Raw genomic sequence first — 72,089 nt, 5'->3', positions numbered from 1 at the left:
CCAAGACGAAGGGATGTCTGAATCCCCTGTGGAGACCACAGAGAAAGACCTAGTCCTCCGCCTCAACGCGACCGGAGGCCTCACATCCTTTGAAAACTCGAGAGGTCCACGGAGATCAATGCTTCCAAAGGAGACGATGCCTGACTCCTCTTGAAAATGGATAGGAGTCCCAGGATCCCTGTGGCACGTGGAAAGGGACCCTGGGTCTCCCGCCTCACGTGGAGACGCGTCCCAATTGCCATGCCAAGACTCGAGGAGAATCCCGAGGTGTCCCTCGCACCTAGGCAGGAGTCCTGACGTCGCTGAACAAACACGTGTCTGGAAGGGCCCTCCCCGTCGTAACTCGAGAATATACCCCAGGTTCCGGCCGGAACTCAAGAAAAACCAAGAGACTTCCCCCTCGCCGCGAGATGCGGCCCGATTCCCCTGCACTGAGTGCAGATGAATTCCGTGTTCCACATCAAACGTGAAAGGAGCCTTGATTTCCTTGATGGCACTCCAGAGAAAACCCAAGATCACTGTCTCAAGTCTAGAGGGATCCTGAGGTCACTGGAGCAATACGAAAGGACTCCGTGGACCCCAAATCAACTCGAGATGAGAGCTTAGTCCCTGGCTTCGACTCAAGAGGAATACCAACTTTCCACAAGCACCTCAAGAGGAGGCTTCTCTCAGCTACAGGTATGTGAGAGGGACCCTGAGTTTGTGGCCTCAAGTGGAATGGACACCGAGATGCTCTGACTCGAAGTAAGGCCAGATATCCCTGCAGTGAATTGAATGCAGGCTCGTCTTGCATCTCCCAAGACGAAGGGATGTCTGAATCCCCTGTGGAGACCACAGAGAAAGACCTAGTTCTCCGCCTCATCGCCAACGGAGGCCTCACATCCTTTGAAAACTCGAGAGGTACGCGCAGAACAATGCTTCCAAAGGAGACGATGCCTGACTCCTCTTGAAAATGGATAGGAGTCCCAGGATCCCTGTGGCACGTGGAAAGGGACCCTGGGTCTCCCGCCTCATGTGGAGACGCGTCCCAATTGCCATGCCAAGACTCGAGGAGAATCCCGAGGTGTCCCTCGCACCTGGGCAGGAGTCCTGACGTCGCTGAACAAACACGTGTCTGGAAGGGCCCTCCCCGTCGTAACTCGAGAATATACCCCAGGTTCCGGCCGCAACTCGAGAAAAACCATGAGACTTCCCCCTCGCCGCGAGATGAGGACCGATTCCCCTGCACTGTGTGCAGAGCAATTCTGTGTTCCACATCAAACGTGAAAGGAGCCTTGATTTCCTGATGGCACTCCAGAGAAAACCCAAGATCACTGTCTCAAGTCTAGAGGGATCCTGAGGTCACTGGAGCAACACGAAAGGGCTCCGTGGACCCCAAATCAACTCGAGATGAGAGCTTAGTCCCTGGCTTCGACTCAAGAGGAATACCAACTTTCCACAAGCACCTCAAGAGGAGGCTTTTGTCAGCTACAGGTATGTGAGAGGGACCCTGAGTTTGTGGCCTCAAGTGGAATGGACACCGAGCTGCTCTGACTTAAGGTAAGGCCGGATATGCCTGCAGTGAATTGAATGCAGGCTCCTCTTGCATCTCCCAAGACGAAGGGATGTCTGAATCCCCTGTGGAGACCACAGAGAAAGACCTAGTCCTCCACATCAACGCGACCGGAGGCCTCACATCCTTTGAAAACTCGAGAGGTCCGCGGAGATCAATGATTCCAAAGGAGACGATGCCTGACTCCTCTTGAAAATGGATAGGAAGCCCAAGATCCCTGTGGCACGTGGAAAGGAACCCTGGGTCTCCCGCCTCACGTGGAGACGCGTCCCAAATGCCATGCCAAGACTCGAGGAGAATCCCGAGGTGTCCCTCGCACCTGGGCAGGAGTCCTGACGTCGCTGAACAAACACGTGTCTGGAAGGGCCCTCCCCGTCGTAACTCGAGAATATACCCCAGGTTCCGGCCGCAACTCGAGAAAAACCAAGAGACTTCCCCCTCGCCGCGAGATGAGGCCCGATTCCCCTGCACTGCGTGCAGAGCAATTCCGTGTTCCACATCAAACGTTAAAGGAGCCTTGATTTCCTTGATTGCACTCCAGAGAAAACCCAAGATCACTGTCTCAAGTCTAGAGGGATCCTGAGGTCACTGGAGCAACACGAAAGGGCTCCGTGGACCCCAAATCAACTCGAGATGATAGCTTAGTCCCTGGCTTCGACTCAAGAGGAATACCAACTTTCCACAAGCACCTCAAGAGGAGGCTTCTCTCAGCTACAGGTATGTGAGAGGGACCCTGAGTTTGTGGCCTCAAGTGGAATGGACACCGAGATGCTCTGACTCGAAGTAAGGCCGGATATCCCTGCAGTGAATTGAATGCAGGCTCGTCTTGCATCTCCCAAGACGAAGGGATGTCTGAATCCCCTGTGGAGACCACAGAGAAAGACCTAGTTCTCCGCCTCATCGCAACCGGAGGCCTCACATCCTTTGAAAACTCGAGAGGTCCCCGCAGAACAAAGCTTCCAATGGAGACGATGCCTGACTCCTCTTGAAAATGGATAGGAGTCCCAGGATCCCTGTGGCACGTGGAAAGGGACCCTGGGTCTCCCGCCTCACGTGGAGACGCGTCCCAATTGCCATGCCAAGACTCGAGGAGAATCCCAAGGTGTACCTCGCACCTAGGCAGGAGTCCTGACGTCGCTGAACAAACACGTGTCTGCAAGGGCCCTCCCCGTCGTAACTCGAGAATATACCCCCGGTTCCGGCCACAACTCGAGAAAAACCATGAGACTTCCAGCTCGCCGCGAGATGAGTCCCGATTCCCCTGCACTGCGTGCAGAGCAATTCAGTGTTCCACATCAAACGTGAAAGGAGCCTTGATTTCTTTGATGGCACTCCAGAGAAATCCCAAGATCACTGTCTCAAATCTAGAGGGATCCTGAGGTCACTGGAGCAACACGAAAGGGCTCCGTGGACCCCAAATCAACTCGAGATGAGAGCTTTTCCCTGGCTTCGACTCAAGAGGAATACCAACTTTCCACAAGCACCTCAAGAGGAGGCTTCTCTCAGCTACAGGTATGTGAGAGGGACCCTGAGTTTGTGGCCTCAAGTGGAATGGACACCGAGATGCTCTGACTCGAAGTAAGGCCGGATATCCCTGCAGTGAATTGAATGCAGGCTCGTCTTGCATCTCCCAAGACGAAGGGATGTCTGAATCCCCTGTGGAGACCACAGAGAAAGACCTAGTTCTCCGCCTCATCGCCAACGGAGGCCTCACATCCTTTGAAAACTCGAAAGGTCAGTGCAGAACAAAGCTTCCAAAGGAGTCGAATCCTGACTCATCTTGAAAATGGATAGGAGTCCCAGGATCCCTGTGGCACGTGGAAAGGGACCCTGGGTCTCCCGCCTCACGTGGAGACGCGTCCCAATTGCCATGCCAAGTCTCGAGGAGAATCCCGAGGTGTCCCTCACACCTAGGCAGGAGTCCTGCTGTCGCTGAACAAACACGTGTCTGGAAGGGCCCTCCCCGTCGTAACTCGAGAATATACCCCAGGTTCTGGCGGCAACTCGAGAAAAACTATGAGACTTCCACACGCCGCGAGATGAGGCCCGATTCCCCTGCACTGCATGCAGAGCAATTCCGTGTTCCACATCAAACGTGAAAGGAGCCTTGATTTCCTTGATGGCACTCGAGAGAAAACCCAAGATCACTGTCTCAAGTCTAGAGGGATCCTGAGGTCACTGGAGCAACACGAAAGGGCTCCGTGGACCCCAAATCAACTCGAGATGAGAGCTTAGTCCCTGGCTTCGACTCAAGAGGAATACCAAATTTCCACAAGCACATCAAGAGGAGGCTTTTCTCAGCTACAGGTATGTGAGAGGGACCCTGAGTTTGTGGCCTCAAGTGGAATGGACACCGAGATGCTCTGACTTGAAGTAAGGCCGGATATCCCTGCAGTGAATTGAATGCAGGCTAGTCTTGCATCCCCCAAGACGAAGGGATGTCTGAATCCCCTGCGGAGACCACAGAGAAAGACCTAGTCCTCCGCCTCAACGCGAACGGAGGCCTCACATCCTTTGAAAACTCGAGAGGTCCGCGGAGATCAATGCTTCCAAAGGAGACGATGCCTGACTCCTCTTGAAAATGGATAGGAGTCCCAGGATCCCTGTGGCACGTGGAAAGGGACACTGGGTCTCGCGCCTCACGTGGAGCCGCGTCCCAATTGCCATGCCAAGACTCGAGGAGAATCCCGAGGTGTCCCTCGCACCTAGGCAGGAGTCCTGACGTCGCTGAACAAACACGTGTCTGGAAGGGCCCTCCCCGTCGTAACTCGAGAATATACCCCAGGTTCCGGCCTCAACTCGAGAAAAACCATGAGACTTCCCCCTCGCCGCGAGTTGAGCCCCGTTTCGCCTGCACTGCGTGCAGAGCAATTCCGTGTTCCACATCAAACATGAAAGGATCCTTGATTTCCTTGATGGCACTCCAGAGAAAACCCAAGATCATTGTCTCAAATCTAGAGAGATCCTGAGGTCACTGGAGCAACACGAAAGGGCTCCGTGGACCCCAAATCAACTCTAGATGAGAGCTTTTCCCTGGCTTCGACTCAAGAGGAATACCAACTTTCCACAAGCACCTCAAGAGGAGGCTTCTCTTAGCTACAGGTATGTGAGAGGGACCCTGAGTTTGTGGCCTCAAGTGGAATGGACACCGAGATGCTTTGACTCGAACTAAGGCCGGATATGCCTGCAGTGAATTGAATGCAGGCTCGTCTTGCATCTCCGAAGACGAAGGGATGTCTGAATCCCCTGTGTAGACCACAGAGAAAGACCTAGTTCTCGGCCTCATCGCGACCGGAGACCTCACATCCTTTGAAAACTCGAGAGGTCAGCGCAGAACAAAGCTTCCAAAGGAGACGAAGCCTGACTCATCTTGAAAATGGATAGGAGTCCCAGGATCCCTGTGGCACGTGGAAAGGGACCCTGGGTCTCCCGCCTCACGTGGAGACGCGTCCCAATTGCCATGCCAAGACTCGAGGAGAATCCCGAGGTGTCCCTCGCACCTAGGCAGGAGTCCTGACGTTGCTGAACAAACACGTGTCTGGAAGGGCCCTCCCCGTCGTAACTCGAGAATATACCCCAGGTTCCGGCCGCAACTCGAGAAAAACCATGAGACTTCCAGCTCGCCGCGAGATGAGGCCCAATTCCCCTGCACTGCATGCAGAGCAATTCAGTGTTCCACATCAAACGTGAAAGGAGCCTTGATTTCCTTGATGGCACTCCAGAGAAAACCCAAGATCACTGTCTGAAGTCTAGAGGGATCCTGAGGTCACTGGAGCAACACGAAAGAATTCCGTGGACCCCAAATCAACTCGAGATGAGAGCTTAGTCCCTGGCTTCGACTCAAGAGGAATACCAACTTTCCACAAGCACCTCAAGAGGAGGATTCTCTCAGCTACAGGTATGTGAGAGGGACCCTGAGTTTGTGGCCTCAAGTGGAATGGACACCGAGATGCTCTGACTCGAAGTAAGGCTGGATATGCCTGCAGTGAATTGAATCCAGGCTCGTCTTGCATCTCCCAAGACGAAGGGATGTCTGAATCCCCTGTGGAGACCCCAGAGAAAGTCCTAGTCCTCCGCCTCATAGCGACCGGAGGCATCACATCCTTTGAAAACTCGAGAGGTCTGCGGAGATCAATGCTTCCAAAGGAGACGATGCCTGACTCCTTTTGAAATTGGATAGAAGTCCCAGGATCACTGTGGCACGTGGAAAGGGACACTGGGTCTCCCGCCTCACGTAGAGACGCGTCCCAATTGCCATGCCAAGACTCGAGGAGAATCCCGAGGTGTCCCTCGCACCTAGGCAGGAGTCCTGACGTCGCTGAACAAACACGTGTCTGGAAGGGCCCTCCCCGTCGTAACTCGAGATTATACCCCAGGTTCCGGCCGCAACTCGAGAAAAACCATGAGACTTCCCCCTCGCCGCGAGATGAGGCCCGATTCCCCTGCACTGCGTGCAGAGCAATTCCGTATTCCACATCAAAATTGAAAGGAGCCTTGATTTCCTTGATGGCACTCCAGAGAAAACCCAAGATCACTGTTTCAAGTCTAGAGGGATCCTGAGGTCACTGGAGCAACACGAAAGGGCTTCGTGGACCCCAAATCAACTCGAGATGAGAGCTTAGTCCCTGGCATCGACTCAAGAGGAATACCAACTTTCCACCAGCACCTCAAGAGGAGGCTTCTCTCAGCTACAGGTATGGGAGAGGGACCCTGAGTTTGTGGCCTCAAGTGGAATGGACACCGAGATGCTCTGACTCGAAGTAAGGCCGGATATCCCTGCAGTGAATTGAATGCAGGCTCGTCTTGCATCTCCCAAGACGAAGGGATGTCTGAATCCCCTGTGGAGACCACAGAGAAAGACCTAGTCCTCCGCCTCAACGCGACCGGAGGCCTCACATCCTTTGAAAACTCGAGAGGTCCGCGGAGATCAATGCTTCCAAAGGAGACGATGCCTGACTCCTCTTGAAAATGGATAGGAGTCCCAGGATCCCTGTGGCACGTGGAAAGGGACCCTGGGTCTCCCGCCTCACGTGGAGACGCGTCCCAATTGCCATGCCAAGACTCGAGGAGAATCCCGAGGTGTCCCTCGCACCTAGGCAGGAGTCCTGACGTCGCTGAACAAACACGTGTCTGGAAGGGCCTTCCCCGTCGTAACTCGAGAATATACACCAGGTTCTGGTCGCAACTCGAGAAAAACCATGAGACTTCCCCCTCGCCGCGAGATGAGGCCCGATTCCCCTGCACTGCGTGCAGAGCAATTCCGTGTTCCACATCAAACGTGAAAGGAGCCTTGATTTCCTTGATGGCACTCCAGAGAAAACCCAAGATCACTGTCTCAAGTCTAGAGGGATCCTGAGGTCACTGGAGCAACACGAAAGGGATCCGTGGATCCCAAATCAACTCGAGATGATAGCTTAGTCCCTGGTTTCGACTCAAGAGGAATACCGACTTTCCACAAGCACCTCAAGAGGAGGCTTCTCTCAGCCACAGGTATGTGAGAAGGACCCTCAGTTTCTGGCTTCAAGTGGAATGGACACCGAGATGCTCTGACTCGAAGTAAGGCCGGATATCCCTGCAGTGAATTGAATGCAGGCTCGTCTTGCATCTCCCAAGACGAAGGGATGCCTGAATCCCCTGTGGAGACCACAGAGAAAGACCTAGTCCTCCGCCTCAACGCGACCGGAGGCCTCACATCCTTTGAAAACTCGAGAGGTCCGCTGAGATCAATGCTTCCAAAGGAGACGATGCCTGACTCCTCTTGAAAATGGGTAGGCGTCCCAGGATCCCTGTGGCACGTGGAAAGGGACCCTTGGTCTCCCGCCTCACGTGGAGACGCGTCCCAATTGCCATGCCAAGAATCGCGGAGAATCCCGAGGTGTCCCTCGCACCTAGGCAGGAGTCCTGACGTCGCTGAACAAACACGTGTCTGGAAGGGCCCTCCCCGTCGTAACTCGAGAATATACCCCAGGTTCCGGCCGCAACTCGAGAAAAACCATGAGACTTCCCCCTCGCCGCGAGATGAGGCCCGATTCCCCTGCACTGCGTGCAGAGCAATTCCGAGTTCCACATCTAGCCTGAAAGGAGCCTAGATTTCCTTGATGGCACTCCAGAGAAAACCCAAGATCACTCTCTCAAGTCTAGAGGGATCCTGAGGTCACTATACTAACACGAAAGGGTTCCGTGGACCCCAAATCAACTCGAGATGAGAGCTTAGTCCCTGGCTTCGACTCAAGAGGAATACCAACTTTCCACAAGCACCTCAAGAGGAGGCTTCTCTCAGCTACAGGTATGTGAGAGGGACCCTGAATTTGTGGCCTCAAGTGTACTGGACACCGAGATGCTCTGACTCGAAGTAAGGCCGGATATTCCTCCAGTGAATTGAATGCAGGCTCGTCTTGCATCTCCCAAGACGAAGGGATGTCTGAATCCCCTGTGGAGACGACAGAGAAAGACCTATTCCTCCGCCTCATCGCGACCGGAGGCCTCACATCCTTTGAAAACTCGAGAGGTCTGCGGAGATCATTGCTTCCAAAGAGACGTTGCCTGACTCCTCTTGAAAATGGATAGGAGTCCCAGGATCCCTGTGGCACGTCGAAAGGGACCCTGGGTCTCCCGCCTCACGTGGAGATGCGTCCCAATTGCCATGCCAAGACTCGTGGAGAATCCCGAGGTGTACCTCGCACCTAGGCAGGAGTCCTGACGTCGCTGAACAAACACGTGTCTGGAAGGGCCCTCCCCGTCTTAACTCGAGAATATACTCCAGGTTCCGGCCGCAACTCGAGAAAAACCATGAGACTTCCCCCTCGAAGTGAGATGAGGCCCGATTCCCCAGCACTGCATGCAGAGCAATCCGTGTTCCACATCAAACGTGAAAGGAGCCTTGATTTCCTTGATGGCACTCCAGAGAAAACCCAAGATCACTGTCTCAAGTCTAGAGGGATCCTGAGGTCACTGGAGCAACACGAAAGGGCTCCGTGGACCCCAAATCAACTCGAGATGAGAGCTTAGTCCCTGGCTTCGACTCAAGAGGAATACCAACTTTCCACAAGCACCTCAAGAGGAGGCTTCTCTCAGCTACAGGTATGTGAGAGGGACCCTGAGTTTGTGGCCTCAAGTGGAATGGACACCGAGATGCTCTGACTCGAAGTAAGGCCGGATAACCCTGCAGTGAATTGAATGCAGGCTCGTCTTGCATCTCCCAAGACGAAGGGATGTCTGAATCCCCTGTGGAGACCACAGAGAAAGACTTAGTTCTCCGCATCATCGTGACCGGAGGCCTCACATCCTTTGAAAACTCGAGAGGTCCGCGGAGATCAATGCTTCCAAAGGAGACGATGCCTGACTCCTCTTGAAAATGGATAGGAGTCCCAGGATCCCTGTGGCACGTGGAAAGGGACCCTGGGTCTCCCGCCTCACGTGGAGACGCGTCCCAATTGCCATGCCAAAACTCGAGGAGAATACCGAGGTGTCCCTCTCACCTAGGTAGGAGTCCTGACGTCGCTGAACACACACGTGTCTGGAAGGGCCCTCCCCGTCGTAACTCGAGAATATACCCCAGGTTCCGGCCGCAACTCGAGAAAAACCATGAGACTTCCCCCTCGCCGCGAGATGAGGCGCGATTCCCCTGCACTGCGTGCAGAGCAATTCCGTGTTCCACATCAAACGTGAAAGGAGCCTTGATTTCCTTGATGGCACTCCAGAGAAAACCCAAGATCACTGTCTCAAGTCGAGAGGGATCCTGAGGTCACTGGAGCAACACGAAAGGGCTCCATGGACCCCAAATCAACTCGAGATGAGAGCTTAGTCCCTGGCTTCGCCTCAAGAGGAATACCAACTTTCCACAAGCACCTCAAGAGGAGGCTTCTCTCAGCTACAGATATGTGAGAGGGACCCTGAGTTTGTGGCCTCAAGTGGAATGAACACCGAGATGCTCTGACTCGAAGTAAGGCCGGATATGCCTGCAGTGAATTGAATGCAGGCTCGTCTTGCATCTCCGAAGACGAAGGGATGTCTGAATCCCCTGGGGAGACCACAGAGAAAGACCTAGTTCTCCGCATCATCGTGACCGGAGGCCTCACATCCTTTGAAAACTCGAGAGGTCCGCGGAGATCAATGCTTCCAAAGGAGACGATGCCTGACTCCTCTTGAAAATGGATAGGAGTCCCAGGATCCCTGTGGCACGTGGAAATGGACCCTGGGTCTCCCGCCTCACGTGGAGACGCGTCCCAAATGCCATGCCAAGACTCGAGGAGAATCCCGAGGTGTCCCTCGCACCTAGGCAGGAGTCCTGACGTCGCTGAACAAACACGTGTCTGGAAGGGCCCTCCCCGTCGTAACTCGAGAATATACCCCAGGTTCGGTTCGCAACTCGAGAAAAACCATGAGACTTCCCCCTCGCCGCGAGATGAGGCCCGATTACCCTGCACTGCGTGCAGAGTAATTCCGTATTCCACATCAAACGTGAAAGGAGCCTTGATTTCCTTGATGGCACTCCAGAGAAAACCCAAGATCACTGTCTCAATTCTAGAGGGATCCTGAGGTCACTGGAGCAACTCGAAAGGGCTCCGTGGACCCCAAATCAACTCGAGATGAGAGCTTAGTCCCTGGCTTCGACTCAAGAGGATTACCAATTTTCGACAAGCACCTCAAGAGGAGGCTTCTCTCAGCTACAGGTAGGTGAGAGGGACCCTGAGTTTGTGGCCTCAAGTGGAATGGACACCGAGATGCTCTGACTCGAAGTAAGGCCGGATATCCCTGCAGTGAAGTGAATGCAGGCTCGTCTTGCATCTCCCAAGAAGAAGGGATGTCTGAATCCCCTGTGGAGACCACAGAGAATGACCTAGTTCTCCGCCTCATCGCGACCGGAGGCCTCACATCCTTTGAAAACTCGAGAGGTCCGCGGAGATCAATGCTTCCAAAGGAGATGATGCCTGACTCCTCTTGCAAAAGGATAGGAGTCCCAGGATCCTTGTGGCACGTGGAAAGGGACCCTAGGTCTCCCGCCTCACGTGGAGACGCGTCCCAATTGCCATGCCAAGACTCGAGGAGAATCCCGAGGTGTCCCTCGCACCTGGGCAGGAATCCTGACGTCGCTGAACAAACACGTGTCTGGAAGGGCCCTCCCCGTCGTAACTCGAGAATATACCCCAGGTTCCGGCCGCAACTCGAGAAAAACCATGAGACTTCCCCCTCCCCGCGAGATGAGGCCCGATTCCCCTGCACTACGTGCAGAGCAATTCCGTGTTCCACATCAAACGTAAAGGAGCCTGATTTCCTTAATGGCACTCCAGAGTAAACCCAAGATCACTGTCTCAAGTCTAGAGGGATCCTGAGGTCACTGGAGCAACAGGAAAGGGCTCCGTGGACCCCAAATCAACCTGAGATGAGAGCTTAGTCCCTGGCTTCGACTCAAGAGGATTACCAACTTTCCACAAGCACCTCAAGAGGAGGTTCTCTCAGCTACAGGTATGTGAGAGGGACCCTGAGTTTGTGGCCTCAAGTAGAACGGACACCGAGATGCTCTGACTCGAAATAAGCCCGGATATCCCTGCAGTGAAGTGAATGCAGGCTCGTCTTGCAACTCCAAAGACGAAGGGATGTCTGAATCCCCTGTGGAGACCACAGAGAAAGACCTAGTCCTCCGCCGCAACTTGACCAGAGACCTCACATTCTTTGAAAACTCGAGAGGTCCGAGGAGATGAATGCTTCCCAAGGAAACGATGCCTGACTCCTCTTGAAAGTGGATAGGAGTCCCAGGATCCCTGTGGCACGTGGAAAGGGACCCTGGGTCTCCCGCCTCACGTGGAGACGCGTCCCAATTGCCATGCCAAGACTCGAGGAGAATCCCGAGGTGTCCCTCGCACCTGGGCAGGAGTCCTGACGTCGCTGAACAAACACGTGTCTGGAAGGGCCCTCCCCGTCGTAACTCGAGAATATACCCCAGGTTCCGGCCGCAACTCGAGAAAAACCATGAGACTTCCCCCTCCCCGCGAGATGAGGCCCGATTCCCCTGCACTACGTGCAGAGCAATTCCGTGTTCCACATCAAACGTAAAGGAGCCTGATTTCCTTAATGGCACTCCAGAGTAAACCCAAGATCACTGTCTCAAGTCTAGAGGGATCCTGAGGTCATGGAGCAACACGAAAGGGCTCCGTGGACCCCAAATCAACTCGAGATGAGAGCTTAGTCCCTGGCTTCGACTCAAGAGGAATACCAACTTTCCACAAGCACCTCAAGAGGAGGCTTCTCTCAGCGACACGTATGTGAGAGGGACCCTGAGTTTGTGGCCTCAAGTGGAATGGACACCGAGATGCTCTGACTCGAAGTAAGGCCGGATATCCCTGCAGTGAATTGAATGCAGGCTCGTCTTGCATCTCCCAAGACGAAGGGATGTCTGAATCCCCTGTGGAGACCACAGAGAAAGACCTAGTTCTCCGCCTCATCGCAACCGGAGGCCTCACATCCTTTGAAAACTCGAGAGGTCCCCGCAGAACAAAGCTTCCAATGGAGACGATGCCTGACTCCTCTTGAAAATGGATAGGAGTCCCAGGATCCCTGTGGCACGTGGAAAGGGACCCTGGGTCTCCCGCCTCACGTGGAGACGCGTCCCAATTGCCATGCCAAGACTCGAGGAGAATCCCAAGGTGTACCTCGCACCTAGGCAGGAGTCCTGACGTCGCTGAACAAACACGTGTCTGCAAGGGCCCTCCCCGTCGTAACTCGAGAATATACCCCCGGTTCCGGCCACAACTCGAGAAAAACCATGAGACTTCCAGCTCGCCGCGAGATGAGTCCCGATTCCCCTGCACTGCGTGCAGAGCAATTCAGTGTTCCACATCAAACGTGAAAGGAGCCTTGATTTCTTTGATGGCACTCCAGAGAAATCCCAAGATCACTGTCTCAAATCTAGAGGGATCCTGAGGTCACTGGAGCAACACGAAAGGGCTCCGTGGACCCCAAATCAACTCGAGATGAGAGCTTTTCCCTGGCTTCGACTCAAGAGGAATACCAACTTTCCACAAGCACCTCAAGAGGAGGCTTCTCTCAGCTACAGGTATGTGAGAGGGACCCTGAGTTTGTGGCCTCAAGTGGAATGGACACCGAGATGCTCTGACTCGAAGTAAGGCCGGATATCCCTGCAGTGAATTGAATGCAGGCTCGTCTTGCATCTCCCAAGACGAAGGGATGTCTGAATCCCCTGTGGAGACCACAGAGAAAGACCTAGTTCTCCGCCTCATCGCCAACGGAGGCCTCACATCCTTTGAAAACTCGAAAGGTCAGTGCAGAACAAAGCTTCCAAAGGAGTCGAATCCTGACTCATCTTGAAAATGGATAGGAGTCCCAGGATCCCTGTGGCACGTGGAAAGGGACCCTGGGTCTCCCGCCTCACGTGGAGACGCCTCCCAATTGCCATGCCAAGTCTCGAGGAGAATCCCGAGGTGTCCCTCACACCTAGGCAGGAGTCCTGCTGTCGCTGAACAAACACGTGTCTGGAAGGGCCCTCCCCGTCGTAACTCGAGAATATACCCCAGGTTCTGGCGGCAACTCGAGAAAAACTATGAGACTTCCACACGCCGCGAGATGAGGCCCGATTCCCCTGCACTGCATGCAGAGCAATTCCGTGTTCCACATCAAACGTGAAAGGAGCCTTGATTTCCTTGATGGCACTCGAGAGAAAACCCAAGATCACTGTCTCAAGTCTAGAGGGATCCTGAGGTCACTGGAGCAACACGAAAGGGCTCCGTGGACCCCAAATCAACTCGAGATGAGAGCTTAGTCCCTGGCTTCGACTCAAGAGGAATACCAAATTTGCACAAGCACATCAAGAGGAGGCTTTTCTCAGCTACAGGTATGTGAGAGGGACCCTGAGTTTGTGGCCTCAAGTGGAATGGACACCGAGATGCTCTGACTTGAAGTAAGGCCGGATATCCCTGCAGTGAATTGAATGCAGGCTAGTCTTGCATCCCCCAAGACGAAGGGATGTCTGAATCCCCTGCGGAGACCACAGAGAAAGACCTAGTCCTCCGCCTCAACGCGAACGGAGGCCTCACATCCTTTGAAAACTCGAGAGGTCCGCGGAGATCAATGCTTCCAAAGGAGACGATGCCTGACTCCTCTTGAAAATGGATAGGAGTCCCAGGATCCCTGTGGCACGTGGAAAGGGACACTGGGTCTCGCGCCTCACGTGGAGCCGCGTCCCAATTGCCATGCCAAGACTCGAGGAGAATCCCGAGGTGTCCCTCGCACCTAGGCAGGAGTCCTGACGTCGCTGAACAAACACGTGTCTGGAAGGGCCCTCCCCGTCGTAACTCGAGAATATACCCCAGGTTCCGGCCTCAACTCGAGAAAAACCATGAGACTTCCCCCTCGCCGCGAGTTGAGCCCCGTTTCGCCTGCACTGCGTGCAGAGCAATTCCGTGTTCCACATCAAACATGAAAGGATCCTTGATTTCCTTGATGGCACTCCAGAGAAAACCCAAGATCATTGTCTCAAATCTAGAGAGATCCTGAGGTCACTGGAGCAACACGAAAGGGCTCCGTGGACCCCAAATCTACTCGAGATGAGAGCTTTTCCCTGGCTTCGACTCAAGAGGAATACCAACTTTCCACAAGCACCTCAAGAGGAGGCTTCTCTCAGCTACAGGTATGTGAGAGGGACCCTGAGTTTGTGGCCTCAAGTGGAATGGACACCGAGATGCTTTGACTCGAACTAAGGCCGGATATGCCTGCAGTGAATTGAATGCAGGCTCGTCTTGCATCTCCGAAGACGAAGGGATGTCTGAATCCCCTGTGTAGACCACAGAGAAAGACCTAGTTCTCGGCCTCATCGCGACCGGAGACCTCACATCCTTTGAAAACTCGAGAGGTCAGCGCAGAACAAAGCTTCCAAAGGAGACGAAGCCTGACTCATCTTGAAAATGGATAGGAGTCCCAGGATCCCTGTGGCACGTGGAAAGGGACCCTGGGTCTCCCGCCTCACGTGGAGACGCGTCCCAATTGCCATGCCAAGACTCGAGGAGAATCCCGAGGTGTCCCTCGCACCTAGGCAGGAGTCCTGACGTTGCTGAACAAACACGTGTCTGGAAGGGCCCTCCCCGTCGTAACTCGAGAATATACCCCAGGTTCCGGCCGCAACTCGAGAAAAACCATGAGACTTCCAGCTCGCCGCGAGATGAGGCCCAATTCCCCTGCACTGCATGCAGAGCAATTCCGTGTTCCACATCAAACGTGAAAGGAGCCTTGATTTCCTTGATGGCACTCCAGAGAAAACCCAAGATCACTGTCTGAAGTCTAGAGGGATCCTGAGGTCACTGGAGCAACACGAAAGAATTCCGTGGACCCCAAATCAACTCGAGATGAGAGCTTAGTCCCTGGCTTCGACTCAAGAGGAATACCAACTTTCCACCAGCACCTCAAGAGGAGGCTTCTCTCAGCTACAGGTATGGGAGAGGGACCCTGAGTTTGTGGCCTCAAGTGGAATGGACACCGAGATGCTCTGACTCGAAGTAAGGCCGGATATCCCTGCAGTGAATTGAATGCAGGCTCGTCTTGCATCTCCCAAGACGAAGGGATGTCTGAATCCCCTGTGGAGACCACAGAGAAAGACCTAGTCCTCCGCCTCAACGCGACCGGAGGCCTCACATCCTTTGAAAACTCGAGAGGTCCGCGGAGATCAATGCTTCCAAAGGAGACGATGCCTGACTCCTCTTGAAAATGGATAGGAGTCCCAGGATCCCTGTGGCACGTGGAAAGGGACCCTGGGTCTCCCGCCTCACGTGGAGACGCGTCCCAATTGCCATGCCAAGACTCGAGGAGAATCCCGAGGTGTCCCTCGCACCTAGGCAGGAGTCCTGACGTCGCTGAACAAACACGTGTCTGGAAGGGCCTTCCCCGTCGTAACTCGAGAATATACACCAGGTTCTGGTCGCAACTCGAGAAAAACCATGAGACTTCCCCCTCGCCGCGAGATGAGGCCCGATTCCCCTGCACTGCGTGCAGAGCAATTCCGTGTTCCACATCAAACGTGAAAGGAGCCTTGATTTCCTTGATGGCACTCCAGAGAAAACCCAAGATCACTGTCTCAAGTCTAGAGGGATCCTGAGGTCACTGGAGCAACACGAAAGGGATCCGTGGATCCCAAATCAACTCGAGATGATAGCTTAGTCCCTGGCTTCGACTCAAGAGGAATACCGACTTTCCACAAGCACCTCAAGAGGAGGCTTCTCTCAGCTACAGGTATGTGAGAGGGACCCTGAATTTGTGGCCTCAAGTGTACTGGACACCGAGATGCTCTGACTCGAAGTAAGGCCGGATATTCCTCCAGTGAATTGAATGCAGGCTCGTCTTGCATCTCCCAAGACGAAGGGATGTCTGAATCCCCTGTGGAGACGACAGAGAAAGACCTATTCCTCCGCCTCATCGCGACCGGAGGCCTCACATCCTTTGAAAACTCGAGAGGTCTGCGGAGATCATTGCTTCCAAAGAGACGTTGCCTGACTCCTCTTGAAAATGGATAGGAGTCCCAGGATCCCTGTGGCACGTCGAAAGGGACCCTGGGTCTCCCGCCTCACGTGGAGATGCGTCCCAATTGCCATGCCAAGACTCGTGGAGAATCCCGAGGTGTACCTCGCACCTAGGCAGGAGTCCTGACGTCGCTGAACAAACACGTGTCTGGAAGGGCCCTCCCCGTCTTAACTCGAGAATATACTCCAGGTTCCGGCCGCAACTCGAGAAAAACCATGAGACTTCCCCCTCGAAGTGAGATGAGGCCCGATTCCCCAGCACTGCATGCAGAGCAATCCGTGTTCCACATCAAACGTGAAAGGAGCCTTGATTTCCTTGATGGCACTCCAGAGAAAACCCAAGATCACTGTCTCAAGTCTAGAGGGATCCTGAGGTCACTGGAGCAACACGAAAGGGCTCCGTGGACCCCAAATCAACTCGAGATGAGAGCTTAGTCCCTGGCTTCGACTCAAGTGGAATACCAACTTTCCACAAGCACCTCAAGAGGAGGCTTCTCTCAGCTACAGGTATGTGAGAGGGACCCTGAGTTTGTGGCCTCAAGTGGAATGGACACCGAGATGCTCTGACTCGAAGTAAGGCCGGATATCCCTGCAATGAATTGAATGCAGGCTCCTCTTGCATCTCCCAAGACGAAGGGTTGTCTGAATCCCCTGTGGAGACCACAGAGAAAGACCTAGTCCTCCGCCTTAACGCGAACGGAGGCCTCACATCCTTTGAAAACTCGAGAGGTCCGCGGAGATCAATGCTTCCAAAGGACACGATGCCTGAATCCTCTTGAAAATGGATAGGAGTACCAGGATCCCTGTGGCACGTGGAAAGGGACCCTGGGTCTTCCGCCTCAGGTGGAGACTCGTCCCAATTGCCATGCCAAGACTCGAGGAGAATCCCGAGGTGTCCCTCGCACCTAGGCAGGAGTCCTGACATCGCTGAACAAACACGTGTCTGGAAGGTCCCTCCCCGTCGTAACTCGAGAATATACCCCAGGTTCCGGCCGGAACTCAAGAAAAACCAAGAGACTTCCCCCTCGCCGCGAGATGCGGCCCGATTCCCCTGCACTGAGTGCAGATCAATTCCGTGTTCCACATCAAACGTGAAAGGAGCCTTGATTTCCTTGATGGCACTCCAGAGAAAACCCAAGATCACTGTCTCAAGTCTAGAGGGATCCTGAGGTCACTGGAGCAATACGAAAGGACTCCGTGGACCCCAAATCAACTCGAGATGAGAGCTTAGTCCCTGGCTTCGACTCAAGAGGAATACCAACTTTCCACAAGCACCTCAAGAGGAGGCTTCTCTCAGCTACAGGTATGTGAGAGGGACCCTGAGTTTGTGGCCTCAAGTGGAATGGACACCGAGATGCTCTGACTCGAAGTAAGGCCGGATAACCCTACAGTGAATTGAATGCAGGCTCGTCTTGCATCTCCCAAGACGAAGGGATGTCTGAATCCCCTGTGGAGACCACAGAGAAAGACTTAGTTCTCCACATCATCGTGACCGGAGGCCTCACATCCTTTGAAAACTCGAGAGGTCCGCGGAGATCAATGCTTCCAAAGGAGACGATGCCTGACTCCTCTTGAAAATGGATAGGAGTCCCAGGATCCCTGTGGCACGTGGAAAGGGACCCTGGGTCTCCCGCCTCACGTGGAGACGCGTCCCAATTGCAATGCCAAGACTCGAGGAGAATACCGAGGTGTCCCTCTCACCTAGGTAGGAGTCCTGACGTCGCTGAACACACACGTGTCTGGAAGGGCCCTCCCCGTCGTAACTCGAGAATATACCCCAGGTTCCGGCCGCAACTCGAGAAAAACCATGAGACTTCCCCCTCGCCGCGAGATGAGGCGCGATTCCCCTGCACTGCGTGCAGAGCAATTCCGTGTTCCACATCAAACGTGAAAGGAGCCTTGATTTCCTTGATGGCACTCCAGAGAAAACCCAAGATCACTGTCTCAAGTCGAGAGGGATCCTGAGGTCACTGGAGCAACACGAAAGGGCTCCATGGACCCCAAATCAACTCGAGATGAGAGCTTAGTCCCTGGCTTCGCCTCAAGAGGAATACCAACTTTCCACAAGCACCTCAAGAGGAGGCTTCTCTCAGCTACAGATATGTGAGAGGGACCCTGAGTTTGTGGCCTCAAGTGGAATGAACACCGAGATGCTCTGACTCGAAGTAAGGCCGGATATGCCTGCAGTGAATTGAATGCAGGCTCGTCTTGCATCTCCGAAGACGAAGGGATGTCTGAATCCCCTGTGGAGACCACAGAGAAAGACCTAGTTCTCCGCATCATCGTGACCGGAGGCCTCACATCCTTTGAAAACTCGAGAGGTCCGCGGAGATCAATGCTTCCAAAGGAGACGATGCCTGACTCCTCTTGAAAATGGATAGGAGTCCCAGGATCCCTGTGGCACGTGGAAATGGACCCTGGGTCTCCCGCCTCACGTGGAGACGCGTCCCAAATGCCATGCCAAGACTCGAGGAGAATCCCGAGGTGTCCCTCGCACCTAGGCAGGAGTCCTGACGTCGCTGAACAAACACGTGTCTGGAAGGGCCCTCCCCGTCGTAACTCGAGAATATACCCCAGGTTCGGTTCGCAACTCGAGAAAAACCATGAGACTTCCCCCTCGCCGCGAGATGAGGCCCGATTACCCTGCACTGCGTGCAGAGTAATTCCGTATTCCACATCAAACGTGAAAGGAGCCTTGATTTCCTTGATGGCACTCCAGAGAAAACCCAAGATCACTGTCTCAATTCTAGAGGGATCCTGAGGTCACTGGAGCAACTCGAAAGGGCTCCGTGGACCCCAAATCAACTCGAGATGAGAGCTTAGTCCCTGGCTTCGACTCAAGAGGATTACCAATTTTCGACAAGCACCTCAAGAGGAGGCTTCTCTCAGCTACAGGTAGGTGAGAGGGACCCTGAGTTTGTGGCCTCAAGTGGAATGGACACCGAGATGCTCTGACTCGAAGTAAGGCCGGATATCCCTGCAGTGAAGTGAATGCAGGCTCGTCTTGCATCTCCCAAGAAGAAGGGATGTCTGAATCCCCTGTGGAGACCACAGAGAATGACCTAGTTCTCCGCCTCATCGCGACCGGAGGCCTCACATCCTTTGAAAACTCGAGAGGTCCGCGGAGATCAATGCTTCCAAAGGAGATGATGCCTGACTCCTCTTGCAAAAGGATAGGAGTCCCAGGATCCTTGTGGCACGTGGAAAGGGACCCTAGGTCTCCCGCCTCACGTGGAGACGCGTCCCAATTGCCATGCCAAGACTCGAGGAGAATCCCGAGGTGTCCCTCGCACCTGGGCAGGAGTCCTGACGTCGCTGAACAAACACGTGTCTGGAAGGGCCCTCCCCGTCGTAACTCGAGAATATACCCCAGGTTCCGGCCGCAACTCGAGAAAAACCATGAGACTTCCCCCTCGCAGCGAGATGAGGCCCGATTCCCCTGCAATGCGTGCAGAGCAATTCCGTGTTCCACATCAAACATGAAAGGAGCCTTGATTTCCTTGATGGCACTCCAGAGAAAATCCAAGATCACTGTCTCAAGTCTAGAGGGATCCTGAGGTCACTGGAGCAACAGGAAAGGGCTCCGTGGACCCCAAATCAACCTGAGATGAGAGCTTAGTCCCTGGCTTCGACTCAAGAGGATTACCAACTTTCCACAAGCACCTCAAGAGGAGGTTCTCTCAGCTACAGGTATGTGAGAGGGACCCTGAGTTTGTGGCCTCAAGTAGAACGGACACCGAGATGCTCTGACTCGAAATAAGCCCGGATATCCCTGCAGTGAAGTGAATGCAGGCTCGTCTTGCAACTCCAAAGACGAAGGGATGACTGAATCCCCTGTGGAGACCACAGAGAAAGACCTAGTCCTCCGCCGCAACTTGACCAGAGACCTCACATTCTTTGAAAACTCGAGAGGTCCGAGGAGATGAATGCTTCCCAAGGAAACGATGCCTGACTCCTCTTGAAAGTGGATAGGAGTCCCAGGATCCCTGTGGCACGTGGAAAGGGACCCTGGGTCTCCCGCCTCACGTGGAGACGCGTCCCAATTGCCATGCCAAGACTCGAGGAGAATCCCGAGGTGTCCCTCGCACCTAGGCAGGAGTCCTGACGTCGCTGAACAAACACGTGTCTGGAAGGGCCCTCCCCGTCGTAACTCGAGAATATACCCCAGGTTCCGGCCGCAACTCGAGAAAAACCATGAGACTTCCCCCTCCCCGCGAGATGAGGCCCGATTCCCCTGCACTACGTGCAGAGCAATTCCGTGTTCCACATCAAACGTAAAGGAGCCTGATTTCCTTAATGGCACTCCAGAGAAAACCCAAGATCACTGTCTCAAGTCTAGAGGGATCCTGAGGTCATGGAGCAACACGAAAGGGCTCCGTGGACCCCAAATCAACAGGAGATGAGAGCTTAGTCCCTGGCTTCGACTCAAGAGGAATACCAACTTTCCACAAGCACCTCAAGAGGAGGCTTCTCTCAGCTACAGGTATGTGAGAGGGACCCTGAGTTTGTGGCCTCAAGTGGAATGGACACCGAGATGCTCTGACTCGAAGTAAGGCCGGATATCCCTGCAGTGAATTGAATGCAGGCTCCTCTTGCATCTCCCAAGACGAAGGGATGTCTGAATCCCCTGGGGAGACCACAGAGAAAGACCTAGTCCTCCACATCAACGCGACCGGAGGCCTCACATTCTTTGAAAACTCGAGAGGTCCGCGGAGATCAATGCTTCCAAAGGAGACGATGCCTGACTCCTCTTGAAAATGGATAGGAAGCCCAAGATCCCTGTGGCACGTGGAAAGGAACCCTGGGTCTCCCGCCTCACTTGGAGACGCGTCCCAAATGCCATGCCAAGACTCGAGGAGAATCCCGAGGTGTCCCTCGCACCTGGGCAGGAGTCCTGACGTCGCTGAACAAACACGTGTCTGGAAGGGCCCTCCCCGTCGTAATTCGAGAATATACCCCAGGTTCCGGCCGCAACTCGAGAAAAACCAAGAGACTTCCCCCTCGCCGCGAGATGAGGCCCGATTCCCCTGCACTGCGTGCAGAGCAATTCCGTGTTCCACATCAAACGTTAAAGGAGCCTTGATTTCCTTGATTGCACTCCAGAGAAAACCCAAGATCACTGTCTCAAGTCTAGAGGGATCCTGAGGTCACTGGAGCAACACGAAAGGGCTCCGTGGACCCCAAATCAACTCGAGATGATAGCTTAGTCCCTGGCTTCGACTCAAGAGGAATACCAACTTTCCACCAGCACCTCAAGAGGAGGCTTCTCTCAGCTACAGGTATGTGAGAGGGACCCTGAGTTTGTGGCCTCAAGTGGAATGGACACCGAGATGCTCTGACTCGAAGTAAGGCCGGATATCCCTGCAGTGAATTGAATGCAGGCTCGTCTTGCATCTCCCAAGACGAAGGGATGTCTGAATCCCCTGTGGAGACCACAGAGAAAGACTTAGTTCTCCGCATCATCGTGACCGGAGGCCTCACATCCTTTGAAAACTCGAGAGGTCCGCGGAGATCAATGCTTCCAAAGGAGACGATGCCTGACTCCTCTTGAAAATGGATAGGAGTCCCAGGATCCCTGTGGCACGTGGAAAGGGACCCTGGGTCTCCCGCCTCACGTGGAGACGCGTCCCAATTGCAATGCCAAGACTCGAGGAGAATACCGAGGTGTCCCTCTCACCTAGGTAGGAGTCCTGACGTCGCTGAACAAACACGTGTCTGGAAGGGCCCTCCCCGTCGTAACTCGAGAATATACCCCAGGTTCCGGCCGCAACTCGAGAAAAACCATGAGACTTCCCCCTCGCCGCGAGATGAGGCGCGATTCCCCTGCACTGCGTGCAGAGCAATTCCGTGTTCCACATCAAACGTGAAAGGAGCCTTGATTTCCTTGATGGCACTCCAGAGAAAACCCAAGATCACTGTCTCAAGTGTAGAGGGATCCTGAGGTCACTGGAGGAACACGAAAGGGCTCCATGGACCCCAAATCAACTCGAGATGAGAGCTTAGTCCCTGGCTTCGCCTCAAGAGGAATACCAACTTTCCACAAGCACCTCAAGAGGAGGCTTCTCTCAGCTACAGATATGTGAGAGGGACCCTGAGTTTGTGGCCTCAAGTGGAATGAACGCCGAGATGCTCTGACTCGAAGTAAGGCCGGATATCCCTGCAGTGAATTGAATGCATGCTCGTCTTGCATCTCCGAAGACGAAGGGATGTCTGAATCCCCTGTGGAGACCACAGAGAAAGACCTAGTTCTCCGCATCATCGTGACCGGAGGCCTCACATCCTTTGAAAACTCGAGAGGTCCGCGGAGATCAATGCTTCCAAAGGAGACGATGCCTGACTCCTCTTGAAAATGGATAGGAGTCCCAGGATCCCTGTGGCACGTGGAAAGGGACCCTGGGTCTCCCTCCTCACGTGGAGACGCGTCCCAAATGCCATGCCAAGACTCGAGGAGAATCCCGAGGTGTCCCTCGCACCTAGGCAGGAGTCCTGACGTCGCTGAACAAACACGTGTCTGGAAGGGCCCTCCCCGTCGTAACTCGAGAATATACACCAGGTTCCGGCCGCAACTCGAGAAAAACCAAGAGACTTCCCCCTCGCCGCGAGATGAGGCCCGATTCCCCTGCACTGCGTGCAGAACAATTCCTTGTTCCACATCAAACGTGAAAGGAGCCTTGATTTCCTTGATTGCACTCCAGAGAAAACCCAAGATCACTGTCTCAAGTCTAGAGGGATCCTGAGGTCACTGGAGCAACACGAACGGGCTCTGTGGACCCCAAATCAACTCGAGATGAGAGCTTAGTCCCTGGCTTCGAATCAAGAGGAATACCAACTTTCCACAAGCACCTCAAGAGGAGGCTTCTCTCAGCTACAGGTATGAGAGAGGGACCCTGAGTTTGTGGCCTCAAGTGGAATGGACACCGAGATGCTCTGACTCGAAATAAGGCCGGATATCCCTGCAGTGAATTGAATGCAGGCTCGTCTTGCATCTCCCAAGACGAAGGGATGTCTGAATCCCCTGTGGAGACCACAGAGAAAGACCTAGTCCTCCGCCTCAACGCGACCGGAGGCCTCACATCCTTTGAAAACTCGAGAGGTCCACGAAGATCAATGCTTCCAAAGGAGACGATGCCTGACTCCTCTTGAAAATGGATAGGAGTCCCAGGATCCCTGTGGCACGTGGAAAGGGACCCTGGGTCTCCCGCCTCACGTGGAGACGCGTCCCAATTGCCATGCCAAGACTCGAGGAGAATCCCGAGGTGTCCCTCGCACCTGGGCAGGAGTCCTGACGTCGCTGAACAAACACGTGTCTGGAAGGGCCCTCCCCGTCGTAACTCGAGAATATACCCCAGGTTCCGGCCGCAACTCGAGAAAAACCATGAGACTTCCCCCTCGCCGCGAGATGAGGACCGATTCCCCTGCACTGTGTGCAGAGCAATTCTGTGTTCCACATCAAACGTGAAAGGAGCCTTGATTTCCTTGATGGCACTCCAGAGAAAACCCAAGATCACTGTCTCAAGTCTAGAGGGATCCTGAGGTCACTGGAGCAACACGAAAGGGCTCCGTGGACCACAAATCAACTCGAGATGAGAGCTTAGTCCCTGGCTTCGACTCAAGAGGAATACCAACTTTCCACAAGCACCTCAAGAGGAGGCTTTTGTCAGCTACAGGTATGTGAGAGGGACCCTGAGTTTGTGGCCTCAAGTGGAATGGACACCGAGATGCTCTGACTTGAAGTAAGGCCGGATATCCCTGCAGTGAATTGAATGCAGGCTCGTCTTGCATCTCCCAAGACGAAGGGATGTCTGAATCCCCTGTGGAAACCACAGAGAAAGACCTAGTTCTCCGCCTCATCGCGAACGGAGGCCTCACATCCTTTGAAAACTCGAGAGGTCAGCGCAGAACAAAGCTTCCAAAGGAGACGAATCCTGACTCATCTTGAAAATGGATAGGAGTCCCAGGATCCCTGTGGCACGTGGAAAGGGACCCTGGGTCTCCCGCCTCACGTGGAGACGCGTTCCAATTGCCATGCCAAGACTCGAGGAGAATCCCGAGGTGTCCCTTGCACCTGGGCAGGAGTCCTGACGTCGCTGAACAAACACGTGTCTGGAAGGGCCCTCCCCGTCGTAATTCGAGAATATACCCCAGGTTCCGGCCGCAACTCGAGAAAAACCATGAGACTTCCCCCTCGCCGCGAGATGAGGCCCGATTCCCCTGCACTGCGTGCAGAGCAATTCCGTGTTCCACATCAAACGTTAAAGGAGCCTTGATTTCCTTGATTGCACTCCAGAGAAAACCCAAGATCACTGTCTCAAGTCTAGAGGGATCCTGAGGTCACTGGAGCAACACGAAAGGGCTCCGTGGACCCCAAATCAACTCGAGATGATAGCTTAGTCCCTGGCTTCGACTCAAGAGGAATACCAACTTTCCACCAGCACCTCAAGAGGAGGCTTCTCTCAGCTACAGGTATGTGAGAGGGACCCTGAGTTTGTGGCCTCAAGTGGAATGGACACCGAGATGCTCTGACTCGAAGTAAGGCCGGATATCCCTGCAGTGAATTGAATGCAGGCTCGTCTTGCATCTCCCAAGACGAAGGGATGTCTGAATCCCCTGTGGAGACCACAGAGAAAGACTTAGTTCTCCGCATCATCGTGACCGGAGGCCTCACATCCTTTGAAAACTCGAGAGGTCCGCGGAGATCAATGCTTCCAAAGGAGACGATGCCTGACTCCTCTTGAAAATGGATAGGAGTCCCAGGATCCCTGTGGCACGTGGAAAGGGACCCTGGGTCTCCCGCCTCACGTGGAGACGCGTCCCAATTGCAATGCCAAGACTCGAGGAGAATACCGAGGTGTCCCTCTCACCTAGGTAGGAGTCCTGACGTCGCTGATCAAACACGTGTCTGGAAGGGCCCTCCCCGTCGTAACTCGAGAATATACCCCAGGTTCCGGCCGCAACTCGAGAAAAACCATGAGACTTCCCCCTCGCCGCGAGATGAGGCGCGATTCCCCTGCACTGCGTGCAGAGCAATTCCGTGTTCCACATCAAACGTGAAAGGAGCCTTGATTTCCTTGATGGCACTCCAGAGAAAACCCAAGATCACTGTCTCAAGTCTAGAGGGATCCTGAGGTCACTGGAGCAACACGAAAGGGCTCCATGGACCCCAAATCAACTCGAGATGAGAGCTTAGTCCCTGGCTTCGCCTCAAGAGGAATACCAACTTTCCACAAGCACCTCAAGAGGAGGCTTCTCTCAGCTACAGATATGTGAGAGGGACCCTGAGTTTGTGGCCTCAAGTGCAATGAACGCCGAGATGCTCTGACTCGAAGTAAGGCCGGATATCCCTGCAGTGAATTGAATGCAGGCTCGTCTTGCATCTCCGAAGACGAAGGGATGTCTGAATCCCCTGTGGAGACCACAGAGAAAGACCTAGTTCTCCGCATCATCGTGACCGGAGGCCTCACATCCTTTGAAAACTCGAGAGGTCCGCGGAGATCAATGCTTCCAAAGGAGACGATGCCTGACTCCTCTTGAAAATGGATAGGAGTCCCAGGATCCCTGTGGCACGTGGAAAGGGACCCTGGGTCTCCCACCTCACGTGGAGACGCGTCCCAAATGCCATGCCAAGACTCGAGGAGAATCCCGAGGTGTCCCTCGCACCTAGGCAGGAGTCCTGACGTCGCTGAACAAACACGTGTCTGGAAGGGCCCTCCCCGTCGTAACTCGAGAATATACACCAGGTTCCGGCCGCAACTCGAGAAAAACCAAGAGACTTCCCCCTCGCCGCGAGATGAGGCCCGATTCCCCTGCACTGCGTGCAGAACAATTCCTTGTTCCACATCAAACGTGAAAGGAGACTTGATTTCCTTGATTGCACTCCAGAGAAAACCCAAGATCACTGTCTCAAGTCTAGAGGGATCCTGAGGTCACTGGAGCAACACGAAAGGGCTCTGTGGACCCCAAATCAACTCGAGATGAGAGCTTAGTCCCTGGCTTCGACTCAAGAGGAATACCAACTTTCCACAAGCACCTCAAGAGGAGGCTTCTCTCAGCTACAGGTATGAGAGAGGGACCCTGAGTTTGTGGCCTCAAGTGGAATGGACACCGAGATGCTCTGACTCGAAATAAGGCCGGATATCCCTGCAGTGAATTGAATGCAGGCTCGTCTTGCATCTCCCAAGACGAAGGGATGTCTGAATCCCCTGTGGAGACCACAGAGAAAGACCTAGTCCTCCGCCTCAACGCGACCGGAGGCCTCACATCCTTTGAAAACTCGAGAGGTCCACGGAGATCAATGCTTCCAAAGGAGACGATGCCTGACTCCTCTTGAAAATGGATAGGAGTCCCAGGATCCCTGTGGCACGTGGAAAGGGACCCTGGGTCTCCCGCCTCACGTGGAGACGCGTCCCAATTGCCATGCCAAGACTCGAGGAGAATCCCGAGGTGTCCCTCGCACCTGGGCAGGAGTCCTGACGTCGCTGAACAAACACGTGTCTGGAAGGGCCCTCCCCGTCGTAACTCGAGAATATACCCCAGGTTCCGGCCGCAACTCGAGAAAAACCATGAGACTTCCCCCTCGCCGCGAGATGAGGACCGATTCCCCTGCACTGTGTGCAGAGCAATTCTGTGTTCCACATCAAACGTGAAAGGAGCCTTGATTTCCTTGATGGCACTCCAGAGAAAACCCAAGATCACTGTCTCAAGTCTAGAGGGATCCTGAGGTCACTGGAGCAACACGAAAGGGCTCCGTGGACCACAAATCAACTCGAGATGAGAGCTTAGTCCCTGGCTTCGACTCAAGAGGAATACCAACTTTCCACAAGCACCACAAGAGGAGGCTTTTGTCAGCTAAAGGTATGTGAGAGGGACCCTGAGTTTGTGGCCTCAAGTGGAATGGACACCGAGATGCTCTGACTTGAAGTAAGGCCGGATATCCCTGCAGTGAATTGAATGCAGGCTCGTCTTGCATCTCCCAAGACGAAGGGATGTCTGAATCCCCTGTGGAAACCACAGAGAAAGACCTAGTTCTCCGCCTCATCGCGAACGGAGGCCTCACATCCTTTGAAAACTCGAGAGGTCAGCGCAGAACAAAGCTTCCAAAGGAGACGAATCCTGACTCATCTTGAAAATGGATAGGAGTCCCAGGATCCCTGTGGCACGTGGAAAGGGACCCTGGGTCTCCCGCCTCACGTGGAGACGCGTCCCAATTGCCATGCCAAGACTCGAGGAGAATCCCGAGGTGTCCCTCACACCTAGGCAGGAGTCCTGCCGTCGCTGAACAAACACGTGTCTGGAAGGGCCCTCCCCGTCATAACTCGAGAATATACTCCAGGTTCCGGCCGCAACTCGAGAAAAACCATGAGACTTCCCCCTCGCCGCGAGATGAGGCCCGATTCCCCTTCACTTCGTGCAGAGCAATTCCGTGTTCCACATCAAACGTGTAAGGAGCCTTGATTTCCTTGATGGCACTCCAGAGAAAACCCAAGATCACTGTCTCAAGTCTAGAGCAATCCTGAGGTCACTGGAGCAACACGAAAGGGCTCCGTGGACCCCAAATCACCTCGAGATGAGAGCTTAGTCCCTGGCTTCGACTCAAGAGGAATACCAACTTTCCACAAGCACCTCAAGAGGAGGCTTCTCTCAGCTACAGGTATGTGAGAGGGACCCTGAGTTTGTGGCCTCAAGTGGAATGGACACCGAGATGCTCTGACTCGAAGTAAGGCCAGATATCCCTGCAGTGAATTGAATGCAGGCTCGTCTTGCAGCTCCGAAGACGAAGGGATGTCTGAATCCCCTGTAGAGACCACAGAGAAAAACCTAGTTCTCCGCCTCATCGCGACCGGAGGCCTCACATCCTTTGAAAACTCGAGAGGTGCGCGCAGAACAAAGCTTCCAAAGGAGACGAAGCCTGACTCATCTTGAAAATGGATAGGAGTCCCAGGATCCGTGTGGCACGTGGAAAGGGACCCTGGGTCTCCGCCTCAGGTGGAGACGCGTCCCAATTGCCATGCCAAGACTCGAGGAGAATCCCGAGGTGTCCCTCGCACCTAGGCAGGAGTCCTGACGTCGCTGAACAAACACGTGTCTGGAAGGGCCCTCCCCGTCGTAACTCGAGAATATACCCCAGGTTCTGGCGGCAACTCGAGAAAAACTATGAGACTTCCACACGCCGCGAGATGAGGCCCGATTCCCCTGCACTGCGTGCAGAGCAATTCCGTGTTCCACATCAAACGTGAAAGGAGCCTTGATTTCCTTGATGGCACTCGAGAGAAAACCCAAGATCACTGTCTCAAGTCTAGAGGGATCCTGAGGTCACTGGAGCAACACAAAAGGGCTCCGTGGACCCCAAATCAACTCGAGATGAGAGCTTAGTCCCTGGCTTCGACTCAAGAGGAATACCAAATTTCCACAAGCACATCAAGAGGAGGCTTTTCTCAGCTACAGGTATGTGAGAGGGACCCTGAGTTTGTGGCCTCAAGTGGAATGGACACCGAGATGCTCTGACTTGAAGTAAGGCCGGATATCCCTGGAGTGAATTGAATGCAGGCTAGTCTTGCATCCCCCAAGACGAAGGGATGTCTGAATCCCCTGCGGAGACCACAGAGAAAGACCTAGTCCTCCGCCTCAACGCGAACGGAGGCCTCACATCCTTTGAAAACTCGAGAGGTACGCGGAGATCAATGCTTCCAAAGGAGACGATGCCTGACTCCTCTTGAAAATGGATAGGAGTCCCAGGATCCCTGTGGCACGTGGAAAGGGACACTGGGTCTCGCGCCTCACGTGGAGCCGCGTCCCAATTGCCATGCCAAGACTCGAGGAGAATCCCGAGTTGTCCCTCGCACCTAGGCAGGAGTCCTGACGTCGCTGAACAAACACGTGTCTGGAAGGGCCCTCCCCGTCGTTACTCGAGAATATACCCCAGGTTCCGGCCTCAACTCGAGAAAAACCATGAGACTTCCCCCTCGCCGCGAGTTGAGCCCCGATTCGACTGCACTGCGTGCAGAGCAATTCCGTGTTCCACATCAAACATGAAAGCATCCTTGATTTCCTTGATGGCACTCCAGAGAAAACCCAAGATCATTGTCTCAAATCTAGAGAGATCCTGAGGTCACTGGAGCAACACGAAAGGGCTCCGTGGACCCCAAATCAACTCGAGATGAGAGCTTTTCACTGGCTTCGACTCAAGAGGAATACCAACTTTCCACAAGCACCTCAAGAGGAGGCTTCTCTCAGCTACAGGTATGTGAGAGGGACCGTGAGTTTGTGGCCTCAAGTGGAATGGACACCGAGATGCTCTGACTCGAACTAAGGCCGGATATCCCTGCAGTGAATTGAATGCAGGCTCGTCTTGCATCTCCCAAGACGAAGGGATGTCTGAATCCCCTGTGGAGACCACAGAGAAAGACCTAGTTCTCGGCCTCATCGCGACCGGAGACCTCACATCCTTTGAAAACTCGAGAGGTCAGCGCAGAACAAAGCTTCCAAAGGAGACGAAGCCTGACTCATCTTGAAAATGGATAGGAGTCCCAGGATCCCTGTGGCACGTGGAAAGGGACCCTGGGTCTCCCGCCTCACGTGGAGACGCGTCCCAATTGCCATGCCAAGACTCGAGGAGAATCCCGAGGTGTCCCTCGCACCTAGGCAGGAGACCTGACGTTGCTGAACAAACACGTGTCTGGAAGGGCCCTCCCCGTCGTAACTCGAGAATATACCCCAGGTTCCGGCCGCAACTCGAGAAAAACCATGAGACTTCCAGCTCGCCGCGAGATGAGGCCCAATTCCCCTGCACTGCATGCAGAGCAATTCCGTGTTCCACATCAAACGTGAAAGGAGCCTTGATTTCCTTGATGGCACTCCAGAGAAAACCCAAGATCACTGTCTGAAGTCTACAGGGATCCTGAGGTCACTGGAGCAACACGAAAGAGCTCCGTGGACCCCAAATCAACTCGAGATGAGAGCTTAGTCCCTGGCTTCGACTCAAGAGGAATACCAACTTTCCACAAGCACCTCAAGAGGAGGATTCTCTCAGCTACAGGTATGTGAGAGGGACCCTGAGTTTGTGGCTTCAAGTGGAATGGACACCGAGATGCTCTGACTCGAAGTAAGGCCGGATATCCCTGCAGTGAATTGAATGCAGGCTCGTCTTGCATCTCCCAAGACGAAGGGATGTCTGAATCCCCTGTGGAGACCCCAGAGAAAGTCCTAGTCCTCCGCCTCATAGCGACCGGAGGCATCACATCCTTTGAAAACTCGAGAGGTCTGCGGAGATCAATGCTTCCAAAGGAGACGATGCCTGACTCCTTTTGAAATTGGATAGAAGTCCCAGGATCACTGTGGCACGTGGAAAGGGACACTGGGTCTCCCGCCTCACGTAGAGACGCGTCCCAATTGCCATGCCAATACTCGAGGAGAATCCCGAGGTGTCCCTCGCACCTAGGCAGGAGTCCTGACGTCGCTGAACAAACACGTGTCAGGAAGGGCCCTCCCCGTCGTAACTCGAGAATATACCCCAGGTTCCGGCCGCAACTCGAGAAAAACCATGAGACTTCCCCCTCGCCGCGAGATGAGGCCCGATTCCCCTGCACTGCGTGCAGAGCAATTCCGTATTCCACATCAAAATTGAAAGGAGCCTTGATTTCCTTGATGGCACTCCAGAGAAAACCCAAGATCACTGTCTCAAGTCTAGAGGGATCCTGAGGTCACTGGAGCAACACGAAAGGGCTTCGTGGACCCCAAATCAACTCGAGATGAGAGCTTAGTCCCTGGCATCGACTCAAGAGGAATACCAACTTTCCACAAGCACCTCAAGAGGAGGCTTCTCTCAGCTACAGGTATGTGAGAGGGACCCTGAGTTTGTGGCCTCAAGTGGAATGGACACCGAGATGCTCTGACTCGAAGTAAGGCCGGATATCCCTGCAGTGAATTGAATGCAGGCTCGTCTTGCATCTCCCAAGACGAAGGGATGTCTGAATCCCCTGTGGAGACCACAGAGAAAGACCTAGTCCTTCGCCTCAACGCGACCGGAGGCCTCACATCCTTTGAAAACTCGAGAGGTCCGCGGAGATCAATGCTTCCAAAGGAGACGATGCCTGACTCCTCTTGAAAATGGATAGGAGTCCCAGGATCCCTGTGGCACGTGGAAAGAGACCCTGGGTCTCCCGCCTCACGTGGAGACGCGTCCCAATTGCCATGCCAAGACTCGAGGAGAATCCCGAGGTGTCCCTCGCACCTAGGCAGGAGTCCTGATGTCGCTGAACAAACACGTGTCTGGAAGGGCCTTCCCCGTCGTAACTCGAGAATATACACCAGGTTCTGGTCGCAACTCGAGAAAAACCATGAGACTTCCCCCTCGCCGCGAGATGAGGCCCGATTCCCCTGCACTGCGTGCAGAGCAATTCCGTGTTCCACATCAAACGTGAAAGGAGCCTTGATTTCCTTGATGGCACTCCAGAGAAAACCCAAGATCACTGTCTCAAGTCTAGAGGGATCCTGAGGTCACTGGAGCAACACGAAAGGGCTCCGTGGATCCCAAATCAACTCGAGATGATAGCTTAGTCCCTGGCTTCGACTCAAGAGGAATACCGACTTTCCACAAGCACCTCAAGAGGAGGCTTATCTCAGCCACAGGTATGTGAGAAGGACCCTCAGTTTCTGGCCTCAAGTGGAATGGACACCGAGATGCTCTGACTCGAAGTAAGGCCGGATATCCCTGCAGTGAATTGGATGCAGGCTCGTTTTACATCTCCCAAGACGTAGGGATGCCTGAATCCCCTGTGGAGACCACAGAGAAAGACCTAGTCCTCCGCCTCAACGCGACCGGAGGCCTCACATCCTTTGAAAACTCGAGAGGTCCGCTGAGATCAATGCTTGCAAAGGAGACGATGCCTGACTCCTCTTGAAAATGGGTAGGCGTCCCAGGATCCCTGTGACACGTGGAAAGGGACCCTTGGTCTCCCGCCTCACGTGGAGACGCGTCCCAATTGCCATGCCAAGAATCGCGGAGAATCCCGAGGTGTCCCTCGCACCTAGGCAGGAGTCCTGACGTCGCTGAACAAACACGTGTCTGGAAGGGCCCTCCCCGTCGTAACTCGAGAATATACCCCAGGTTCCGGCCGCAACTCGAGAAAAACCATGAGACTTCCCCCTCGCCGCGAGATGAGGCCCGATTCACCTGCACTGCGTGCAGAGCAATTCCGAGTTCCACATCTAGCCTGAAAGGAGCCTAGATTTCCTTGATGGCACTCCAGAGAAAACCCAAGATCACTCTCTCAAGTCTAGAGGGATCCTGAGGTCACTATACCAACACGAAAGGGTTCCGTGGACCCCAAATCAACTCGAGATGAGAGCTTAGTCCCTGGCTTCGACTCAAGAGGAATACCAACTTTCCACAAGCACCTCAAGAGGAGGCTTCTCTCAGCTACAGGTATGTGAGAGGGACCCTGAATTTGTGGCCTCAAGTGTAATGGACACCGAGATGCTCTGACTCGAAGTAAGGCCGGATATTCCTCCAGTGAATTGAATGCAGGCTCGTCTTGCATCTCCCAAGACGAAGGGATGTCTGAATCCCCTGTGGAGACGACAGAGAAAGACCTATTCCTCCGCCTCATCGCGACCGGAGGCCTCACATCCTTTGAAAACTCGAGAGGTCTGCGGAGATCATTGCTTCCAAAGAGACGTTGCCTGACTCCTCTTGAAAATGGATAGGAGTCCCAGGATCCCTGTGGCACGTCGAAAGGGACCCTGGGTCTCCCGCCTCACGTGGAGATGCGTCCCAATTGCCATGCCAAGACTCGTGGAGAATCCCGAGGTGTACCTCGCACCTAGGCAGGAGTCCTGACGTCGCTGAACAAACACGTGTCTGGAAGGGCCCTCCCCGTCGTAACTCGAGAATATACTCCAGGTTCCGGCCGCAACTCGAGAAAAACCATGAGACTTCCCCCTCGAAGTGAGATGAGGCCCGATTCCCCAGCACTGCATGCAGAGCAATCCGTGTTCCACATCAAACGTGAAAGGAGCCTTGATTTCCTTGATGGCACTCCAGAGAAAACCCAAGATCACTGTCTCAAGTCTAGAGGGATCCTGAGGTCACTGGAGCAACACGAAAGGGCTCCGTGGACCCCAAATCAACTCGAGATGAGAGCTTAGTCCCTGGCTTCGACTCAAGTGGAATACCAACTTTCCACAAGCACCTCAAGAGGAGGCTTCTCTCAGCTACAGGTATGTGAGAGGGACCCTGAGTTTGTGGCCTCAAGTGGAATGGACACCGAGATGCTCTGACTCGAAGTAAGGCCGGATATCCCTGCAATGAATTGAATGCAGGCTCCTCTTGCATCTCCCAAGACGAAGGGTTGTCTGAATCCCCTGTGGAGACCACAGAGAAAGACCTAGTCCTCCGCCTTAACGCGAACGGAGGCCTCACATCCTTTGAAAACTCGAGAGGTCCGCGGAGATCAATGCTTCCAAAGGACACGATGCCTGACTCCTCTTGAAAATGGATAGGAGTACCAGGATCCCTGTGGCACGTGGAAAGGGACCCTGGGTCTTCCGCCTCAGGTGGAGACTCGTCCCAATTGCCATGCCAAGACTCGAGGAGAATCCCGAGGTGTCCCTCGCACCTAGGCAGGAGTCCTGACGTCGCTGAACAAACACGTGTCTGGAAGGTCCCTCCCCGTCGTAACTCGAGAATATACCCCAGGTTCCGGCCGGAACTCAAGAAAAACCAAGAGACTTCCCCCTCGCCGCGAGATGCGGCCCGATTCCCCTGCACTGAGTGCAGATCAATTCCGTGTTCCACATCAAACGTGAAAGGAGCCTTGATTTCCTTGATGGCACTCCAGGGAAAACCCAAGATCACTGTCTCAAGTCCAGAGGGATCCTGAGGTCACTGGAGCAATACGAAAGGACTCCGTGGACCCCAAATCAACTCGAGATGAGAGCTTAGTCCCTGGCTTCGACTCAAGAGGAATACCAACTTTCCACAACCACCTCAAGAGGAGGCTTCTCTCAGCTAGAGGTATGTGAGAGGACCCTGAGTTTGTGGCCTCAAGTGGAATGGACACCGAGATGCTCTGACTCGAAGTAAGGCCAGATATCCCTGCAGTGAATTGAATGCAGGCTCGTCTTGCATCTCCCAAGACGAAGGGATGTCTGAATCCCCTGTGGAGACCACAGAGAAAGACCTAGTTCTCCGCCTCATCGCGACCGGAGGCCTCACATCCTTTGAAAACTCGAGAGGTACGCGCAGAACAATGCTTCCAAAGGAGACGATGCCTGACTCCTCTTGAAAATGGATAGGAGTCCCAGGATCCCTGTGGCACGTGGAAAGGGACCCTGGGTCTCCCGCCTCATGTGGAGACGCGTCCCAATTGCCATGCCAAGACTCGAGGAGAATCCCGAGGTGTCCCTCGCACCTGGGCAGGAGTCCTGACGTCGCTGAACAAACACGTGTCTGGAAGGGCCCTCCCCGTCGTAACTCGAGAATATACCCCAGGTTCCGGCCGCAACTCGAGAAAAACCATGAGACTTCCCCCTCGCTGCGAGATGAGGACCGATTCCCCTGCACTGTGTGCAGAGCAATTCTGTGTTCCACATCAAACGTGAAAGGAGCCTTGATTTCCTTGATGACACTCCAGAGAAAACCCAAGATCACTGTCTCAAGTCTAGAGGGATCCTGAGGTCACTGGAGCAACACGAAAGGGTTCCGTGGACCACAAATCAACTCGAGATGAGAGCTTAGTCCCTGGCTTCGCCTCAAGAGGAATACCAACTTTCCACAAGCACCTCAAGAGGAGGCTTTTGTCAGCTACAGGTGTGAGAGGGACCCTGAGTTTGTGGCCTCAAGTGGAATGGACACCGAGATGCTCTGACTTGAAGTAAGGCCGGATATGCCTGCAGTGAATTGAATGCAGGCTCCTCTTGCATCTCCCAAGACGAAGGGATGTCTGAATCCCCTGTGGAGACCACAGAGAAAGACCTAGTCCTCCACATCAACGCGACCGGAGGCCTCACATCCTTTGAAAACTCGAGAGGTCCGCGGAGATCAATGCTTCCAAAGAAGACGATGCCTGACTCCTCTTGAAAATGGATAGGAAGCCCAAGATCCCTGTGGCACGTGGAAAGGAACCCTGGGTCTCCCGCCTCACGTGGAGACGCGTCCCAAATGCCATGCCAAGACTCGAGGAGAATCCCGAGGTATCCCTCGCACCTGGGCAGGAGTCCTGACGTCGCTGAACAAACACGTGTCTGGAAGGGCCCTCCCCGTCGTAATTCGAGAATATACCCCAGGTTCCGGCCGCAACTCGAGAAAAACCAAGAGACTTCCCCCTCGCCGCGAGATGAGGCCCGATTCCCCTGCACTGCGTGCAGAGCAATTCCGTGTTCCACATCAAACGTTAAAGGAGCCTTGATTTCCTTGATTGCACTCCAGAGAAAACCCAAGATCACTGTCTCAAGTCTAGAGGGATCCTGAGGTCACTGGAGCAACACGAAAGGACTCCGTGGACCCCAAATCAACTCGAGATGATAGCTTAGTCCCTGGCTTCGACTCAAGAGGAATACCAACTTTCCACCAGCACCTCAAGAGGAGGCTTCTCTCAGCTACAGGTATGTGAGAGGGACCCTGAGTTTGTGGCCTCAAGTGGAATGGACACCGAGATGCTCTGACTCGAAGTAAGGCCGGATATCCCTGCAGTGAATTGAATGCAGGCTCGTCTTGCATCTCCCAAGACGAAGGGATGTCTGAATCCACTGTGGAGACCACAGAGAAAGACTTAGTTCTCCGCTTCATCGTGAACGGAGGCCTCACATCCTTTGAAAACTCGAGAGGTCCGCTTAGATCAATGCTTCCAAAGGAGACGATGCCTGACTCCTCTTGAAAATGGATAGGAGTCCCAGGATCCCTGTGGCACGTGGAAAGGGACCCTGGGTCTCCCGCCTCACGTGGAGACGCGTCCCAATTGCAATGCCAAGACTCGAGGAGAATCCCGAGGTGTCCCTCTCACCTAGGTAGGAGTCCTGACGTCGCTGAACAAACACGTGTCTGGAAGGGCCCTCCCCGTCGTAACTCGAGAATATATCCCAGGTTCCGGCCGCAACTCGAGAAAAACCATGAGACTTCCCCCTCGCCGCGAGATGAGCCGCGATTCCCCTGCACTGCGTGCAGAGCAATTCCGTGTTCCACATCAAACGTGAAAGGAGCCTTGATTTCCTTGATGGCACTCCAGAGAAAACCCAAGATCACTGTCTCAAGTCTAGAGGGATCCTGAGGTCACTGTAGCAAAAAGAAAGGGCTCCGTGGACCCCAAATCAACTCGAGATGAGAGCTTAGTCCCTGGCTTCGACTCAAGAGGAATACCAACTATCCACAAGCCCCTGAAGAGTTGGCTTCTCTCAGCCACAGGTATGTGAGAAGGACCCTGAGTTTGTGGCCTCAAGTGGAATGGACACCGAGATGCTCTGACTCGAAGTAAGGCCGGATATCCCTGCAGTGAATTGAATGCAGGCTCGTCTTGCATCTCCCAAGACGAAGGGATGCCTGAATCCCCTGTGGAGACCACAGAGAAAGACCTAGTCCTCCGCCTCAACGCGACCGGAGGCCTCACATCCTTTGAAAACTCGAGAGGTCCGCGGAGATCAATGCTTCCAAAGGAGACGATGCCTGACTCCTCTTGAAAATGGATAGGAGTCCCAGGATCCCTGTGGCACGTGGAAAGGGACCCTGGGTCTCCCGCCTCACGTGGAGACGCGTCCCAATTGCCATGCCAAGAATCGCGGAGAATCCTGAGGTGTCCCTCGCACCTAGGCAGGAGTCCTGACGTCGCTGAACAAACACGTGTCTGGAAGGGCCCTCCCCGTCGTAACTTGAGAATATACCCCAGGTTCCGGCCGCAACTCGAGAAAAACCATGAGACTTCCCCCTCGCCGCGAGATGAGGCCCGATTCCCCTGCACTGCGTGCAGAGCAATTCCGAGTTCCACATCTAGCCTGAAAGGAGCCTAGATTTCCTTGATGGCACTCCAGAGAAAACCCAAGATCACTGTCTCAAGTCTAGAGGGATCCTGAGGTCACTATACCAACACGAAAGTGTTCTGTGGACCCCAAATCAACTCGAGAGAGAGCTTAGTCCCTGGCTTCGACTCAAGAGGAATACCAACTTTCCACAAGCACCTCAAGAGGAGGCTTCTCTCAGCTACAGGTATGTGAGAGGGACCCTGAATTTGTGGCCTCAAGTGTAATGGAAACCAAGATGTTCTGACTCGAAGTAAGGCCGGATATCCCTGCAGTGAATTGAATGCAGGCTCGTCTTGCATCTCCCAAGACGAAGGGATGTCTGAATCCCCTGTGGAGACCACAGAGAAAGACCTAGTCCTCCGCCTCATTGTGACCGGAGGCCTCACATCCTTTGAAAACTCGAGAGGTCTGCGGAGATCAATGCTGCCAAAGGAGACGATGCCTGACTCCTTTTGAAAATGGATAGAAGTCCCAGGATCCCTGTGGCACGTGGAAAGGGACCCTTGGTCTCCCGCCTCACGTGGAGACGCGTCCCAATTGCCATGCCAATACTCGAGGAGAATCCCGAGGTGTCCCTCGCACCTAGGCAGGAGTCCTGACGTCGCTGAACAAACACGTGTCTGGAAGGGCCCTCCCCGTCGTAACTCGAGAATATACTCCAGGTTCCAGCCGCAACTCGAGAAAAACCATGAGACTTCCCCCTCGAAGTGAGATGAGGCCCGATTCCCCAGCACTGCATGCAGAGCAATTCGTGTTCCACATCAAACGTGAAAGGAGCCTTGATTTCCTTGATGGCACTCCAGAGAAAACCCAAGATCACTGTCTCAAGTCTAGAGGGATCCTGAGGTCACTGGAGCAACACGAAAGGGCTCCGTGGACCCCAAATCAACTCGAGATGAGAGCTTAGTCCCTGGCTTCGACTCAAGAGGAATACCAACTTTCCACAAGCACCTCAAGAGGAGGCTTCTCTCAGCTACAGGTATGTGAGAGGGACCCTGAGTTTGTGGCCTCAAGTGGAATGGACACCGAGATGCTCTGACTCGAAGTAAGGCCGGATATCCCTGCAATGAATTGAATGCAGGCTCCTCTTGCATTTCCCAAGACGAAGGGTTGGCTGAATCCCCTGTGGAGACCACAGAGAAAGACCTAGTCCTCCGCCTTAACGCGAACGGAGGCCTCACATCCTTTGAAAACTCGAGAGGTCCGCGGAGATCAATGCTTCCAAAGGACACGATGCCTGACTCCTCTTGAAAATGGATAGGAGTACCAGGATCCCTGTGGCACGTGGAAAGGGACACTGGGTCTTCCGCCTCAGGTGGAGACTCGTCCCAATTGCCATGCCAAGACTCGAGGAGAATCCCGAGGTGTCCCTCGCACCTAGGCAGGAGTCCTGACGTCGCTGAACAAACACGTGTCTGGAAGGGCCCTCCCCGTCGTAACTCGAGAATATACCCCAGGTTCCGGCCGGAACTCAAGAAAAACCAAGAGACTTCCCCCTCGCCGCGAGATGTGGCCCGATTCCCCTGCACTGAGTGCAGATCAATTCCGTGTTCCACATCAAACGTGAAAGGAGCCTTGATTTCCTTGATGGCACTCGAGAGAAAACCCAAGATCACTGTCTCAAGTCTAGAGGGATCCTGAGGTCACTGGAGCAATACGAAAGGACTCCGTGGACCCCAAATCAACTCGAGATGAGAGCTTAGTCCCTGGCTTCGACTCAAGAGGAATACCAACTTTCCACAACCACCTCAAGAGGAGGCTTCTCTCAGCTACAGGTATGTGGGAGGACCCTGAGTTTGTGGCCTCAAGTGGAATGGACACCGAGATGCTCTGACTCGAAGTAAGGCCGGATATCCCTGCAGTGAATTGAATGCAGGCTCGTCTTGCATCTCCCAAGACGAAGGGATGCCTGAATCCCCTGTGGAGACCACAGAGAAAGACCTAGTCCTCCGCCTCAACGCGACCGGAGGCCTCACATCCTTTGAAAACTCGAGAGGTCCGCGGAGATCAATGCTTCCAAAGGAGACGATGCCTGACTCCTCTTGAAAATGGATAGGAGTCCCAGGATCCCTGTGGCACGTGGAAAGGGACCCTGGGTCTCCCGCCTCACGTGGAGACGCGTCCCAATTGCCATGCCAAGAATCGCGGAGAATCCTGAGGTGTCCCTCGCACCTAGGCAGGAGTCCTGACGTCGCTGAACAAACACGTGTCTGGAAGGGCCCTCCCCGTCGTAACTTGAGAATATACCCCAGGTTCCGGCCGCAACTCGAGAAAAACCATGAGACTTCCCCCTCGCCGCGAGATGAGGCCCGATTCCCCTGCACTGCGTGCAGAGCAATTCCGAGTTCCACATCTAGCCTGAAAGGAGCCTAGATTTCCTTGATGGCACTCCAGAGAAAACCCAAGATCACTGTCTCAAGTCTAGAGGGATCCTGAGGTCACTATACCAACACGAAAGTGTTCTGTGGACCCCAAATCAACTCGAGAGAGAGCTTAGTCCCTGGCTTCGACTCAAGAGGAATACCAACTTTCCACAAGCACCTCAAGAGGAGGCTTCTCTCAGCTATAGGTATGTGAGAGGGACCCTGAATTTGTGGCCTCAAGTGTAATGGAAACCAAGATGTTCTGACTCGAAGTAAGGCCGGATATCCCTGCAGTGAATTGAATGCAGGCTCGTCTTGCATCTCCCAAGACGAAGGGATGTCTGAATCCCCTGTGGAGACCACAGAGAAAGACCTAGTCCTCCGCCTCATTGTGACCGGAGGCCTCACATCCTTTGAAAACTCGAGAGGTCTGCGGAGATCAATGCTGCCAAAGGAGACGATGCCTGACTCCTTTTGAAAATGGATAGAAGTCCCAGGATCCCTGTGGCACGTGGAAAGGGACCCTTGGTCTCCCGCCTCACGTGGAGACGCGTCCCAATTGCCATGCCAATACTCGAGGAGAATCCCGAGGTGTCCCTCGCACCTAGGCAGGAGTCCTGACGTCGCTGAACAAACACGTGTCTGGAAGGGCCCTCCCCGTCGTAACTCGAGAATATACTCCAGGTTCCAGCCGCAACTCGAGAAAAACCATGAGACTTCCCCCTCGAAGTGAGATGAGGCCCGATTCCCCAGCACTGCATGCAGAGCAATTCGTGTTCCACATCAAACGTGAAAGGAGCCTTGATTTCCTTGATGGCACTCCAGAGAAAACCCAAGATCACTGTCTCAAGTCTAGAGGGATCCTGAGGTCACTGGAGCAACACGAAAGGGCTCCGTGGACCCCAAATCAACTCGAGATGAGAGCTTAGTCCCTGGCTTCGACTCAAGTGGAATACCAACTTACCACAAGCACCTCAAGAGGAGGCTTCTCTCAGCTACAGGTATGTGAGAGGGACCCTGAGTTTGTGGCCTCAAGTGGAATGGACACCGAGATGCTCTGACTCGAAGTAAGGCCGGATATCCCTGCAATGAATTGAATGCAGGCTCCTCTTGCATTTCCCAAGACGAAGGGTTGGCTGAATCCCCTGTGGAGACCACAGAGAAAGACCTAGTCCTCCGCCTTAACGCGAACGGAGGCCTCACATCCTTTGAAAACTCGAGAGGTCCGCGGAGATCAATGCTTCCAAAGGACACGATGCCTGACTCCTCTTGAAAATGGATAGGAGTACCAGGATCCCTGTGGCACGTGGAAAGGGACACTGGGTCTTCCGCCTCAGGTGGAGACTCGTCCCAATTGCCATGCCAAGACTCGAGGAGAATCCCGAGGTGTCCCTCGCACCTAGGCAGGAGTCCTGACGTCGCTGAACAAACACGTGTCTGGAAGGGCCCTCCCCGTCGTAACTCGAGAATATACCCCAGGTTCCGGCCGGAACTCAAGAAAAACCAAGAGACTTCCCCCTCGCCGCGAGATGTGGCCCGATTCCCCTGCACTGAGTGCAGATCAATTCCGTGTTCCACATCAAACGTGAAAGGAGCCTTGATTTCCTTGATGGCACTCCAGAGAAAACCCAAGATCACTGTCTCAAGTCTAGAGGGATCCTGAGGTCACTGGAGCAATACGAAAGGACTCCGTGGACCCCAAATCAACTCGAGATGAGAGCTTAGTCCCTGGCTTCGACTCAAGAGGAATACCAACTTTCCACAACCACCTCAAGAGGAGGCTTCTCTCAGCTACAGGTATGTGGGAGGACCCTGAGTTTGTGGCCTCAAGTGGAATGGACACCGAGATGCTCTGACTCGAAGTAAGGCCGGATATCCCTGCAGTGAATTGAATGCAGGCTCGTCTTGCATCTCCCAAGACGAAGGGATGTCTGAATCCCCTGTGGAGACCACAGAGAAAGACCTAGTTCTCCGCCTCATCGCGACCGGAGGCCTCACATCCTTTGAAAACTCGAGAGGTACGCGCAGAACAATGCTTCCAAAGGAGACGATGCCTGACTCCTCTTGAAAATGGATAGGAGTCCCAGGATCCCTGTGGCACGTGGAAAGGGACCCTGGGTCTCCCGCCTCATGTGGAGACGCGTCCCAATTGCCAAGCCAAGACTCGAGGAGAATCCCGAGGTGTCCCTCGCACCTGGGCAGGAGTCCTGACGTCGCTGAACAAACACGTGTCTGGAAGGGCCCTCCCCGTCGTAACTCGAGAATATACCCCAGGTTCCGGCCGCAACTCGAGAAAAACCATGAGACTTCCCCCTCGCCGCGAGATGAGGACCGATTCCCCTGCACTGTGTGCAGAGCAATTCTGTGTTCCACATCAAACGTGAAAGGAGCCTTGATTTCCTTGATGGCACTCCAGAGAAAACCCAAGATCACTGTCTCAAGTCTAGAGGGATCCTGAGGTCACTGGAGCAACACGAAAGGGCTCAGTGGACCCCAAATCAACTCGAGATGAGAGCTTAGTCCCTGGCTTCGCCTCAAGAGGAATACCAACTTTCCAAAAGCACCTCAAGAGGAGGCTTTTGTCAGCTACAGGTATGTGAGAGGGCCCCTGAGTTTGTGGCCTCAAGTGGAATGGACACCGAGATGCTCTGACTTGAAGTAAGGCCGGATATGCCTGCAGTGAATTGAATGCAGGCTCCTCTTGCATCTCCCAAGACGAAGGGATGTCTGAATCCCCTGTGGAGACCACAGAGAAAGACCTAGTCCTCCACATCAACGCGACCGGAGGCCTCACATCCTTTGAAAACTCGAGAGGTCCGCGGAGATCAATGCTTCCAAAGGAGACGATGCCTGACTCCTCTTGAAAATGGATAGGAAGCCCAAGATCCCTGTGGCACGTGGAAAGGAACCCTGGGTCTCCCGCCTCACGTGGAGACGCGTCCCAAATGCCATGCCAAGACTCGAGGAGAATCCCGAGGTGTCCCTCGCACCTGGGCAGGAGTCCTGACGTCGCTGAACAAACACGTGTCTGGAAGGGCCCTCCCCGTCGTAATTCGAGAATATACCCCAGTTTCCGGCCGCAACTCGAGAAAAACCAAGAGACTTCCCCCTCGCCGCGAGATGAGGCCCGATTCCCCTGCACTGCGTGCAGAGCAATTCCGTGTTCCACATCAAACGTTAAAGGAGCCTTGATTTCCTTGATTGCACTCCAGAGAAAACCCAAGATCACTGTCTCAAGTCTAGAGGGATCCTGAGGTCACTGGAGCAAAACGAAAGGGCTCCGTGGACCCCAAATCAACTCGAGATGATAGCTTAGTCCCTGGCTTCGACTCAAGAGGAATACCAACTTTCCACCAGCACCTCAAGAGGAGGCTTCTCTCAGCTACAGGTATGTGAGAGGGACCCTGAGTTTGTGGCCTCAAGTGGAATGGACACCGAGATGCTCTGACTCGAAGTAAGGCCGGATATCCCTGCAGTGAATTGAATGCAGGCTCGTCTTGCATCTCCCAAGACGAAGGGATGTCTGAATCCCCTGTGGAGACCACAGAGAAAGACTTAGTTCTCCGCATCATCGTGACCGGAGGCCTCACATCCTTTGGAAACTCGAGAGGTCCGCGGAGATCAATGCTTCCAAAGGAGACGATGCCTGACTCCTCTTGAAAATGGATAGCAGTGCCAGGATCCCTGTGGCACGTGGAAAGGGACCCTGGGTCTCCCGCCTCACGTGGAGACGCGTCCCAATTGCAATGCCAAGACTCGAGGAGAATCCCGAGGTGTCCCTCTCACCTAGGTAGGAGTCCTGACGTCGCTGAACAAACACGTGTCTGGAAGGGCCCTCCCCGTCGTAACTCGAGAATATACCCCAGGTTCCGGCCGCAACTCGAGAAAAACCATGAGATTTCCCCCTCGCCGCGAGATGAGGCGCGATTCCCCTGCACTGCGTGCAGAGCAATTCCGTGTTCCACATCAAACGTGAAAGGAGCCTTGATTTCCTTGATGGCACTCCAGAGAAAACCCAAGATCACTGTCTCATGTCTAGAGGGATCCTGAGATCACTGGAGCAACACGAAAGGGCTCCGTGGACCCCAAATCAACTCGAGATGAGAGCTTAGTCCCTGGCTTCGCCTCAAGAGGAATACCAACTTTCCAAAAGCACCTCAAGAGGAGGCTTCTCTCAGCTACAGATATGTGAGAGGGACCCTGAGTTTGTGGCCTCAAGTGGAATGAACACCGAGATGCTCTGACTCGAAGTAAGGCCGGATATGCCTGCAGTGAATTGAATGCAGGCTCGTCTTGCATCTCCGAAGACGAAGGGATGTCTGAATCCCCTGTGGAGACCACAGAGAAAGACCTAGTTCTCCGCATCATCGTGACCGGAGGCCTCACATCCTTTGAAAACTCGAGAGGTCCGCGGAGATCAATGCTTCCAAAGGAGACGATGCCTGACTCCTCTTGAAAATGGATAGGAGTCCCAGGATCCCTGTGGCACGTGGAAAGGGACCCTGGGTCTCCCGCCTCACGTGGAGACGCGTCCCAAATGCCATGCCAAGACTCGAGGAGAATCCCGAGGTGTCCCTCGCACCTAGGCAGGAGTCCTGACGTCGCTGAACAAACACGTGTCTGGAAGGGCCCTCCCCGTCGTAACTCGAGAATATACACCAAGTTCCGGCCGCAACTCGAGAAAAACCAAGAGACTTCCCCCTCGCCGCGAGATGAGGCCCGATTCCCCTGCACTGCGTGCAGAACAATTCCTTGTTCCACATCAAACGTGAAAGGAGCCTTGATTTCCTTGATTGCACTCCAGAGAAAACCCAAGATCACTGTCTCAAGTCTAGAGGGATCCTGAGGTCACTGGAGCAACACGAAAGGGCTCCGTGGACCCCAAATCAACTCGAGATGAGAGCTTAGTCCCTGGCTTCGACTCAAGAGGAATACCAACTTTCAACAAGCACCTCAAGAGGAGGCTTCTCTCAGCTACAGGTATGAGAGAGGGACCCTGAGTTTGTGGCCTCAAGTGGAATGGACACCGAGATGCTCTGACTCGAAGTAAGGCCGGATATCCCTGCAGTGAATTGAATGCAGGCTCGTCTTGCATCTCCCAAGACAAAGGGATGTCTGAATCCCCTGTGGAGACCACAGAGAAAGACCTAGTTCTCCGCCTCATCGCGACCGGAGGCCTCACATCCTTTGAAAACTCGAGAGGTCTGAGGAGATCAATGCTTCCAAAGGAGACGATGCCTGACTCCTCTTGAAAATGGATAGGAGTCCCAGGATCCCTGTGGCACGTAGAAAGGGACCCTAGGTCTCCCGCCTCACGTGGAGATGCGTCCCAATTGCCATGCCAAGACTCGAGGAGAATCCCGAGGTGTCCCTCGCACCTAGGCAGGAGTCCTGACGTCGCTGAACAAACACATGTCTGGAATGGCCCTCCCCGTCATAACTCGAGAATATAAATCAGATTTCGGCCGCATCTCGAGAAAAACCAAGAGACTTCCCCCTCGCCGAGAGATGAGGCCCGATTCCCCTGCACTGCGTGCAGAGCAATTCCGTGTTCCACATCAAACGTGAAAGGAGGCTTGATTTCCTTGATAGCACTCCAGAGAAAACCCAAGATCACTGTCTCAAGTCTAGAGGGATCCTGAGGTCACTGGAGCAACACGAAAGGGCTCCGTGGACCCCAAATCAACTCGAGATGAGAGTTTAGTCTCTGGCTTCGACTCAAGAGGAATACCAACTTTCCACAAGCACCTCAACAGGAGGCTTCTCTCAGCTACAGGTATGTGATAGGACCCTGAGTTTGTGGCCTCAAGTGGAATGGACACCGAGATGCTCTGACTCGAAGTAAGGCCGGATATCCCTGCAGTGAATTGAATGCAGGCTCGTCTTGCATCTCCCAAGACGAAGGGATGTCTGAATCCCCTGTGGAGACCACAGAGAAAGACCTAGTTCCCCGCCTCATCGCGACCGGAGGCCTCACATCCTTTGAAAATTCGAGAGGTCCGCGGAGATCAATGCTTCCAAAGGAAACGATGCCTGACTCCTCTAGAAAATGGTTAGGAGTCCCAGGATCCCTGTGGCAAGTGGAAAGGACCCTGGGTCTCCTGCCTCACGTGGAGACGCGTCCCAATTGCCATGCCAAGACTCGAGGAGAATCCCGAGGTGTCCCTCGCACCTAGGCAGGAGTCCTGACGTCGCTGAACAAACACGTGTCTGGAAGGGCCCTCCCCGTCGTAACTCAAGAATATACCCCAGGTTCCGGCCGGAACTCAAGAAAAACCATGAGACTTCCCCCTCGCCGCGAGATGAGGCCCGATTCCCCTGCACTGCGTGCAGAGCAATTCCGTGTTCCACATCAAACGTGAAAGGAGCCTTGCTTTCCTCGATGGCACTCCAGAGAAAACCCAAGATCACTGTCTCAAGTCCAGAGGGATCCTGAGGTCACTGGAGCAACATGAAAGGGCTCCGTGGACCCCAAATCAACTCGAGATGAGAGCTTAGTCCCTGGCTTCGACTCAAGAGGAATACCAACTTTCCACAAGCACCTCAAGAGGAGGCTTCTCTCAGCTACATGTATGTGTGAGGACCCTGAGTTTGTGGCCTCAAGTGGAGTGGACACCGAGATGCTCTGACTCGAAATAAGGCCGGATATCCATGCAGTGAATTGAATGCAGGCTCGTCTTGCATCTCCCAAGACGAAGGGTTGTCTGAATCCCCTGTGGAGACCACAGAGAAAGACCAAGTTCTCCGCCTCATCGCAACCGGAGGCCTCACATCCTTTGAAAACTCGAGAGGTCCCCGCAGAACAAAGCTTCCAATGGAGACGATGCCTGACTTCTCTTGAAAATGGATAGGAGTCCCAGGATCCCTGTGGCACGTGGAAAGGTACCCTGGGTCTCCCGCCTCACGTGGAGACGCGTCCCAATTGCCATGCCAAGACTCGAGGAGAATCCCGAGGTGTCCCTCACACCTAGGCAGGAGTCATGACGTCGCTGAACAAACACGTGTCTGGAAGGGACCTCCCCGTCGTAACTCGAGAATATACCCCAGGTTGCGTCCGCAACTCGAGAAAAACCATGACACTTCCCCCTCGCCGCGAGATGAGGCCTGATTCCCCTGCACTGCGTGCAGAGCAATTCCATGTTTCACATCAAATGTGAACGGAGCCTTGATTTCCTTGATGGCACTCCAGAGAAAACCCAAGATCACTGTCTCAAGTCTAGAGGGATCCTGAGGTAACTGGAGCAACACGAAAGGGCTCCGTGGACCCCAAGTCAACTCGAGATGAGAGCTTAGTCCCTGGCTTCGACTCAAGAGGAATACCAACTTTGCACAAGCACCTCAAGAGGAGGCTTCTCTCAGCCACAGGTATGTGAGAGGGACCCTGAGTTTGTGGCCTCAAGTGGAATGGACACATAGATTCTCTGACTCGAAGTAAGGCCGGATATCCCTGCAGTGAATTGAATGCAGGCTTGTCTTGCATCTCCCAAGAAGAAGGGATGTCTGAATCCCCTGTGGAGATGATAGAGAAAGACCTATTCTTCCGCCTCATCGCGACCGGAGGCCTCACATCCTTTGAAAACTCGAGAGTTCCGCGGAGATCAATGCTTCCAAAGGAGACGATGCCTGACTCCTCTTGAAAATGGATAGGAGTCCCAGGATCCCTGTGGCACATGGAAAGGGACCCTGGGTCTACCGCCTCACTTGGTGACACGTCCCAATTGCCATGCCAAGACTCGAGGAGAATCCCGAGGTGTCCCTCGCACGTAGGCAGGAGTCCTGACGTCGCTGAACAAACACGTGTCTGGAAGGGCCCTCCCCGTCGTAACTCGAGAATATACCCCAGGTTCCGGCCGCAACTCGAGAAAAACCAAGAGACTTCCCCCTCGCCGCGAGATGAGGCCCGATTCCCCTGCACTGCGTGCAGAGCAATTCCGAGTTCCACATCTAGCCTGAAAGGAGCCTAGATTTCCTTGATGGCACTCCAGAGAAAACCCAAGATCACTCTCTCAAGTCTAGAGGGATCCTGAGGTCACTATACCAACACGAAAGGGTTCCGTGGACCCCAAATCAACTCGAGATGAGAGCTTAGTCCCTGGCTTCGACTCAAGAAGAATACCAACTTTCCACAAGCACCTCAAGAGGAGGCTTCTCTCAGCTACAGGTATGTGAGAGGGACCCTGAATTTGTGGCCTCAAGTGTAATGGAAACCAAGATGTTCTGACTCGAAGTAAGGCCGGATATCCCTGCAGTGAATTGAATGCAGGCTCGTCTTGCATCTCCCAAGACGAAGGGATGTCTGAATCCCCTGTGGAGACCACAGAGAAAGACCTTGTCTCCGCCTCACCGTGACCGGAGGCCTCACATCCTTTGAAAACTCGAGAGGTCTGCGGAGATCAATGCTTCCAAAGGAGACGATGCCTGACTCCTTTTGAAAATGGATAGAAGTCCCAGGATCCCTGTGGCACGTGGAAAGGGACCCTGGGTCTCCCGCCTCACGTGGAGACGCGTCCCAATTGCCATGCCAATACTCGAGGAGAATCCCGAGGTGTCCCTCGCACCTAGGCAGGAGTCCTGACGTCGCTGAACAAACACGTGTCTGGAAGGGCCCTCCCCGTCGTAACTCGAGAATATACCCCTGGTTCCGGCCGCAACTCGAGAAAAACCATGAGACTTCCCCCTCGCCGCGAGATGAGGACCGATTCCCCTGCACTGCGTGCAGAGCAATTCCGTGATCCACATCAAACGTGAAAGGAGCCTTGATTTCCTTGATGGCACTCCAGAGAAGACCCAAGATCACTGTCTCAATTCTAGAGGGATCCTGAGGTCACTCTAGCAACACGAAAAGCCTCCGTGGACCCCAAATCAACTCGAGATGAGAGCTTAGTCCCTGGCTTCGACTCAAGAGGAATACCAACTTTCCACAAGCACCTCAAGAGGACGCTTCTCTCAGCTACAGGTATGTGAGAGGGACCCTGAATTTGTGGCCTCAAGTGTAATGGACACCGAGATGCTCTGACTCGAAGTAAGGCCGGATATCCCTCCAGTGAATTGAATGCAGGCTCGTCTTGCATCTCCCAAGACGAAGGGATGTCTGAATCCCCTGTGGAGACGACAGAGAAAGACCTATTCCTCCGCCTCATCGCGACCGGAGGCCTCACATCCTTTGAAAACTCGAGAGGTCTGCGGAGATCATTGCTTCCAAAGAGACGATGCCTGACTCCTCTTGAAAATGGATAGGAGTCCCAGGATCCCTGTGGCACGTGGAAAGGGACCCTGGGTCTCCCGCCTCACGTGGAGATGCGTCCCAATTGCCATGCCAAGACTCGAGGAGAATCCCGAGGTGTAACTCGCACCTAGGCAGGAGTCCTGACGTCACTGAACAAACACGTGTCTGGAAGGGCCCTCCCCGTCGTAACTCGAGAATATACCCCAGGTTCCGGCCGCAACTCGAGAAAAACCATGAGACTTCCCCCTCGATGCGAGATGAGGCCCGATTCCCCTGCACTGCGTGCAGAGCAATTCCGTGTTCCACATCAAACGTGAAAGGAGCCTTGATTTCCTTGATGGCACTCCAGAGAAAACCCAAGATCACTGTCTCAAGTCTAGAGGGATCCTGAGGTCACTGTAGCAACACGAAAGGGCTCCGTGGACCCCAAATCAACTCGAGACGAGAGCTTAGTCCCTGGCTTCGACTCAAGAGGAATACCAACTATCCACAAGCCCCTGAAGAGTTGGCTTCTCTCAGCCACAGGTATGTGAGAGGGACCCTGAGTTTGTGGCCTCAAGTGGAATGGACACCGAGATGCTCTGACTCGAAGTAAGGCCGGATATCCCTGCAGTGAATTGAATGCAGGCTCGTCTTGCATCTCCCAAGACGAAGGGATGTCTGAATCCCCTGTGGAGACCACAGAGAAATACCTAGTTCTCAGCCTCATCGCGACCGGAGGCCTCACATCCTTTGAAAATTCGAGAGGTCCACGGAGATCAATGCTTCCAAAGGAGACGATGCCTGACTCCTCTTGAAAATGGATAGGAGTCCCAGGATCCCTGTGGCACGTGGAAAGGGACCCTGGGTCTCCCGCCTCACGTGGAGACGCGACCCAATTGCCATGCCAAGACTCGAGGAGAATCCCGAGGTGTCCCTCGCACCTAGGCAGGAGTCCTGACGTTGCTGAACAAACACGTGTCTGGAAGGGCCCTCCCCGTCGTAAGTCGAGAATATACCCCAGGTTCTCGCCGCAACTCGGGTAAAACCATGAGACTTCCCCCTCGCCCCGAGATGAGGCCCGATTCCGTGCACTGCGTGCAGAGCAATTCCGTGTTCCACATCAAATGTGAACGGAGCCTTGATTTCCTTAATGGCATTCCAGAGAAAACCCAAGATCACTGTCTCAAGTCTAGAGGGATCCTGAGGTAACTGGACCAACACGAAAGGGCTCCGTGGACCCCAAATCAACTCGAGATGAGAGCTTAGTCCCTGGCTTTGACTCAAGAGGAATACCAACTTTCCACAGGCACCTCAAGAGGAGGCTTCTCTCAGCTACAGGTATGTGAGAGGGACCCTGAGTTTGTGGCCTCAAGTGGAATGGACACCTTGATGCTCTGACTCGAAGTAAGGCCGGATATCCCTGCAGTGAATTGAAAGCAGGCTCGTCTTGCATCTCCCAAGACGAAGGGATGTCTGAATCCCCTGTGGAGACCACAGAGAAAGAAATAGTTCTCCGTCATCGCGACCGGAGGCCTCACATCCTTTGAAAACTCGAGAGGTCCGCGGAGATCAATGCTTCCAAAGGAGACGATTCCTGACTCCTCTTGACAATGGATAGGAGTCCCAGGATCCCTGTGGCACGTGTAAAGGGACACTAGCTCTCCCGCCTCAAGTGGAGACGCGTCCCAATTGCCATGCCAAGATTCAAGGAGAATCTCGAGGTGTCCCTCGCACCTAGGCAGGAGTCCTGACGTCGCTGAACAAACACGTGTCTGGAAGGGCCCCCCCCCCCCGTCGTAACTCGAGAATATACCCCAGGATCCGGCCGCAACTCGAGAAAAACCATGAGACTCTCCCCTCGCCGCGAGATGAGGCCCGATTCCCCTGCACTGCGTGCAGAGCAATTCCGTGTTCCCCATCAAACGTGAAACTAGCCTTGATTTCCTTGATGGCACTCCAGAGAAAACCGAAGATCACTGTCTCAAGTCTAGAGGGATCCTGAGGTCACTGGAGCAACACGAAAGGGCTCCGTGGACCCCAATCAACTCGACATGAGAGCTTAGTCCCTGGATTCGACTCAAGAGGAATACCAACTTTCCACAAGCACCTCAAGAGGAGGCTTCCGTCGGCCACAGGTATGTGAGAAGGACCCTCAGTTTGTGGCCTCAAGTGGAATGGACACCGAGATGCTCTGACTCGAAATAAGGCCGGATATCCCTGCAGCGAATTGGATGCAGGCTCGTCTTGCATCTCCCAAGACGAAGCGATGACTGAATCCCCTGTGGAGACCACAGAGAAAGACCTAGTCCTCCGCCTCATCGAGACCGGAGGCCTCACATCATTTGAAAACTCGGGAGGTCCGTGGAGATCAATGCTTCCAAAGGAGACGATGCCTGACTCTTCTTGAAAATGGATAAGAGTCCCAGGATCCCTGTGTCACGTGGAAAGGGACCCTGGGACTCCCGCCTCACGTGGAGACGCATCCCAATTGCCATGCCAAGACTCGAGGAGAATCCCGAGGTGTCCCTCGCACCTAGGCAGGAGTCCTGACGTCGCTGAACAAACACGTGTCTGGAAGGGCCCTCCCCGTCGTAACTCGAGAATATACCCCAGGTTCCGGCCGCAACTCAAGAAAAACCATGAGACTTCCCCCTCGCCGCGAGATGAGGCCCGATTCCCCTGCACTGCGTGCAGAGCAATTCCGTGTTCCACATCAAACGTGAAAGGAGCCTTGATTTCCTTGATGGCACTCCAGAGAAAACCCAAGATCACTGTCTCAAGTCTAGAGGGATCCTGAGGTCACTGGAGCAACACGAAAGGGCTCCATGGACCCCAAATCAACTCGACATGAGAGCATAGTCCCTGGCTTCGACTCAAGAGGAATACCAACTTTCCACAAGCACCTCAAGAGGAGGCTTCTCTCATCTACAGGTATGTGAGAGGGACCCTGAGTTTGTGGCCTCAAGTGGAATGGACACCGAGATGCTCTGACTCGAAGTAAGGCCGGATATCCCTGCAGGGAATTGAATGCAGGCTCGTCTTGCATCTCCCAAGACGAAGGGATGTCTGAATCCCCTGTGGAGACCACAGAGAAAGACCTAGTTCTCCGCCTCATCGCGACCGGAGGCCTCACATCCTTTGAAAACTCGAGAGGTCCGCGGAGATCAATGCTTCCAAAGGAGACGATGCCTGACTCCTCTTGAAAATGGATAGGAGTGCCAGGATCCCTGTGGCACGTAGAAAGGGACCCTGCGTCTCCCGCCTCACGTGGAGACGCGTCCCAATTGCCATGCCAAGACTCGAGGAGAATCCCGAGGTGTCCCTCGCACCTAGGCAGGAGTCCTGACGTTGCTGAACAAACACGTGTCTGGAAGGGCCCTCCCCGTCGTAACTCGAGAATATACCCCAGGGTCCGTCCGCAACTCGAGAAAAACCATGAGACTTCCCCATCGCCCCGAGATGAGGCCCGATTCCGTGCACTGCGTGCAGAGCAATTCCATGTTCCACATCAAATGTGAACGGAGCCTTGATTTCCTTGATGGCACTCCAGAGAAAACCCAAGATCACTGTCTCAAGTCTAGAGGGATCCTGAGGTAACTGGAGCAACACGAAAGGGCTCCGTGGACCCCAAGTCAACTCGAGATGAGAGCTTAGTCCCTGGCTTCGACTCAAGAGGAATACCAACTTTGCACAAGCACCTCAAGAGGAGGCTTCTCTCAGCCACAGGTATGTGAGAGGGACCCTGAGTTTGTGGCCTCAAGTGGAATGGACACATAGATTCTCTGACTCGAAGTAAGGCCGGACATCCCTGCAGTGAATTGAATGCAGGCTTGTCTTGCATCTCCCAAGACGAAGGGATGTCTGAATCCCCTGTGGAGATGATAGAGAAAGACCTATTCCTCCGCCTCATCGCGACCGGAGGCCTCACATCCTTTGAAAACTCGAGAGTTCCGCGGAGATCAATGCTTCCAAAGGAGACGATGCCTGACTCCTCTTGAAAATGGATAGGAGTCCCAGGATCCCTGTGGCACATGGAAAGGGACCCTGGGTCTCCCGCCTCACTTGGAGACACGTCCCAATTGCCATGCCAAGACTCGAGGAGAATCCCGAGGTGTCCCTCGCACCTAGGCATGAGTCCTGACGTCGCTGAACAAACACGTGTCTGGAAGGGCCCTCGCCGTCGTAACTCGAGAATATACCGCAGGTTCCGGCCGCATCTCGAGAAAAACCATGAGACTTCCCCTCGCCACAACATGAGGCCCGATTCCCCTGCACTGCGTGCAGAGCAATTCCGTGTTCCACATCAAACGTGAAAGGAGTCTTGATTTCCTTGATGGCACTCCAGAGAAAACCCAAGATCACTGTCTCAAGTCTAGAGGGATCCTGAGGTCAATGGAGCAACACGAAAGGGCTCCGTGGACCCCAAATCAACTCGACATGAGAGCTTAGTCCCTGGCTTCAACTCAAGGGGAATACCAACTTTCAACAAGCACGTCAAGAGGAGGCTTCTCTCAGCTACAGGTATGTGAGAGGCACCATGTGTTTCTGGCCTCAAGTGGAATGGACACCGAGATGCTCTGACTCGAAGTAAGGACAGATATCCCTGCAGTGAATTGGATGCAGGCTCGTCTTGCATCTCCCAAGACGAAGGGATGTCTGAATCCCCTGTGGAGACAACAGAGAAAGACCTAGTCCTCCGCCTCATCGCGACCGGAGGCCTCACATCCTTTGAAAACTCGAGAGGTCCGCGGAGATCAATGCTTCCAAAGGAGCCGATGCCTGACTCCTCTTGAAAATGGATAGGAGTCCCAGGATCCCTGTGGCACGTGGAAAGGGACCCTGGGTCTCCTGCTTCACGTGGAGACGCGTCCCAATTGCCATGCCAAGACTCGAGGAGAATCCCGAGGTGTCCCTCGCACCTAGGCACGAGTCCTGACGTCGCTGAACAAACACGTGTCTGGAAGGGCCCTCCCCGTCGTAACTCGAGAATATACCCCAGGTTCCGGCTGCAACTCGAGAAAAACCATGAGACTTCCCCCTCGCCGCGAGATGAGGCCCGATTCCCCTGCACTGCGTGCAGAGCAATTCCGAGTTCCACATCAAACGTGAAAGGAGCCTAGATTTCCTTGATGGCACTCCAGAGAAAACCCAAGATCACTCTCTCAAGTCTAGAGGGATCCTGAGGTCACTATACCAACACGAAAGGGTTCCGTGGACCCCAAATCAACTCGAGATGAGAGCTTAGTCCCTGGCTTCGACTCAAGAGGAATACCAACTTTCCACAAGCACCTTAAGAGGAGGCTTCTCTCAGCTACAGGTATGTGAGAGGGACCCTGAATTTGTGGCCTCAAGTGTAATGGAAACCAAGATGTTCTGACTCGAAGTAAGGCCGGATATCCCTGCAGTGAAATGAATGCAGGCTCGTCTTGCATCTCCCAAGACGAAGGGATGTCTGAATCCCCTGTGGAGACCACAGAGAAAGACCTAGTCTCCGCCTCATCGTGACCGGAGGCCTCACATCCTTTGAAAACTCGAGAGGTCTGCGGAGATCAATGCTTCCAAAGGAGACGATGCCTGACTCCTTTTGAAAATGGATAGAAGTCCCAGGATCCCTGTGGCACGTGGAAAGGGACCCTGGGTCTCCCGCTTCACGTGGAGACGCGTCCCAATTGCCATGCCAATACTCGAGGAGAATCCCGAGGTGTCCCTCGCACCTAGGCAGGAGTCCTGACGTCGCTGAACAAACACGTGTCTGGAAGGGCCCTCCCCGTCGTAACTCGAGAATATACCCCTGGTTCCGGCCGCAACTCGAGAAAAACCATGAGACTTCCCCCTCGCCGCGAGATGAGGCCCGATTCCCCTGCACTGCGTGCAGAGCAATTCCGTGATCCACATCAAACGTGAAAGGAGCCTTGATTTCCTTGATGGCACTCCAGAGAAGACCCAAGATCACTGTATCAATTCTAGAGGGATCCTGTGGTCACTCTAGCAACACGAAAAGCCTCCGTGGACCCCAAATCAACTCGAGATGAGAGCTTAGTCCCTGGCTTCGACTCAAGAGGAATACCAAATATCCACAAGCCCATGAAGAGTTGGCTTCTCTCAGCCACAGGTATGTGAGAGGCACCATGTGTTTCTGGCCTCAAGTGGAATGGACACCGAGATGCTCTGACTCGAAGTAAGGACAGATATCCCTGCAGTGAATTGGATGCAGGCTTGTCTTGCATCTCCCAAGACGAAGGGATGTCTGAATCAACTGTGGAGACAACAGAGAAAGACCTAGTTCTCGCCACATCGCAACTGGAGGCCTCACATCCTTTGAAAACTCGAAAGGTCCGAGGAGATCAATGCTTCCAAAGGAAACGATGCCTGACTCCTCTTGAAAATGGATAGGATTCCCAGGACCCTGTGGCACGTGGAAAGGGACATTGGGTCTCCCGCCTCACCTGGAGACGCGTCCCAATTGCCATGCCAAGCCGCGGGGAGAATACCGAGGTGTCCCTCGCACCTAGACATTGGTCTGACGTCGCTGAACCAACACGTGTCTGGAAGGGAAACCCCCGTCGTAACTCGAGAATATACCCCAGGTTCCGGCCACATCTCGAGAAAAACCATGAAACTTCCCCATCGCCGCGAGATGAGTCCCAATTCCCCTGCACTGCGTGCAGAGCAATTCCGTGTTCCACATCAAACGTGAAAGGAGCCTTGATTTCCTTGATGGCACTCCAGAGAAAACCCAAGATCACTGTCTCAAGTCTAGAGGGATCCTGAGGTCACTGGAGCAACACGAAAAGGCTCCGTGGACCCCAAATCAACTCGAGATGAGAGCTTAGTCCCTGGCTTCGACTCAAGAGGAATACCAACTTTCCACATGCACCTCAAGAGGAGGCTTCTCTCAGCTACACTTATGTGAGAGGTACCCTGAGTTTGTGGCCTCAAGTGGAATGGACACCGAGATGCTCTGACTCGAAGTAAGGCCGGATATCCCTGCAGTGAATTGAATGCAAGCTCGTCTTGCATCTCCCAAGATGAAGGGATGTCTGAATCCCCTGTGGAGACAACAGAGAAAGACCTAGTTCTCCGCCTCATCGTGACCGGAGGCCTCACATCCTTTGAAAACTCGAGAGGTCCGCGGAGATCAATGCTTCCAAAGGAGACGATGCCTGATTCCTCTTGAAAAAGGTTAGGAGTCCTAGGATCCCTGTCCACATGGACGGGGACTCTGGGTCTCCCGCCTCACGTGGAGACACGTCCCAATTGCCATGCCAAGACTCGAGGAGTATCCCGAGGTGTCCCTCGCACCTATCACGTGTCTGGAAGGGCCCTCCCCATCGTAATTCGAGAATATACCCCAGGTTCCGGCCGCAACTAGAGAAAAATCATGAGACTTCCCCCTCGGCGCAACATGAGGCCCGATTCCCCTGCAATGCGTGCAGAGCAATTCCGTGTTCCACATCAAACCTGAAAGGAGCCTTGATTTCCTTGATGGCACTCCAGAGGAAACCCAAGATCACTGGCTCTAGTCTAGAGGGATCCTGAGGTCACTGGAGCAACACGAAAGGGCTCCGTGGACCCCAAATCAACTCGAGATGAGAGCTTAGTCCCTGGTTTCGACTCAAGAGGAATACCAACTTTCCACAAGCACCTCAAGAGGAGGCTTCTCTCAGCTACAGGTACGTTAGAGGGTCCCTGAGTTTGTGGCCTCAAGTGGAATGGACACCGAGATGCTCTGTCTCAAAGTAAGGCCGGATATCCCTGCAGTGAATTGAATGCAGGCTCGTCTTCCATCTCCCAAGACGAAGGGTTGTCTGAATCCCCTGTGGAGACCACAGAGAAAGACCTAGTCCTCCGCCTCAACGCGACCGGAGGCCTCACATCCTTTGAAAACTCGAGAGGTCCGCGCAGATCAATGCTTCCAAAGGAGACAATGCCTGGCGCCTCTTGAAAATAGATAGGAGTCCCAGGATCCCTGTGGCACGTGGAAAGGTACCCTGTTTCTCTCGCCTCACGTGGAGACGCGTCCCAATTGCCATGCCAAGACTCGAGGAGAATCCCGAGGTTTCCCTCGCACCTAGACAGGAGTCCTGACGTCGCTGAACAAACACGTGTCTGGAAGGGCCCTCCCCGTCGTAACTCGAGAATATACCGCAGGTTCCGGCCGCAACTCGAGAAAAACCATGAGACTTCCCCCTCGCCGCGAGATGAGGCCCGATTCCCCTGCACTGCGTGCAGAGCAATTCCGAGTTCCACATCAAACGTGAAAGGAGCCTAGATTTCCTTGATGGCACTCCAGAGAAAACCCAAGATCACTCTCTCAAGTCTAGAGGGATCCTGAGGTCACTATACCAACACGAAAGGGTTCCGTGGACCCCAAATCAACTCGAGATGAGAGCTTAGTCCCTGGCTTCGACTCAAGAGGAATACCAACTTTCCACAAGCACCTTAAGAGGAGGCTTCTCTCAGCTACAGGTATGTGAGAGGGACCCTGAATTTGTGGCCTCAAGTGTAATGGAAACCAAGATGTTCTGACTCGAAGTAAGGCCGGATATCCCTGCAGTGAAATGAATGCAGGCTCGTCTTGCATCTCCCAAGACGAAGGGATGTCTGAATCCCCTGTGGAGACCACAGAGAAAGACCTAGTCTCCGCCTCATCGTGACCGGAGGCCTCACATCCTTTGAAAACTCGAGAGGTCTGCGGAGATCAATGCTTCCAAAGGAGACGATGCCTGACTCCTTTTGAAAATGGATAGAAGTCCCAGGATCCCTGTGGCACGTGGAAAGGGACCCTGGGTCTCCCGCTTCACGTGGAGACGCGTCCCAATTGCCATGCCAATACTCGAGGAGAATCCCGAGGTGTCCCTCGCACCTAGGCAGGAGTCCTGACGTCGCTGAACAAACACGTGTCTGGAAGGGCCCTCCCCGTCGTAACTCGAGAATATACCCCTGGTTCCGGCCGCAACTCGAGAAAAACCATGAGACTTCCCCCTCGCCGCGAGATGAGGCCCGATTCCCCTGCACTGCGTGCAGAGCAATTCCGTGATCCACATCAAACGTGAAAGGAGCCTTGATTTCCTTGATGGCACTCCAGAGAAGACCCAAGATCACTGTATCAATTCTAGAGGGATCCTGTGGTCACTCTAGCAACACGAAAAGCCTCCGTGGACCCCAAATCAACTCGAGATGAGAGCTTAGTCCCTGGCTTCGACTCAAGAGGAATACCAAATATCCACAAGCCCATGAAGAGTTGGCTTCTCTCAGCCACAGGTATGTGAGAGGCACCATGTGTTTCTGGCCTCAAGTGGAATGGACACCGAGATGCTCTGACTCGAAGTAAGGACAGATATCCCTGCAGTGAATTGGATGCAGGCTTGTCTTGCATCTCCCAAGACGAAGGGATGTCTGAATCAACTGTGGAGACAACAGAGAAAGACCTAGTTCTCGCCACATCGCAACTGGAGGCCTCACATCCTTTGAAAACTCGAAAGGTCCGAGGAGATCAATGCTTCCAAAGGAAACGATGCCTGACTCCTCTTGAAAATGGATAGGATTCCCAGGACCCTGTGGCACGTGGAAAGGGACATTGGGTCTCCCGCCTCACCTGGAGACGCGTCCCAATTGCCATGCCAAGCCGCGGGGAGAATACCGAGGTGTCCCTCGCACCTAGACATTGGTCTGACGTCGCTGAACCAACACGTGTCTGGAAGGGAAACCCCCGTCGTAACTCGAGAATATACCCCAGGTTCCGGCCACATCTCGAGAAAAACCATGAAACTTCCCCATCGCCGCGAGATGAGTCCCAATTCCCCTGCACTGCGTGCAGAGCAATTCCGTGTTCCACATCAAACGTGAAAGGAGCCTTGATTTCCTTGATGGCACTCCAGAGAAAACCCAAGATCACTGTCTCAAGTCTAGAGGGATCCTGAGGTCACTGGAGCAACACGAAAAGGCTCCGTGGACCCCAAATCAACTCGAGATGAGAGCTTAGTCCCTGGCTTCGACTCAAGAGGAATACCAACTTTCCACATGCACCTCAAGAGGAGGCTTCTCTCAGCTACACTTATGTGAGAGGTACCCTGAGTTTGTGGCCTCAAGTGGAATGGACACCGAGATGCTCTGACTCGAAGTAAGGCCGGATATCCCTGCAGTGAATTGAATGCAAGCTCGTCTTGCATCTCCCAAGATGAAGGGATGTCTGAATCCCCTGTGGAGACAACAGAGAAAGACCTAGTTCTCCGCCTCATCGTGACCGGAGGCCTCACATCCTTTGAAAACTCGAGAGGTCCGCGGAGATCAATGCTTCAAAAGGAGACGATGCCTGATTCCTCTTGAAAAAGGTTAGGAGTCCTAGGATCCCTGTCCACATGGACGGGGACTCTGGGTCTCCCGCCTCACGTGGAGACACGTCCCAATTGCCATGCCAAGACTCGAGGAGTATCCCGAGGTGTCCCTCGCACCTATCACGTGTCTGGAAGGGCCCTCCCCATCGTAATTCGAGAATATACCCCAGGTTCCGGCCGCAACTAGAGAAAAATCATGAGACTTCCCCCTCGGCGCAACATGAGGCCCGATTCCCCTGCAATGCGTGCAGAGCAATTCCGTGTTCCACATCAAACCTGAAAGGAGCCTTGATTTCCTTGATGGCACTCCAGAGGAAACCCAAGATCACTGGCTCTAGTCTAGAGGGATCCTGAGGTCACTGGAGCAACACGAAAGGGCTCCGTGGACCCCAAATCAACTCGAGATGAGAGCTTAGTCCCTGGTTTCGACTCAAGAGGAATACCAACTTTCCACAAGCACCTCAAGAGGAGGCTTCTCTCAGCTACAGGTACGTTAGAGGGTCCCTGAGTTTGTGGCCTCAAGTGGAATGGACACCGAGATGCTCTGTCTCAAAGTAAGGCCGGATATCCCTGCAGTGAATTGAATGCAGGCTCGTCTTCCATCTCCCAAGACGAAGGGTTGTCTGAATCCCCTGTGGAGACCACAGAGAAAGACCTAGTCCTCCGCCTCAACGCGACCGGAGGCCTCACATCCTTTGAAAACTCGAGAGGTCCGCGCAGATCAATGCTTCCAAAGGAGACAATGCCTGGCGCCTCTTGAAAATAGATAGGAGTCCCAGGATCCCTGTGGCACGTGGAAAGGTACCCTGTTTCTCTCGCCTCACGTGGAGACGCGTCCCAATTGCCATGCCAAGACTCGAGGAGAATCCCGAGGTTTCCCTCGCACCTAGACAGGAGTCCTGACGTCGCTGAACAAACACGTGTCTGGAAGGGCCCTCCCCGTCGTAACTCGAGAATATACCGCAGGTTCCGGCCGCAACTCGAGAAAAACCATGCGACTTCCCCCTCGCCAGGAGATGAGTCCCGATTCCGCTACACTGCATGCAGAGCAATTCCGTATCCCAGATCAAACGTGAAAAGAGCCTTGATTTCCTTGATGGAACTCCAGAGAAAACCCAAGATCACAGACTCAAGTCTAGAGGGATCCTGAGGTCACTGTAGCAACACGAAAGGGTTCTGCAGACCCAAATCAACTCGAGATGTGAGGTTAGTCCCTGGCTTCGACTCAAGAGGAATACCAACTCTCCAAAAGCACCTCAAGAGGAGGCTTCTCTCAGCTACAGGTATGTGAGAGGCACCCTGAGCTTGTGGCTGCAAGTGAAATGGACACCGAGATGCTCTGACTCGAAGTAAGGCCGGATATCCCTGCAGTGAATTGAATGCAGGCTCGTCTTGCATCTCCCAAGACGAAGGGATGTCTGAATCCCCTGTGGAGACCACAGAGAAAGACCCATTCCTCCGCCTCATCGCGACCGGAGGCCTCACATCCTTTGAAAACTCGAGAGGTCCGCGGAGATCAATGCTTCCAAAGGAGACGATGCTTGACTCCTCTTGAAAATGGATAGGAGTCCCAGGATCCCTGTGGCACGTTATAAGGGACCCTGGGTCTCCCGCCTCACGTGGAGACGCGGCCCAATTGCCATGTCAAGACTCGAGGAGAATCCCGAGGTGTCCCTCGCACCTAGGCAGGAGTCCTGACGTCGCTGAACAAACACGTGTCTGGAAGGGCCCTCCCCGTCGTAACTCGAGAATATACCGCAGGTTCCGGCCGCAACTCGAGAAAAACCATGCGACTTCCCCCTCGCCGCGAGATGAGGCCCGATTTCCCTGCACTGCGTGCAGAGCAATTCCGTGATCCACATCAAACGTGAAAGGAGCCTTGATTTCCTTGATGGCACTCCAGGGAAAACCCAAGATCACTGTCTCAAGTCTAGAGGGATCCTGAGGTCACTGGAGCAACACGAAAGGGCTCCGTGGACCCCAAATCAACTCGAGATGAGAGCTTAGTCCCTGGCTTCGACTCAAGAGGAATACCAACTCTCCAAAAGCACCTCAAGAGGAGGCTTCTGTCAGCTACAGGTATGTGAGAGGGACCCTGAGTTTGTGGCCTCAAGTGGAATGGACACCGAGATGCTGTGACTCGAAGTAAGGCCGGATATCCCTGCCGTGAATTGAATGCAGGCTCGTCTTGCATCTCCCAAGACAAGGGATGTCTGAATGCCCTGTGGAGACCACAGAGAAAGACCTAATTTTCCGCCTCATTGCGACCGGAGGCCTCACATCCTTTGAAAACTCGAGAGGATCGCGGAGATCAGTGCTTCCAAAGGAGTCGTTGCCTGACTCCTCTTGAAAATGGATAGGAGTCCCAGGATCCCTGTGGCACGTGGAAAGGGACACTGGGTCTCCCGCCTCACGTGGAGACGCGTCCCAATTGCCATGCCAAGACTCGAGGAGAATCCCGAGGTGTCCCTCGCACCTAGGCAGGAATCCTGACGTTGCTGAACAAATAAATATCTGGAATTGCCCTCCCCGTCGTAACTCGAGAATATACCCCAGGTTCCGGCCGCAACTCGAGAAAAACCATGAGACTTCCCCCTCGCCACGAGATGAGGCCCGATTCCCCTGCACTGTGTGCAGAGCAATTCCGTGTTCCACATCAAACGTGAAAGGAGCCTTGATTTCCTTGATGGCACTGCAGAGAAAACCCAAGATCATTGTCTCAAGTCTAGAGGGATCCTGAGGTCACTGGAGCAACAAGAAAGGGCTCCGTGGACGCCAAATCAACTCGAGATGAGAGCTTAGTCCCTGGCTTCGACTCAAGAGGAATACCAACTTTCCACAAGCACCTCAAGAGGAGGCTTCTCTCAGCTACAGGTATGTCAGAGGGCCCCTGAGTTTGTGGCCTCAAGTGGAATGGACACCGAGATACTCTGACTCGAAGTAAGGCCGGATAGCCCTGCAGTGAATTGAATGCAGGCTTGTCCCGCATCTCCCAAGACGAAGGGTTGTCTGAATCCCCTGTGGAGACCACAGAGAAAGACCTAGTCCTCCGCCTCCTCGCGACCGGAGGCCTCATATCCTTTGAAAACTCGAGAGGTCCGTTGAGATCAATACTTCCGAAGGAGACGATGCCTGACTCCTCTTGAAAATGGATAGGAGTCCCAGGATATCTGTGCCACGTGGAAAGGGACCCTGGGTCTCCCGCCTCACGTGGAGACGCGTCCCAATTGCAATCCAAGACTCGAGGAGAATCCCGAGTTGTCCCTCGCACCTAGGCAGGAGTCCTGACGTCGCTGAACAAACACGTGTCTGGAAGGGTCCTTCCCGTCGTAACTCGAGAATATACCCCAGGTTCCGGCCGCAACTCGAGAAAAACCATGAGACTTCCCCCTCGCCGCGAGATGAGGCCCGATTCCACTGCACTGCGTGCAGAGCAATAACGTGTTCCACATCAACCGTGAAAGGAGCCTTGATTTCCTTGATGGCACTCCAGAGAAAACCCAAGATCACTGTCTCAAGTCTAGAGGGATCCTGAGGTCACAGGAGCAACACGAAAGGGCTCCGTGGACCCCAAATCAACTCGAGATGAGAACTTAGTCCCTGGCTTCGACTCAAGAGGAATACCAACTTTTCACAAGCACCTCAAGAGGAGGCTTCTCTCAGCTACAGGTAAGTGAGAGGGACCCTGAGTTTGTGGCCTCAAGTGGAATGGACACTGAGATGCTCTGACTCGAAGTAAGGCCGGATATCCCTGCAGTGAATTGAATGCAGGCTCGTCTTGCATCTCCAAGACGAAGAGATGTCTGCATCCCCTGTGGAGACCAGAGAGAAAGACCTAGTTCTCCGCCTCATCGCTGACGGAGGCCTCACATCCTTTGAAAACTCGAGAGGTCCGCGGAGATCAATGCTTCCAAAGGAGACGATGCCTGACTCCTCTTGAAAATGGATAGGAGTCCCAGGATCCATGTGGCACGTGGAAAGGGACCCTGGGTCTCCCGCCTCACGTGGAGACGCGTCCCAATTGCCATGCCAAGACTCGAGGAGAATACCGAGGTGTCCCTCGCACCTAGGCAGGAGTCCTGACGTCGCTGAACAAACACGTGTCTGGAAGGGCACTCCCCGTCGTAACTCGTGAATATACCGCAGGTTCCGGCCGCAACTCGAGAAACACCATGCGACTTCCCCCTCGCCGCGAGATGAGGCCCGATTTCCCTGCGCTGCATGCAGAGCAATTCCGTGTTCCACATCAAACGTTAAAGGAGCCTTGATTTCCTTGATGGCATTCCAGACAAACCCCAAGATCACTGTCTCAATTCTAGAGGGATCCTGAGGTCACTGGAGCAACACGAAAGGGCTCGGTGGACCCCAAATCAACTCGAGATGAGAGCTTAGTCCCTGGCTTCGACTCAAGAGGAATACCAACTTTCCACAAGCACCTCAAAAGGAGGCTTCTCTCAGCTATAGGTATGAGAGAGGGACCCTGAGTTTGTGGCCTCAAGTTGAATGGACACCGAGATGCTCTGACTCGAAGTAAGGCCGGATATCCCTGCAGTGAATTGAAAGCAGGCTCGCCTTGCATCTCCCAAGACGAAGGGATGTCTGAATCCCCTGTGGAGACCACAGAGAAAGACCTAGTTCTCCGCCTCATCGCGACCGGAGGCCTCACATCCTTTGAAAACTCGAGAGGTCCGCGGAGATCAATGCTTCCAAAGGAGACGAGGCCTGACTCCTCTTGAAAATGGATAGGAGTCCCAGGATCCCTGCGGCACGTGGAAAGGGACACTGGGTCTCCCGCCTCACGTGGAGTCGCGTCCCAATTGCCATGCGAAGACTCGAGGAGAATCCCGAGGTGTCCCTCGCACCTAGGCAGGAGTGCTGACGTCGCTGAACAAACACGTGTCTGGAAGGGCCCGCCCCGTCGTAACTCGAGAATATACCCCAGGTTCCGGTCGCAACTCGAGAAAAACCATGAGACTTCCCCCTCGCCGCGAGATGAGGCCCGATTCCCCTGCACTGCGTGCAGAGCAATTCCGTGTTCCACATCAAACGTGAAAGGAGCCTTGATTTCCTTGATGGCACTCCAGAGAAAACCCAAGATCACTGTCTCAACTCTAGAGGGATCCTAAGGTCACTGTAGCAACACGAAAGGGCTCCGTGAACCCCAAATCAACTCGAGATGAGAGCTCAGTCCCTGGCTGCGACTCAAGAGGAATACCAACTTTCCACAAGCACCTCAAGAGGAGGCTTGTCTCAGCTACAGGTATGTGAGAGGGACCCTGAGTTTGTGGCCTCAAGTGGAATGGACACCGAGAAGCTCTGACTCGAAGTAAGGCCGGATATCCCTGCAGTGAATTGAATGCAGGCTCGTCTTGCATCTCCAAAGACGAAGGGTTGTCTGAATCCCCAGTGGAGACCACAGAGAAAGACCTAGTTCTCCTCCTCATCGCGACCGGAGGCCTCACATCCTTTGAAAACTCGAGAGGTCCGCGGAGATCAATGCTTCCAAAGGAGACGATGCCTGACTCCTCTTGAAAATGGATAGGATTCACCGGATCCCTGTGGCAAGTGCAAAGGGACCCTGGATCTCCCGCCTCATGTGGAGACGCGACACAAATGCCATTCCAAGACTCGAGGAGAATCCCGAGTTGTCCCTCGCACCTAGGCAGGAGTCCTGACGTCGCTGAACAAACACGTGTCTGGAAGGGCCCTCCCCGTCGTAACTCGCGAATATACCCCAGGTTCCGGCCGCAACTCGAGAAAAACCATGAGACTTCCCCCTCGCCACGAGATGAGGCCCGATTCAACTGCACTGCATGCAGAGCAATTCCGTGTTCCACATCAAACGAGAAAGGAGCCTAGATTTCCTTGATGCCACTCCAGAGAAAACCCAAGATCACTGTCTCAAGTCTAGAGGGATCCTGAGGTCACTGGAGCAACACGAAAGGGCTCCGTGGACCCCAAATCAACTCGAGATGAGAGCTTAGTGTCTGGCTTCGACTCAAGAGGAATACCAACTTTCCACAAGCACCTCAAGAGGAAGCTTCTCTCAGCTACAGGTATGTGAGAGGGACCCTGAGTTTGTGGCCTCAAGTGGAATGGACACCGAGATGCTCTGACTTGAAGTAAGGCCGGATATCCCTGCAGTGAATTGAATGCAGGCTCGTCTTGCATCTCCCAAGACGAAGGGGTGTCTGAATCACCTGTGGTGACCACAGAGAAAGAGCTAGTCCTCCGCCTCATCACGACCGGAGGCCTCACATCCTTTGAAAACTCGAGAGGTCCGCGGAGATCAATGCTTCCAAAGGAGACGATGCCTGACTCCTCTTGAAAATGGATAGGAGTCCCAGGATCCCTGTGGCACGTGGAAAGGGAACCTGGGTCTCCCGCCTTACGTGGAGACGCGTCCCAATTGCCATGCCAACACTCGAGGAGAATCCCGAGGTGTCCCTCGCACCAAGGCAGGTGTCTTGACGTCGCTGAACAAACACGTGTATGGAAGGGCCTTTCCCATTGTAACTCTAGACTATAGCCAAGCTTCCGGCCGCAACTCGAGAAGAACCATGAGACTTCCCCCTCGCCGCGAGATGAGGCCCGATTCCCCTGCACTACATGCAGAGCAATTCCGTTTTCCACATCAAACATGAAACGAGACTTGATTTCCTTGATGGCACTCCAGAGAAAACCCAAGATCACTGTCTCAAGTCTAGAGGGATCCTGAGGTCACTGGAGCAACACGAAAGGGCTCCGTGGACCCCAAATCAACTCGAGATGCGAGGTTAGTCCCTGGCTTCGACTCAAGAGGAATACCAGCTTTCCACAAGCACCTGAAGAGTAGGCTTCTCTCAGCTACAGGTATGTGAGAGGGACCCTGAGTTTGTGGCCTCAAGTGGAATGGGCACCGAGATGCTCTGACTCGAAGTAAGGCCGGATATCCCTGCAGTGAATTAAATGCACGCTCGTCTTGCATCTCCCAAGACGAAGGGATGTCTGAATCCCCTGTGGAGACCACAGAGAAAGACCGAGTTCTCCGCCTCATTGCGACCTGAGGCCTCACTTCCTTTGAAAACTCGAGAGGTCCGCGAAGATCAATGCTTACAAAGGAGACGATGCCTGACTCCACTTGAAAATGGATAGGAGTCCCAGGATCCCTGTGGCACGTGGAAAGGGACACAAGTTCCCCCGCCTCACGTGGAGACGCGTCCCAATTGCCATGCCAAGACTCGAGGAGAATCCCGAGGTGTCTCTCGCACCTAGGCAGTAGTCCTGACGTCGCTGAACAAACACGTGTCTGGAAGGGCCATCCCCGTCGTAACTCGAGAATATTCCCCAGGTTCCGGCCGCAACTTGAGAAAAACCATGAGACTTCCCCTCACCGCGAGATGAGGGCCGATTCCCCTGCACTGCGTGCAGAGCAATTCCGTGTTCCACATCAAACGTGAAAGGAGCCTTGATTTCCTTGATGGCACTCCAGAGAAAACCCAAGATCACTGTCTCAAGTCTAGAGGGATCCTGAGGTCATTGGAGCAACACGAAAGGGCTCCGTGGACCCCAAATCAACTCGAGATGAGAGCTTAGTCCCTGGCTTCGACTCAAGAGGAATACCAACTTTCCACAAGCACCTTAAGAGGAGGCTTCTCTCAGCTACAGGTATGTGAGAGGGACCATGAGTTTGTGGCCTCAAGTGGAATGGACACCGAGATGCTCTGACTTGAAGTAAGGCCAGATATCCCTGCAGTGAATTGAATGCAGGCTCGTCTTGCATCTCCCAAGATGAAGGGATGTCTGAATCCCCTGTGTAGACAAAAGAGGAAGACCTAGTCCTCCGCCTCATCGCGACCAGAGGCCTCACATCCTTTGAAAATTCGAGAGGTCTGCGGAGATCAATGCTTCCAAAGGAGACGATGCCTGACTCCTCTTGAAAATGGATAGGAGTCCCAGGATCCCTGTCGCACGTGGAAAGGGACCCTGGGTCCCCGCCTCACGTGGAGACGCGTCCCAAATGCCATGCCAAGACTCGAGGAGAATACAGAGGTTCCCTCGCACCTAGACACGAGTCCTGACGTCGCTGAATAAACACGTGTCTGGAAGGGCCCTCCCCGTCGTAACTCGAGAATATACCCCAGGTTCCGGCCGCAACTCCAGAAAAAATATGAGACTTCCCCCTCGCCGCGAGATGAGGCCCTTTTTCACTGCACTGTGTTCAGACCAATTCCGTATCCCATATCAAACTCGAAATGAGGCTTGATTTCCTTGATGGCACTCCAGAGAAAAAGCAAGATCACTGTCTCAAGTCTAGAGGGATCCTGAGGTCACTGTAGAAACGCGAAAGGGCTCCGTGGACCCCAAATCAACTCGAGATGAGAGCTTAGTTCCTGGCTTTGACTCAAGAGGAATACCAACTTTCCACAAGCACCTCAAGAGGAGGCTTCTCTCAGCTACAGGTATGTGAGAGGGACCCTGAGTTTGTGGCCTCAAGTGGAATGGACACCGAGATGCTCTGACTCGAAGTAAGGCCGTATATCCCTGCAGTGAATTGAGTGCAGGCTCGTCTTGAATCTCCAAAGATGAAGTGATGTCTCAATCACCTGTGGAGACCACAGAGAAAGACCTAGTTCTCCGCCTCTTCGCGACCGGAGGCCTCGAATCCTTTGAAAATTGGAGAGGTCAGCGGAGATCAATGCTTCCAAAGGAGACGATGCCTGACTCCTCTTGAAAATGGATAGGAGTTCCAGGATCCCTCTGGCACGTGAAAGGGACCGTTGGTCTCCCTTTTCACGTGGAGACGCGTCCCAATTGCCATGCCAAGACTCGAGGAGAATCCCGAGGTGTCCCTCGCACCTAGACAAGAGTCCTGACGTCGCTGAACAAACACGTGTCTGGAAGGGCCCTCCCCGACGTAACTCGAGAATATACCCCAGGTTCCGGCCGCAACTCGAGGGAAACCATGAGACTTCCCCCTCGCTGCGAGATGAGTCCCGATTCCCCTGCACTGCGTGCAGAGCAATTCCGTATCCCACATCAAACGTGAAAAGAGCCTTGAATTCCTTGATGGCACTCCAGAGAAAACCCAAGATAACTCTCAAGTCTAGAGGGATCCTGAGGTCACTGTAGCAACACGAAAAGGCTCCATGGACCCCAAATCAACTCGAGATGAGAGCTTAGTCCCTGGCTTCGACTCAAGAGGAATACCAACTTTCCACAAGCACCTCAAGAGGAGGCTTCTCTCAGCTACAGGTATGAGAGAGGGACCCTGAATTTGTGGCCTCAAGTGGAATGAACAACGAGATGCTCTGACTCGAAGTAAGGCCGGATATCCCTGCAGTGAATTGAATGCAGGATCGTCTTGCATCTCCAAGACGAAGGGATGTCTGAATCCCCTGTTGAGACCAGAGAGAAAGACCTAGTTCTCCGCCTCATCGCGACCGGAGGCCTCACATCCTTTGAAAACTCGAGAGGTCCGCGGAGATCAATGCTTCCAAAGGAGACGATGCCTGACTCCTCTTGCAAATGGATCGGAGTCCCAGGATCCCTGTGGCACGTGGAAAGGGACCCTGGGTCTCCCGCCTCACGTGGAGACGCGTCCCAATTTCCATGCCAAGACTCGAGGAGAATCCCGAGGTGTCCCTCGCACGTAGACAGGAGTCCTGACGTCGCTGAACAAATACGTGTCTGGAAGGGCCCTCCCGGTCGTAACTCGAGAATATACCCCATGTTCCGGCCGCAACTCGAGAAAAACCAGGAGACTTCCCCCTTGCCGCGAGATGAAGCCCGATTCCCCTGCACTGCGTGCAGAGCAATTCCGTGTTCCACATCAAACGTGAAAGGAGCCTTGATTTCCTTGATGGCACTCCAGAGAAAACCCAAGATTACTCTCTCAAGTCTAGAGGGATCCTGAGGTCACTATAGCAACACGAAACGGCTCCTGGACCCCAAATCAACTCGAGATGAGAGCTTATTCCCTGGCTTCGACTCAAGAGTCATACCAACTTTCCACAATCACCTCAAGAGGAGGCTTCTCTCAGCTACAGGTATGTGAGAGGGACCCTGAATTTGTGGCCTCAAGTGGAATGGACACTGAGATGCTGTCTCGAAGTAAGGCCGGATATCCCTGCAGTGAATTGAATGCAGGCTCATCTTGCATCCCCCAGACGAAGGGATGTCTGCATCCCCTGTGGAGACCACAGAGATAGACCTAGTTCTCCGCCTCATCGCGACCGGAGGCCTCACATCCTTTGAAAACTCGAGAGGTCCACGGGGATCCATGTTTCCAAATTAGACGATGCCTGACTACTCTTGAAAATGGATAGGAGTCCCAGGATCCCTGTGGCACGTCGAAAGGGACCCTGGGTCTCCCGCCTCACGTGAAGACGCGTGCCAATTGCCATGCCGAGACTCGAGGAGAATCCCGAGGTGTCCCTCGCACCTAGGCAGGAGTCCTGACATCGCTGAACAAACACGTGTCTGGAAGGGCCCTCCCCGTTGTAACTCGAGAATATACCCCAGGTCCCCGCCGCAACTCGAGAAAAACCATGAGACTTCCCCCTCGCCTCGAGATGAGGCCCGATTCCCCTGCACTGCGTGCAGAGCAGTTCCGTGTTCCACATCAAACGTGAAAGGAGCCTTGATTTCCTTGATGGCACTCCAGAGAAAACCCAAGATCACTGTCTCAAGTCTAGAGGGATCCTGAGGTCACTGGAGCAACACGAAAGGGCTCCGTGGACCCCAAATCAACTCGAGATGAGAGCTTAGTCCCTGGCTTCGACTAAAGAGGAACACGAACTTTCCACAAGCACCTCAAGAGGAGGCTTCTCTCAGCTACAGATATGTGAGAGGGACACTGAGTTTGTGGCCTCAAGTGGAATGGACACCGAGATGCTCTGACTCGAAGTAAGACCGGATATCCCTGCAGTGAATTGAATGCAGGCTCGTCTTGCATCTCCGAAGACGAAGGGATGTCTGCATCCCCTGTGGAGACGACAGAGATAGACCTAGTTCTCCGCCTCATCGAGACCGGAGGCCTCACATCCTTTGAAAACTCGAGAGGTCCGTGGGGATCCATGTTTCCAAATTAGACGATGCCTGACTACTCTTGAAAATGGATAGGACTCCCAGGATCCCTGTGGCACATGGAAAGGGACCCTGGATCTCCCGCCTCACGTGGAGACGCGTCCCAATTGCCATGCCAAGACTCGAGGAGAATCCCGAGGTGTCCCTCGCACCGACGCAGGAGTCCTGACGTCGCTGAACAAACACGTGTCTGGAACGGACCTCCCCGTCGTAACTCGAGAATATACCCCAGGTTCCGGCCGCAACTCGAGAAAAACCATGAGACTTCCCCCTCGCCGCGAGATGAGGCCCGATTCCCCTGCACTGCGTGCAGAGCAATTCCGTGTTCCACATCAAACGTGAAAGGAGCCTTGATTTCCTTGATGGCACTCCAGAGAAAACCCGAGATCACTGTCTCAAGTCTAGAGGGATCCTGAGGTCACTGTAGCAACACGAAATGGGTCCATGGACCCCAAATCAACTCGTGATGAGAGCTTAGTCACTGGCTTCGACTCTATAGGAATAGCAACTTTCCACAAGCACCTCAAGAGGAGGCTTCTCTCAGATAAAGTTATGTGAGAGGGCCCTGAGTTGGGGATTCAAGTGGAATGGACACCGAGAAGCTCTGACTCGAAGTAAGGCTGGATATCCCTGCAGTGAATTGAATGCAGGCTCGTCTTGCATCTCCCAAGACGAAGGGATGTCTGAATGCCCTGTGGAGACCACAGAGAAAGACCTAGATCTCCGCCTCATCGCGACCGGAGGCCTCACATCCTTTGAAAACTTGAGAGGTCCGCGGAGGTCAATGCTTCCAAAGGAGACTATGCCTGACTCGTCTTGAAAATGGATAGGAGTCCCAGGATCTGCGTGGCACGTGGAAAGGGACCCTGGGTCTCCTGCCTCACGTGGAGACGCGTCCCAATTGCCATGCCAAGACTCGAGGATAATCCCGAGGTGTCCCTCACACCTAGGCAGGAGTCCTGACGTCACTGAACAAACACGTGTCTGGAAGGGCCCTCCCCGTCGTAACTCGAGAATATACCCCGGGTTCCTGCCGCAACTCGAGAAAAACCATGAGACTTCCCCCTCGCCACGAGATGAGGCCCGATTTACATGCACTGCATGCAGAGCAATTCCGTGTTCCACATCAAACATGAAAGGAGCCTTGATTTCCTTGATGGCACTCCAGAGAAAACCCAAGATCACTGTCTCAAGTCTAGAGGGATCCTGAGGTCACTGTAGCAACAAGAAAGGTCTCCGTGGACCCCAAATCAAGTCGAGATGAGAGCTTAGTCCCTGGCTTCGATTCAAGACGAATACCAACTTTCCACATGCACCTCAAGAGGCGGTTTCTGTCAGCTACAGGTATGTGCGAGGGACCCTGAGTTTGTGGCCTCAAGTAGAATGGACACCGAGATGCTCTGACTCGAAGTAAGGCCGGATATCCCTGCAGTGAATTGAATGCAGGCTCGTCTTGCATCTCCCAAGAAGAAGGAATGTCTGAATCCCCTGTGGAGACCACAGAGAAAGACCTAGTTCTCCACCTCATCGCAAACGGAGGCATCACATCCTTTGAAAACTCGAGAGGTCCGCTGAGATCTAGGCTTCCAAAGGAGACGATGCCTGACTCCTCTTGAAAATGGATAGGAGTCCCAGGATCCCTGTGGCACGTGGAAAGGGACCCTGGGTCTCCCGCCTCACGTGGAGACGCGTCCCAATTGCCATGCCAAGACTCGAGGAGAATCCCGAGGTGTCCCTCGCACCTAGGCAGGAGTCCTGACGTCGCTGAAAAAACACGTGTCTGGAAGGGCCCTCCCCGTCGTAACTCGAGAATATACCCCAGGTTCCGGCCGCAACTCGAGAAAAACCATGAGATTTCCATCTCGCCGCGAGATGAGGCCCGATTCCCCTGCACTGTGTGCAGAGCAATTCCGTGTTCCACATCAAACGTGAAAGGAGCCTTGATTTCCTTGATGGCACTCCAGAGAAAACCCAAGATAACTGTCTCAAGTCTAGAGGGATCCTGAGGTCCCTGGAGCAACACGAAAGGGCTCC

Source organism: Dama dama, chromosome 1 (assembly GCF_033118175.1).
Source record: "Dama dama isolate Ldn47 chromosome 1, ASM3311817v1, whole genome shotgun sequence".
NCBI lineage: Eukaryota > Metazoa > Chordata > Mammalia > Artiodactyla > Cervidae > Dama > Dama dama.
The sequence above is the reverse complement of the archived record's forward strand: the minus strand, read 5'-3'. Positions refer to the sequence as shown.